Here is a 67924-nt window from a genome sequence, read left to right on the forward strand (position 1 = left end):
TCCAGGGACATAAGTTTAGTTCAGAATCAGGTTGGACACTGTCAATATTGGGGGGGACATGTCTACGCCTATGGAGCCAGGCATACAAAACTGCGGGGAACAATTTAACATTCTCTTAACATTGGAGGTGACGCTTCCTCCCTGTCCCACCCTAAGCCTATGGTTGCATCTCTCATGGGCTCAAGTCCTGTTGAACGGGATCAACAAATACAGGTCCCTTGGTTCCACAGTTGTGCCAACTATGTATGAATCTACACATCTTTCATAACCAGAGACATAAGAATAATGTTATTTACAATAATTAAGTAAATAATGGTACCAAATAAGTAGTAAAGAGCTCACACAAACATGGAAATCCTGCACTGTTTTTTTATTTGATTTGGAATTCACCAAAGTGCAATCCTGTCACCAAGTGCATTCGTATGTTTTTAATTGGGCAGTTAGGATTCACTCGTGGCCTAAGTCTACATGCTCAAATCTACCATTACAAAAAATTAACTTCAATAAATTACAGATAGTGCCCACAGAGACGTTTCTGCATTCTCTGTTTCCTCAGGAGGCTCCCGTGACCCTCGTTTAGGAATACAAACAGCTCTTGAGAAGATAGGAAGGTGAATTCCAGATTGTTTTAAGCTGCTTTTAAACTGCAAAGGTTATAGTCAAGTCCATTTTATCATTCTCATGCTAGATTTGTGCGAGTGTAAAGAACACCCCAGGACCCGCAGTATACATATGTATCCAGCTCCCCAGCCCACAACCCACAACCCCCACGACTTTCCTCCCTCCCCTGCTCATGAACACGCCAAGGTGTAATCACACCTACAATTGACAGCAACACGTAGCACGTAGGGAAATAATTAACTACATGACGTTTATGCTTTGCACACTCCAGCCCTAAGACAAAACAACTGAAAAAGCCCTTTATGATTTGCCAACCTCAAGAGAGAACTTCAGATGTAGATGCAGATGCAGATTAAACTTCAAAACAACCATACTTGTCCCCAGGTTAAGAGAACTCGCAAAGGTCTTTCATCTCTTCCATTGGCTATGTTTCAATAGATTGTGGTCAGATGCAGCAGCACAATTGTCTTCTTGCCTGTGGTTTTCTTGGCCTGTTTTTCTGTGTTGCTGTCTGTGGGCTGGAGCACAGTTTGTCACTTGAGACAGTGTGATCTTGCAGAGATGCTGATCTGTTCAAGGTGCTCTAGAACATTATACATTTTGATTCACGTACACCAACACATGCAGAGAAAGCAAGACCATTTAATTGTTTTTATAAGGTCTTCATAAAAATGTCCACTGTAATTATGGGAGGAATAAAACTGGAATGTATGGGAAAGACCTAGGAGTTTATGTGAACTCATCACTTTCCCCATAAAATGTGGGGAAGCAATAAAAAAGACAAACACAATGTTAGGGTATATTGTCAAAAGTGTAGAATTGAGAACAAGTGCAGTGATGTTCAGACTGTACAATGCACTAGTTAGAGCTCATCTGGATACTGTGGACAGTTCTGGGCTCCACACTTCAAGAAAGATATCGCTGCTCTAGTGGCAGTTCAGAAGAGAGCAACCAGACTTATTCCAGGTCTGAAGGGAAAGTCCTACTGAGAGACTGAGGACCTGAACCTTTTCACCCTGGAACAGAGGAGACTACGTGGGGACTTGATCCAAGTCTTCAAAATCATGAAAGGCATCGACCACATCAAACCAGAGGAGCTTTTCCAGATCAGCAGGGACACTTGGTGTGATGTGGTTGAAGCTGAAAATTTGGGAACATTTACAAATAGACTGGATAGGATCCTTGGATCACTTAGTTATTAATGAACATTAATTATTTCATCTGGTAACATTGCCAGTTCGTAGTTCAATCGTATTGGCTTTGCCAAGTATGGTTTGAGAATATATTCTCAATATTCTATGATTGGGGCACAGTAACGTTGTATGGATCTTTTAGAGGTCCATTTCTGGAACTGCATTTCAAGTGCCTTTGCAGTACTTTTCATGCATATTCACTTTATTGTGAAGTAACACAATGTTACTTTTTAAAGCTGGGATGTGAGATTTGTGTTGTATCAAACCACAATCTCTTGAGTCACACTTGCTCGACTCCCTTGAAGTCTCAATTACAATGAAGTTTCATTTCCTGTCTGAGGGTCCCTGCTTTCGCCCACCGTCTCTGTCGTCTGTTTCAATACTTTCAAAGTGCTAGTATAAGTGCAGGAGTTACAAGTTTATAGCTTTTAGGAGCATTAAATCTTCTCATCAGCGCTTGCTGCAGAAAACTGCAAACCCTGGAACAGAGGAGACTACGTGGGGACTTGATTCAAGTCTTCAAAATCATGAAAGGCTTCGACCACATCAAACCAGAGGAGCTTTTCCAGATCAGCAGGGACACACGCACCCGGGGACATAAATGGAAATTGGGCTTCAAGGCATTCAAGATGGAAAACAGGAGACACTTCTTCACACAGAGAGCCGTCACAATCTGAACAAACTCCCCAGTGATGTGGTAGAAGCTGAAAATTTGGGAACATTTAAAAATAGACTGGCAGGCTGCCATCTAGGAATGGCACAGTCCATGTGTTGAGTGCGCGACACGGAAACGAGGTACACAAGAACAAGCCGAGCTGGGCAGACCAGAGCCTCCTTCCCAGGGTGCCTCTGAATATATCCCACTGGCCCTTTGCCTAGTCTTTCAAACTCAGTTTTAGTTCTGTGGACTCCGAATACACCAGGCATAAGTCACACCAATGACCCCTCTAGAAATTGAGCCCATGATGATATACAATATCAATACAATCAATAAAAAGTTGATCAGCATTTAAAAATCACACATCAATATGATCAATAATGAAATCCAGTACCTGTAAAACACACAGGCCTGAGTACACTGAGGCTTTGGAGCCCCTACTGGTCTTCTCTTCTCAGTTACAACTGGAAAACCCCTCTCACTCCTGATCCAGAGCTGTTGGACCAAGACGCCATTAGTGTTAGCAGTGACGTTCGGGAATTGGGTGCATGTTCATCGCATTGGATTGCTTTGGTGATCTGTAAAATATAACCCAACAGCACAAAGCAGACAGTCACTGTTCATGTGCATTATCCAGTGAAATAAGGTTGTGTTGAAACTGAGGTGTGTGCTTGTGACAGCTTTGCAATGGGAAGCATCAGTGAGAATGTGTAAGAGCTTGGGCTGTGGTGGGTTTACAGAAAATGCATATGAATCAACCGAGGTGATCACACTTCTATCTTGGTGTTTATCGACGTATGGTAATATGGCTTTGGTATTCTAATATTAACACAGTAACCACAAGAACAGCTGTCAAGCTAAAACTTGCAGACATGTTTTGAGAAGAATAGGCAGCGATGGAGGGCCAGTCCACAATCTGTGAGAAAAAAAATATAATCGGTGGAATTAGCCCAGATACAAAAATAGTCTGTCAGTATTGTGTCAGTACTTGCTTGGGGGGAGAAGACTGATTCATCAAGAGATGAATGCTCTACAGAGAATCATAGTGAGGGAACTGCTTTAACTAACCAAAAGTGTACCCTTTTTCCATGACAAAGACTAAGCTGTGTAAATTGCATATAATAACATCGACCCAGCATAAAACAAGATGGCATCAGTCTATCTCCAGATTCATTAAATTATTGGATGCAAGGGGAAATTATTATTGCCTCACATCTACAGTGTAACACTCACAGTTTTGTGTTTTGTGACATTCAATAAAACTTCAGTTTTCATGCTGAGTTCTGTGCTAATGAAAAAAGCAACATAATAAGTCAAATAAGTCTTTCAAAAAGAGTCATACATTTTTGTAAAATGTTTGTTTTCATCTTTTAAAATCAGGGAATTTGAATCTAAAATGATATTACCATGTAGAAGTACAGAACCATCACCATAAAATGTCATTCATTCTGCCAGTGCACTGTCCAAAATGTCACATTATATACTAGTGAGGGATCAATTACAGCCCTGCTTTCTCCCCAGCAATTTGAAACAAGATGTAGTCTAAACATTAACCCCAACGTAAGATAATAATACATAAACTAATAGTTAAACCATGAAAAAACTTAAATTGTTAATTACAAATGATTAACATAGTATGATATAGGACAGGATATATTTATAGGTGTTGTGCAGCTGAAATTATTCACACCCTTCATTTCAAATGATACCTGGTAATCTACTCTTATTTATCAATGCTAATTTGCGCGTGGGGGAAACAATAATGCCCAAATAATTGGACTCAGGTAAGAGGCTTGTGACGTTCAGACTGATGATATTTTTTTCAAGAACCCCTATTTTTAATTATGAATGTTTAAATAACCGTACACAATAAAGTATGGACTGTGGAAAACCTTAACCAATTTACCCTGGCCCAGAGCTGTTGGGATACATTTTTACTGACCAGTCCCATCAATAATATTGCAGATACACGAACCTGTCCAGTAAAACAGTAGTCTGTGTGATATCAGAGGAGCCGATTGATTTTGAACATTTTAACATGATTTGTTTATTTCAATATTCTATGCCACGTTTGAGTTCTATTTAGGTGTGTGATAATCAAACTGATTTGGGAAGTGGGAACTTTTTTAACCATAATGGGAGAAGAATATCGTGGTCCTCTTTGAATCTGTTGTTTTTATGAAGGGGAAATCAGATGAATAAATACATGTATACCAAGAGTTGGGTTGTTAAAGACACCTTTATTATAGTTGAAGTGAGTGAGACAACTTGCATTATGTTTAAACATATTTGGTGGTGTTTCAGTGAGGGCAAAGACTGATGCTTCTATGACATGTCACATTTTACATACAGAAGTATAATAGTTTGCAACAGAACTGCATACGTAAACATAATCTGTCATTATTGTATCAAATGACATTCTTTGTTGGGGAGAAGGAGTTATTTAGGAGAAACACATGTAAATGCTTGCAAAAGAAAAAAAAAAACACTTTAGTTCTAGAATATAGCATTTTTTATTATTGTTCCTTTCTTTCTTTCTTTCAAATAGTATTACTTAAAACAGCTTTAAGGTTATAATACACTCATAACAGTTAAAAAAAAATGTTTAACAAGATTGGAGAGAATCTATCTGGGGAGAAGATTCAATTAGAGTAAATTGGACTCAACAAGATGCAGCAAACCCTTCATGGGATGCAGTCTCTGTAGAAAATCTGGAAATTTTTGTCAACGAAGGTTATGCTTTTTAGGATGTTTTCCAGTTTCTTGACCGTCAACTCGACCACGTGGTTGTTCACCCGGTCATTCAGGCCGTACGCGGCGAACGCGGGGAACTTGTACCTCTCGCTATAGGGGGCGTTTCTATCGTAGTTAGTGCAACAGTAGGCCGACCACATATACGTGGGGATGGCCACCCTGTCAAAATTATTCCTTCGGATCATGTTCCCCGAAGTCGTCACCCCCGTTACAACATAAGCCGTGCCTCGGCAGTAGTTATTGAGCCTCTGCCTAATAATGTCCTCGTGGCGAGACCAGGGGCCGATATTGAACTCCCTGACTTGGGGCACGACGTTGGTGAGAGTGTATGTGGCGGCTTTGTCGTCTGGGTCTGCTTGGTGAGGGTCCGGGTTCAGGTGGCCCCTTTCGAAGGAGACCGCGTTGCCGTAGTCCTCCAGGACCGCCTGCGTGTCCTCGAAGTTCTGGTGCACATTGCCACGGGGGAACGGCTGCATCTCGTCTTTCCCTGCAGCCGAGGCCAGCTGAACCAATGGCAAGGAAGAGGTTAAACACCCACACAGCTGAGACACTCTGCAGTCGAGAAACTGAAAGACCCTAATATGGACTCGGAGGGGTTGATGTTCATAGAGGGTTCAGTGGATATATAGAAATAATCATCATGATGAAAAAAAATGATACGTGACTCCTTCAGCTACCTGACATGGGGAAATACTGAAATAGCCCCCTATAATTTGTTAATAATAATAATCTCACTATGTACTCACAGCACTATTTGTGGATTGAATTGTAATGTGACTTGAATTCATAGACAAAATCATGAAACCTATCTAATTTCATCTAATGTATCTAAAAAGCACTGAAGCTACATACAATATTATAAAAATTGGGCAAGAAAGATATGTGTGATAGCATGAAAGAACTATTGATAACGATTTTAACCAGGAGAGAAGACTTAATACTACTACTACCATTACTACTACAACTACTACTACTACTACTACTACTACTACTAATAATAATAATAATAATAATAGTAATAATAATAATAATAATAATAATAATAATAATAATAATAATAATAATAATAATAATAATAATAACAACTAGGTACCTGAGGCTCGTACATCCACGGCACATCTACTCGCTTGACACCATCAGACCTCTTGAAGGTGTAGGCGGAATAGACGGGGATGTGGTCCACGGTGTCGTACAGCGTGGCAAAGCGGGGTTTGCTCTCGAAGCGCTGGCAGATCTTTTTCAAGGAATGGTCCTCCAGCCCCACAGGGGGGGTCCCCTTGTACAGAAACTTCTTGCACTCCTCGAAGCTCTCCCCCACGCTGGCTTTGACCACTACGAACAGATGGAGAGCCAGGAGCAGCGACACAAGGGTGCAGGAGCACTTCATGTCTGAGCACGTAGTCATCTCTCTCTCTCTTGAGAACTGATCGTCAAGGACAGACTACTTGAATTATAAATTTATGCTGTGGGTAGAGCTAGCCATTCCTAATCGCCTCCCGGGATGCAAATGAAGCCCCGGATGTAATCATTGGCTGGAAATGTAACTTCTTGCATTGGATTTTAAAAGGGCTGTAGAATCACAGAGGGCGGACGTCGTGCCAGATGTATTAGAGAGAAGCTCGTTTTACAAGGCAGCTGACTCATTTGTGGCGATTAATCAATGCAAGAGGGCCTCTCTGTAGATCAGTACAGTGCAGGCAGGAACAAAGGTGCAATATAAAGTAAACATCTTCTGTACTTTATGATCTTTTTCCCTACCAGGACCCAATGAAGTCTACACCAAATTTAAGGCTTATGGTTTTGTCGAATTGCTATTTATTTATTTATTTATTAGGGTTGGATTGGATTTGTGTGTGTCTCGGAAATCTGGTTTTAGACATCTGATGCAGTCAAGGCTCGACTAAAGTGCTTTTCTAAATTGCCAAATCTTGATTTTGAAATATAAATTAAATAAGACCCTTATTTTCACACACTCTGGTCCATGTCTGCACATGTGGGCCTGGAGAACAATAGTCTTAAGCCTATAGGTAGGTTTAAACAGTCAAAATGTCAATATATCAAATCTAAATAGGTAAATGCATTGTCCAACTTAGCTTCAGTTCAAGCCAGAAGAGGGTGCATTTTCAGTTCCAGGTGGGCAGGTTTGCTCGGTGGTCATATAAGAAATAGTTATCAGCTGTTCACACAGTCTGATGGTCGCTGGTCAATGAAACTGTTCAATGTACAATTTGCATTTCCATTACTTTCCATTTGAAGGAAACTGTAAGTTTGCATTTTATGAGTGCCAATCACAAACGAATTACACTCACAAACCTCACTACAGCCTATATTTCTAGAAAGACTTTTACAGCTGAGTTATGCATATTTACTAATCAGACTTTTGCATGTCTATTAATTCAGAGCCTTTTATGAGAGAGAAATTATATATGGGTCTATTTCAATAGAAAGTGAAAAATCGAGGGAGTCATGAGGGTTAGGCAGCTTGTATTATTATTATTATTATTATTATTATTATTATTATTATTATTATTATTATTATTATTATTATTATTATATAAGCAGACACCTTTGTCCTAGAGGATATTGTATGTTTGTTTGTTTTTCAGACTAACAACATATATTTTCAAGAGGTTAAAACATCTCTTCAAAAAACACATTAAGCCCCATATTACAGTGAATAAAACTAGGTTAGATCAGCCTTCTGTGACAGAAACCTATCTGTTGCAAGAATAAGGCAGTTAAGATACACATGCTGGGCCCGATCAGTACACTGGACTTGCAGAATGTGGGAAATGGATACAGGTGTTTTAGGTGAGACACTAGGAGACCGGGGGTCACATTAAAGAAAGAATGGATCTCTTAGATTCCCACAGGAGGAGCAATCTAGGGATCAGATAATCAGACATCAGACAACGGCTTTATAGAATCAGCATTGCAGGCAATACCACAGACTGGAGCGCATTAGTGCTAAACGTTCTCTCTGCTTGTTCTAACACCACAATCCAGTCAGTCACACAAATGCACAGGACCTGGACTTCAGCCATGAACTCAAACTTGAGACAAACTCAAACCTTCCCAAATGGCAGCTCTCAGGAAGCTCTATAAAAATGATAAATATGGTAGTTAGATCAACATTTAGTCCACATTCAAAGATTAATTTGAATAAATAATAAATCAAACATATTTGAACTATTTAAATATTTAAAACCAATTAGTAAAAACAAACAAACCAACCAAGTCTGGTCTGGGCACACCAAGGGTTGTGTACATTTATTAAATAATATTGAAGGAGCCAACCCAGTCAGCTGGGACTGATGCTGGTACCATGGTAGGTGTTGGCAGATAGTCTAACCTAAAAACTATAAAAGCTTGGAAGCCTGTGTACATGCTATTGTTTCATTAAAGGTTTTATTTCAGGGTTTTTGTTTTTTTATGTGTGCTCAAAAGTGTCTTTAAACCAATGCTCACACACACAAACTCTTTCTATACACCCCAGCTGTTTGGACAACCAGGATCCTTCTGTCATTAATAAAAGCAGAATTACAATTATAGTTAAATGACAGCTGGCTATGTTTTTAAGATGGACGGATCACACTTTAACCCTGCATCTTTCTTCTCTGCCACCGCTGAAAGCTTGCATAGGCAAATGTCCAGTGATAGCCATTTCATGGGAGGTTAGCCATGCAAATCTGGATGAATGCAGCTTGAGCTGTTGGGTTCAGAGTGAAAAGGCTTGTGTGGGCTTCATGTAGCTCACTGTGGCCTAGGCTGAACAAAAGCCTAATATGTATTTCTATCTGATTTTGCAGGTAGGCATTGGATACTGGAGCCCATGGGGAGTGTAAGCTCATTGGCACTACAACAATACCATCCTGTTTTTATTATTTGGTTCTTAATAAAGCTCCATTCTTGAAGCTGAGAGTGGATTAGTACATTAATGATGAACATAGCAGCATGTAATGTAATGTGAACAAAATGAACATGCCACCACACAAGCCTCTTATGATTATTAATTTAAATAATAATTAATCTTTGTAGGTTCTTCACTATTAAACAGAAGTACCTGTAATTTTGGATAAAGGTGTTTTACAAAAATTAAGTATGTATTATTATTATTTAATTTGTAGAATGTACATAGTGCATAGATAGTATAGTGTTAATGTTTGTTATCTTTATGGGTATAAGGAATTTAAAAGTAACCCTTAAATTGTACATTGGCCATTAACTACATTAATTGTAAGGCACTAAACTGTTCTTGGGGTGTTTGATTCCACAGAAATAAAGAAAAAAGTATAGAACATCAACAAAATCAATTGAGAAAACCATTGTCATATAATTTTATTAAGTTTTGAGAACATCTTTCTATTACACAGAGAACAACAGCAGTTTTCTGAATGTTTTTCCCCCTCTTCTGTTCGAACATTTAAACTTTGTGGGGAACAGCTGGTAAACCTAATGCACAATCTGATCATCTACAAGGCAGAGACCAATCCTACTCTTCATATGTCAGAGATGCAATCTCTGTAGAACAGCTGGAAGTTTTGATCCACGTCCATTTCCCTTTTCAGCAGATGCTCTAGCTTTCTGGGGGACACTTCAACCACATAATTATTGACCAGCTCATTCAAGCCGTAAGCGGCGAAAGTGGGGAACTTGTATCTGACCTCATACGGGGCGTTTGAGTCAAAGCTGGGGCAACAGTAAGCTGACCAGATATATTTGGGGATGCCCACCCTGTCCACGTTTTGTCTCCGGATCACGTTCCCTGATGTTGTTACCCCAGTAATGATGTATGCTTTGCCGTTACAGTAGTTGTTAAGCCTCTGTCTTATACTGTCCAGATAACTGTCCCAGTGTCCATTATAGAAGTCCTTAATTTGAGGGACTATGTTGGTGAGGGTGTAGGTGGCGGCTTTATCGGCGGGGTCAGCTTGGTGCTTGTCCGGATTCAGGGGACCCCTTTCGTAGAGGACAGCATCGGCATAGTCCTGTAAGACAGCCTGGTTCTCCTCGATGTGGGGGTCACTGTTCTCCTGTGGGAGAGGGATCATGTTGCTGGTCCCCGAGGAGCTCGACAGCTGGAAAGAAATAAGAAAGAGGAAAAAAAGGTGGTTTTAGTCCACCTCTGTCTGTGTTTTGATTGTGCTTTTGATGCTGTGGACAGAGCCCCAGCGATTATGTAATTGGAAAGAAATATAAGACATGAGATTAATAAGTTCAGTTGTCTAATTCCAACATACATTTGTATTTATCTCTATATCAATATTGCAGAATTGGAAACTGCAATAATTCATATATGTAGCCTACTCCAAAATTGTCACACAAAATAAATACATTAATAAACCACCCTACCTGAGGTTCGTACATCCAAGGGTAGTTGACCCGTTTCTCCCCATCTGACTTTTTGAAGGTGTAAGCCGAGTACACCGGGATGCGCATTTTGGGGTCATAGAGAGTCACAAAGCGCGGGCTGTTGTCGTAGCGTTGGCAGATGGCTTTCAGGGACTCGTCCTTCACGCCCTGCGGGGGGGTCCCCTTGTACAGAAACTCCTTGCAATCCCTAAAGCTGTGGCCCACGCTGGCCCAAGCCCCTGGGACAGAGGCGGCGCAGAAGGCAAGGAGCAGGGCAATGCTGGCCAGTGAGAGCTTCATGCTGCAGTTGATGTGGGCTCATATGAACAGAGAAGACAGACACACTGCCTACTTAAAGAGGGAAAGCGTTACAGCTGCTCCGTAATCACTACCGTGTATGCAAACTAGCCTCCTACTCGGCCGTGAATGCAGTGTATGGTGCAGTCACCAATAGTCACCAGCAGTAGTTGCCTGTAACTGTTTGTATCTATTTTTTTTAATTTACAACAAATACAAGAGGCCGGGTGTTCTTTTGTCTTTGGCACAGTGTGTTGCAGCTCCTAACCAAAGTAAATTTATATAAATATATATTCTGCACAACAATAGTTTAAGTTCATTGCACTTCGATAAATGATTTTAGCAGAACAGCCTTCTGTTCCTGATAATATATTATACAGGTGTGGTAGTTGCAGAAAGACTAATCTCAGTATTGCAGTGGGGAGATGGTTATTGTGGTCACTAATGGTTATTTTACAACTGAACATTACATAGGGATGTGTGTACAATTTTATAATGATAGTATTACAAGTAAACAACTTTATATAGCGCCTTTACAAGCACAATCGTCTCAAAGTGCTTTGCCAGTTAAAAAACACCATTAACAGTACATTCTAAATGAAGTGAAAACAACAAGGGACAAATTAAGAAAATGCCTTTTTTTATAGTAAGTCTTTAAACTAGATTTAAAGCACTCAAGGTAACCGAATCCCTGATTTCTATCAGCATTGTGTTCCAGAGTTTAGGGGCCCCATCACCCATAGAGAGCAGGTGAACAGCAGGGACACAGGGCAGTGTGGGATCAGTGGAGCTCAGGGTCTGGCTGGCTGTGTCGGAGGATAGAAGATCAGTTCAGTATGGAGTAAGACTGCAGATCCTTATATGGAAGTCTATGTGGAACCTGACAGGCCACTAATATAAGGCCCCCAATACCAGAGTGAAATGCGTGAGACCTCAACAGGACCCTTACAGCTTGTAGTTTGCAGAGTGTGCTACTAGAGACACCAGCAAGGAGGCCATTACATTGGTCAGGAGAAAAAGCATGGAGTCATTTCGCGGCAGTGGATGCAGAGCACATAGGTGGTGCTGGTGATGTGTCTAAGCTGAAAGAATTTAACCTGTGTGGTTTACCACAGTTTGGGCTACCACATTGCAGAAAGGCCTAGAGATGGTCCAAAGAAGAACAACCAAGAGGTCTGCAGTACACACAGAGCTGTTCAAAATAAATTCATTCATTGATGCTGGCATGGACGAGACCACAAGGGGACTGGATACACGCCGCTGGTACTTTATTTGGATGATGCCTTTGTTCCAGGTGACATACATGTATGTGCTGCTAAAGTTACATATGGTAACAAGGTAGAACAAAACCATAGAGAGTAAACTCAAAATGCAGTCTCTTCTACTAGGCATGTGTGTTCAGGGTTAGGGTGGGACTGGCCAGCACTCAACACATCTTGGAAAACCACCAGTATAAGGCTCTGTTAGGTAGTAATTATGCTTCTTCTGAAACACATAAGATATACATTACTTAGACAAGGCCCCAAAAATTTATTCTTACTGTTTTTGAACTTACTGAACTTCAACTTTGTTCTTTCTTTCTTCAGTTTTGCAGGTGATCAAATTAAGACAAAAACCATACATGAGTGAAAACGGGGGATATGTATACAAGCCTTCTAAGTCTATAAGGGCTTTCATAGTTCCAAACGAACAGATACATGGGACATACAGAGTGCGAGTGAGTGGTTAGTATTATATGCACAGTGTGCTCTGGTCTGATGTGTGGGAGCTACCTTGATAAGCTGCATGCAAAACATATCCTTAGCTAACCAGCAGGAACTGGTTGTGCTGGGATTAGGCAAGCTCTGTGGAAGTTGGTGGAGTGTTTGTGAAGGGTGAAAATAATTCAATAGCGAGTACAAGTTTGTTTTAATACTTGAAGGTTTCTGTGCATGGGCTTATGTATTATATATGGATATTACCATGTTTACGCAACATGTTCATTTTTCCATCATTATTTTCAATATATGAGAACGTAAGGTCAAGTAGACCGACATATTTAGAAAATATGGATAATAGTAATTAAACTGTTACTACTGGCAATCAAAAATACATTTCCGTACCAACTGTACAGAGCCCTGGTAATAACATAAATTTCACACTGATTGTACCTCGTGCTTGCCCTGGGTGTAACACGCGATTGTGCTTCGTGGGCGTACGGGGATAAGTGTAGTTAATGTTTAGTGGTTAATAAATTGATTCATGTTGTAGGATGCCAGTGGGAGACCTGCTAGGGGTATTGAGCTCACAGGAATATATCATTAACCAAAGCAGGCCTTTATATGACCCACTAAAGTGAACAAGTGACCCCATTGTATGTGGCTGTGATACATTTCTGCTTTCACTGGAAACTGCACTATAAATGAATCTTGCCCTATATTTTGCATTACGTTGAACTGACTTCATTTGGTATTTGAATATTGTATTTTTTCTCTCATTCTAATGTGTCTTGTGAAATCCGTATATAGTAAGTTGCCCTTGATAAGGTAGTAGTAGTAGTAGTAGTACACATTTTTTTATATATAATGGCATGAATTGGCATGCTAATTCTTTAAGCAACCTGTTCTTTGCTTTGATGGAACCACAAACCTTTTACATATTAATTATAATAATACCAAAAACAATCAAGAAAGCAGAACTTTATTCCCAGTGCTGTGAAGATAAGTCCAATACAAAATTAACCTTTTTGCTACATAATACAATAGAAGACCACCTAGAACAGGGGTGGGCAATTTTCAAAGCACGATATCTGTTCACTTAACTTCATCAGCAGTCCTTCCTGTATTTAAATGGAGCTTCAGTGCATAGTGGGAGTCACAAGATCGCTTATTCTTCAATTACATTCTATCACGGGTAATTTGTTTGTGGTTTGCTTTGCCTAGTTGAGCAATGTGGACATTTCTTAGAAATTATTTAATTTTAGATTCTCTGTGAACCACAACTAGGGTTGTTGCCTCAGTAAGAACTAATACACTTATTTTTATGACTTTAAGGCCCAACTGGAGTTCCTTTTTAGGGCCTATGAAATCAGCTTGTTTTAATTGATCATTTAATTTAGTGACCTATTCTCTGATTTCTTTATTAAGATATACATTTTTTTCGTGTAACTTGGCATTAACATATACAGTGAGGGAAAAAAGTATTTGATCCCCTGCTGATTTTGTACGTTTGCCCACTGACAAAGAAATGATCAGTCTATAATTTTAATGGTAGGTGTATTTTAACAGTGAGAGACAGAATAACAACAAAAAAATTGATTTGCATGTTAATGCGGGAAATAAGTATTTGACCCCTTCGACTTAGTACTTCGTGGCAAAACCCTTGTTGGCAATCACAGAGGTCAGACGTTTCTTGTAGTTGGCCACCAGGTTTGCACACATCTCAGGAGGGATTTTGTCCCACTCCTCTTTGCAGATCCTCTCCAAGTCATTAAGGTTTCGAGGCTGACGTTTGGCAACTCGAACCTTCAGCTCCCTCCACAGATTTTCTATGGGATTAAGGTCTGGAGACTGGCTAGGCCACTCCAGGACCTTAATGTGCTTCTTCTTGAGCCACTCCTTTGTTGCCTTGGCTGTGTGTTTTGGGTCATTGTCATGCTGGAATACCCATCCACGACCCATTTTCAAAGCCCTGGCTGAGGGAAGGAGGTTCTCACCCAAGATTTGATGGTACATGGCCCCGTGCATCGTCCCTTTGATGCGGTGCAGTTGTCCTGTCCCCTTAGCAGAAAAACACCCCCAAAGCATAATGTTTCCACCTCCATGTTTGACGGTGGGGATGGTGTTCTTGTGGTCATTCCTCCTCCTCCAAACACGGCGAGTTGAGTTGATGCCAAAGAGCTCGATTTTGGTCTCATCTGACCACAACACTTTCACCCAGTTCTCCTCTGAATCATTCAGATGTTCATTGGCAAACTTCAGACGGGCCTGTACATGTGCTTTCTTGAGCAGGGGGACCTGCAGGATTTCAGTCCTTCATGGTGTAGTGTGTTACCAATTGTTTTCTTGGTGACTATGGTCCCAGCTGCCTTGAGATCATTAACAAGATCCTCCCGTGTAGTTCTGGGCTGATTCCTCACCGTTCTCATGATCATTGAAACTCCACGAGGTGAGATCTTGCATGGAGCCCCAGACCGAGGGAGACTGACAGTTATTTTGTGTTTCTTCCATTTGCGAATAATCGCACCAACTGTTGTCACCTTCTCACCAAGCTGCTTGACGATGGTCTTGTAGCCCATTCCAGCCTTGTGTAGGTCTACAATCTTGTCCCTGACATCCTTGGACAGCTCTTTGGTCTTGGCCATAGTGGAGAGTTTGGAATTTGATTGATTGATTGCTTCTGTGGACAGGTGTCTTTTATACAGGTAACGAGCTGAGATTAGGAGCATTCCCTTAAAGAGAGTGCTCCTAATCTCAGCTCGTTACCTGTATAAAAGACACCTGGGAGCCAGAAATCTAGCTGATTGATAGGGGATCAAATACTTATTTCCCTCATTAACATGCAAATCAATTTATAACTTTTTTGAAATGCGTTTTTCTGGATTTTTTTGTTGTTATTCTGTCTCTTACTGTTAAAATACACCTACCATTAAAATTATAGACTGATCATTTCTTTGTCAGTGGGCAAACGTACAAAATCAGCAGGGGATCAAATACTTTTTTCCCCTCACTGTAGTAATTAAGCAGCTGAACAAACTAAAAACGTTCCAAAGTTTCATTTAAAACTCCAGTTCTGCATTTAGTGGTTAAAGATTGCGTTAATCCTCAGTATTTAAGCTATTAGTTGAATAACAAAAAACAATCTGGGCAAACTAGGCCAGCATCACGCAAAGTCAAAAATCATGAAAGTGATGAACCATGTATATGACACGGTATTCAACCTTGGCTTTGTTTTGTTAAAAGTTAATTCTGATCGTCAAGCGGAAATCGATTACAATCTCAGGATCATTTGTGTTTTAAAATGGAGTGCTCTTGCTCTGTCACAGTTACAGGAATATGTTTTTCACCAGCACATTTAAACTGCAGTGGTTCTCAGAGACTTCACAATGCATACACCGACAGATGCTTGCATGTTGTTTTTTTGCCCCATGAGAGTTACAGAACAGGACTGTCCTTTATTGTGACATTTGTTCACTGTTTATCATTTCACTGACCTTTATCACATAATCAGTCAAATACAGCTTGTGTGTATAGTTTAGTTTAGCCATGGGAGTACCTTCAAAACACTTCGCTATCTGAGCCGTACAGAAAGAGAGTGCAAGTCCTCTGTGTAACAATGGGTTTTGATCTGGTCTTGCCCATTGTTTGTATGTTTAGTTTTAAGGCTTGTTTTGAAGGCATGGCTTCAAGTTTTGAAAGGAATCAAACTCATTGTTACAAGTTCTTACACACAGAGGGAGTGTCAAAATGGATTTCTTGTTTCAGAGCAATTTTTCTCATTTTGTGAAAGTTATTGTTAAAGTTTAAATGCACCAATCCAACAACAGACAGTGAAGAGATTTGTTTTTCATGTCAACATTTTATTCCAGTCATAATTGCAGTTATTAAAAGTATGACAGATACGATATAAAGTATTGCAAGGTAAGAACATCTTGTGTTTACAATACACTATAGTAAGTGGTATGAAAATCGTTGTTACCCCATTTTATCCTAAATACAATTACATCCAATGCACCATACATTTTCATTCGTCTTCATTCTAGATTTAAATAGAATAAAACATTTAAAGTAATTTTAAATACACACCAATGAATTCACACTCTTCTAAAATTATCTATATTGGTGAATAAAATAGCAATAAAAATACAGGACTGAATTCTCAACCCTTTCAGAGAATACACTTTGGGATCAAATCCGCGTTTTAGGAAATGCAATCTTTGTAGAATATGCTGAAGTTTTGGTCAACATTTGTTTTATTCTTCAGGAAACTCTCAAGGGTTTTCAGAGGAACCTCGGTTATCTTGTTGTCTACTTGGTCATTGTGGCCAAACGCGGCGTAGGTGGGGAACATATACCTCACATCGTAGGGGGCGTTTCTGTCATATCTGGGGCAGCAGTAGGTGGACCAGAGGTATGTTGGTATAGCCAGCCGTTTGTCATGTCCTCGGTGTATCATGTTACCTGAGGTTGTTATTCCAGTGACGACATATGATTTTCCTCTACAGAAATTGTTTAGCCTTTTCCGAATGGAGTCCACATAGACAGTCCATGAATCTTCCAGGAAGGTAGTTACCTGGGGGACTATGTTAGTGAGGGTGTAGGTGGCCGCCTTATCGTCGTTGTCAGACTGATGCTCATCGGGGTTCAAAGGGCCTCTCTCGTACAAAATGGCGTCAGCGTAGTCTTGCAACACAGCTTGACTCTCTTCAATCAGCTCGTCGGGGCCGCCTTCAGGGAGGACCTGCATATTCCCGCTTTCGTCCGGTGATGCCAACTGAAATACATCCACAAGTACATACATATATTAATTAATTAATTATCAACCACAATTAATTACAGGAAATCACATTTTATTCAACTACAATCAATTTGCTACTCTTATGTGCCCAGTTGTATAAATGGGTAAAATGTGATATATTGTAACAATTGTAAGTCACCCTGGATAAGGGTGTCTGCTAAGAAATTGAGTAAAAATAAAATAATAATAACTCTTATAGTTTGGAGGATGTGCCAGTTGTATTACACAAGGAGATACCACCCTTCCACCACCATCTTCTTCACCCTTTAGTTAAAGTCCGAAAGAGAAAATATTGTGTAACTTTTCTTATGTTTCTTTGTCTTTGTGGTAAACTAAAGGCAAACTGCTCAATCCACACTAAAATAAGTACAGGACACATTAGCCAACAATTTGCAAAAATGTTTTAAAGCTACAGACAAATTGACTGCAACACCAACAGTAACAATAGGCCTAATAATAGGCCTAGCTCATTGTCCTGGGATGTATATTTATTACATTTTGTACTTAATGTAGTAGGCTACTGCACTTATGTAATGCTTTCTTATGTAAAATGTTTCTTGTGTAAACGGCAAGTCACACTACAATAGGACATCTGTAATTCAGTACATTATTAAAAATGCATGATAAATAAATATCTAAATACATACATAGCAGACCATGACATTAATTGATACTTGAACAAATGCATAGAATCTTCCACTGATTAGTAGTACTGAAGTACTGACACACTTATCAATAGGCTACATCAGCTCAGCAAAACTGTCGCAGCCTGGACTTCATTCCGTTAATAACAAGAATGATATCAAGTGTGAAATGTATTAGAAACAATACCTGAGGCTCATACATCCAGGGCACATCCACGCGTTTCTGCCCGTCGGATTTCTTGAAGGTGTAGGCGGAGAACACCGGGATGCGCTTGGCGGCGTCATAGAGGGTGGCGAAGCGCGGCTTGTTGGCGTACCTCTGGCAAATCTTCTTCAGGTTGTCGCCCTTGTACCCCACCGGCGAGGACCGCATGTACAGGAACTGCTTACAGTCTTTAAAATTGTCTCCCACGGATGCCCAAAAAAACGAAACGTGGTTGAGAAGCAGAAGTAAGACAGATGCGTGAAAGAGATTCATGTTAAGAGCCAGTTTGTCCCACTGGGAGAGGAGCCTGCGGGACACAGACAACTTCAGCTGGAAGTGATGGTGCGCTTCAGCACCTTTCTGTATGCAAACTAACCATGCTGACACACACAGGGCGGCTGTGTCCGACCAATAATCGGCCTGGGAACACAGATAAGGACTTTCAAAACCCTCAAGATTGAAACACTGGATATGTTTTCCTGTTGTAGCCTATGACAATGTAACATTGTAATATAGTGAACTTAGAACAATATGATGCTGTGGCAACACACATGTGCAGACATTGTCAAATTGCATGTATAAAACTACACCGCAGAGAAACAACGTGTGCATAACAACATACACAGAATGCAAAGGTTTCAGTTAAATGAAAAACAAAAAGAAAGGTTCAGTGTGTAAATGCTGCAAATATAACATAATTGCACAGGTTTGTTGTTGTAATTCCGGAGATCCTAAATGCACAAATAACGTTACTGTGCAACAATCACAGATCCCATAATGGCACTGTTGGGTCAGTGGTAATGTTTCTACAACTTTTCTCTCACATCTTATCTGGCAGTTCCAAAATACAACCCTTGGAGTGAAACCAGCTGGATCTAGCGGTGTTTGGGTTGTTGTTGTGTTTTCCAGCTTTTAATTAAGAATTCTGTTGGTGTACAACGTGACTATAATGATAGCCCTGGTGAACAAAAAACAGCTTAGACCAGCTAAGCCATTTGATGCCTCTTCCACTGTCTGCTCCTGTAGCCACCATTGGAAGCAGCCTTAAAGACTAGACAGCAAAGACACACAAATAAACCATTAGCTCGAGGGGTTTATGTTTGAGTGAGTGATGCCTAATGCTTGAATCCACAATGATTTAAATAGTGACAGTAAAACAGTAATAGGACGCCACACCACATACTTTTCACCACATATGCATAAAAGTGTTTTAAACACCTTTTTTAAACCATTGTGGGTCTGCTGCAATTGCTGCCATTTATAAATTAAATAAAAATATGACTTACCTGTACTACCTTTAAACTGCTTCTGAAAGATTTGAAATGCTTACCTAGAGGTGACGGTGATTGGTTCAAAGAAAGAATCCACACGCTGGGTTAATACCTCAGAGCAGTAAATAACCAACTTGACCCAACACACATAAAATTATACTTTTTAGAGTGTAGACTTGGGGTATAAAAGGCTGTTCTCCATTCATGCTGGGAGAGGCAGAGCAAGGAGTGCTGTTTTACTCTTCTGTGTTCAACTCTCCACAAAGGAACATTAAACAATGCTGGAGATGTATGGGAAATTGCATAACAAAAACACAAGAAAACATAAGATATATATTGTGTTTTGATAACGAACGAAGTGCATCTTGTAAGGGCAAGGGACCTTTGCATGTACACAGTGGATATGAATGAACTGCATGGGGTCTATCTAAAATTAAGCTCAACAGCTCCACCTTGCCACAATTCAGAAGCAGTTTTCTGTAAGTTTGTGTTAGCCTGTTTTCTGGACCTGGACTTTAATGGACAGTTTGCACAAAACAGTAGCAACTTAAGTAATATTCAAGGTCAATATAACATAAAAAAATGTGTAGCAGAAAAAATGCATTTAATTATCTATTTAATTAAACTCTTAAAATATATATATAATTGAAACGCAGCCAGGAGACGTATTAATAAAGCGACGAGAGCAAGGCGGGCGCTTTCTGTGTGCGTCACAGGAGTGACGTCAGTCAACAGCATAAAACGAGCGGGCTAGATCTTTTTCTGCAGATGAACTAGTTTTGTAGATAGTTATTTTACTTTTAATTGGGATGCATTTAACAAATTGATTTTATGTAAAGACAGTGTCGTTGTCTCATATTGCTATCGATAGTACACGGAATATAAAGTGTGGTATGCGTGGTGAAAACAACAGAATATAAAATAAACATTTTATTTTTGTTTAATCTGGTTTCATTGGGAACACGTTCATTATGCCGTTTTACAATTTAAAGTATAATGTGAACTGAAAGCAGCTTCTCGATGTACCGGAGTGTCTGACGGAAAACTTCTTGGAAACCCCAGAAGTGTGGAAAAGAAACCGGAGAACATGGACGTGAGCGAGTTTGCCCCCAGTGTGGAGCGGACAGTGAAGTCTGCCATCGGTGCCATCTTAAAGGAAATCGCTGTGGTGTTCAGTAGCAAACTGGCCGATTTCCAGACAGTGGTGTCGGAGCAGCAGAGGGACATCGACACGCTGAGGCTGAAGCTGCGGATGTCCGAGCAGGCAGTGGCGCGCATGCGCGACAGTGTCAGAGCCCCGCAGCAGCACCGGGGCTGCACCGCGGTGGGCGAGTCTGCTGTCGGGGAGGCACACAGACACGGTGTGGGCTTTGAACGTGTTGAACAAGTAGAAGAGTGTTGCCCAACTCTCCCCGACCCGACACATAACGTCCCAAGCAGCAATTCCGCCTTTTCTGACATCCAGAAAGAGAAACGGACAGATAATGCCAAAGAGTCAGACAGAGCTGATGATACAGAGCAAGTGATTCGCGGTGACGTCACCGACACGCCGCACACACAGAAACGGGCAAGGACTGAAGGTAAAGTTTACTACAGTAAACATCGTCTTTCCCAGAATAACACATTTAAAATATTATGTATTACATCGTATAGATAAGATAAAATACTTTTAATTAGTCACTGCATGCATATTTCGTTGTCTCAAGATTGTATTTCTATGCCCTGTATGTAACGGTGTTGTTGGTTGTTGTGTGTGTCGCTGAATGTTTTAACCCCTGACTCCATACTTAATTTTCCCTTTGGATATGATCAAGATTTGATTTGATTTGACTGCTAGTTACAGATTTACAGTTTGTAATAGTGTATCTATGTTTGTGTGTGTGTATGTCTTTAGATATTGAGAATGAGCAGCTCTGTGCTGAAAGCAAAGGAAGGGGTGAATGTGCCTCTGTTAAAGAAGAGACACCTGACTTGGAATGTGTTGGACCGACCGAGAAGATCTTCCAGCTGGAACAAAACGCAGAGAAGGTCAGTGAACCGCAGACTGCCCCTGACAACAAGGACACCGCTGACCTGGAGTCGGCGAGCACCAAAGAGATGATGCCGGAAATGGAATCCAGTCAGATGGAAGAGAAGTCTGCGCTACCAAAGCCTGCTGTGGACTACATCCTTCTTCTCGGACCCGTGGGCAGCATTCAGATCCCGTCCAGTGTCAGACCTCCCTTGAATCTTGGAGATGCCAAACCTGAGACACGTCCCACTGCTGAGAGGTTTCAGTGCGCCGAATGTGGCAAACAGCTGAGTAACCTGGAGACCCTGAAGAGACACCTGGCGACGCACCCCAATTTGCATTACTGCAACACTTGCGGGAAGAGCTTCAAGTGGCTGGGACACCTGCAAGAACACAAACACATTCACACTGGGGAGAAGCCCTACCGCTGCTCTGAGTGTGGGAAAAGGTTTAGACATCTGAGCAACCTCCGAAGGCACAGGATGACCCTCAGGGGTCACTCCACATCGGACAGACCAAAGTTTGCAGACTTGTCATTGCAGATCTTGAAAAAATAAATAATCCCCAAGAACCAGAATGTCAAGGTCCATGTTACATCTGTGGTCTTTCAAATGTCACCTGTGATCGCCAAATACGACTTGACCCTGATGTCAGTTGTATTTTGATATGAAACCTGGGTGTTTAGTAGTGAAGTTACATTGTCTGATTCTGACCTGAAAATGTAGCTCTTTTAAAATTTTCTACAGCTAATAAATGAAATTAAAAAATAGATGTATTTTTTCCTCACGCGATAAAGAAGATTTTTGATTACACGTCTAGCTGGTCTGTGTTGAATGAATTAATATGTTTGAATGGTGTTTCTGGGGTTCAGTATCTAAATGCTGCAAATATAATTGCACAGGATTGTTGTTGTAATTCCAGAGATCCTAAATGTACAAATAATGTTACTGTGCAACAATCACAGAACCCATAATGGCACTGTTGGGTCAGGGGTAATGTTTCTACAACTTTTCTGTCTTGTCTTATTTGGCAGTTCCAAAATACAACCCAACCACAGCCTTATCACTGCCAGAATGAAACCAGTTGGATCTAGCGGGGTTTGGGTTGTTGTTTTCTTTTGCAGCTTTTAATTAAGAATTCTGTTGGTGAACAATGTGAGTATAATCATAGTTGTTACTTCAAAATATGTGTTTGATAACAAGCAAGTGCATCTTGTAAGGGCAGGGGATCATTGCATGTACACAATGGTTATGAAAGAACAGCATGGGGTCTATCTAAAATTAAGCTCAACAGCGCCACCTTGTCGAAATTCAGAAGCAGTTTTCTGCAAGTTTGTGTTAGCCTGTTGAGCATTAGTGAACAGTTTGCAAAATACACTAGAAACATAAATACTATTAAAGGACAATACTACCAAAAATATATAATAATCGAGTAGCGGCGGAAAAATATTGAATTATTTTAAAACAATTACAAAATTGAAGGGCCGCCTGGAGACGTATTAATAAAGCGACGAGAGCCAGGCCGGCGCATTCTATGTGCGTCATTGGAGTGACGTCAGTCAACAGCAGGAACCGAGTGAGGTTGGTTTGTTTCTGCAGCAGAATAAGTTTTGTATATAATGTTATTTTGCATTTAATTTGGATATTTCAAACATAAGGTTTTTATGTGCAGACAGCGTCGTTGTCTACACTACAGGGAGTTTAAAAGGTATGCGTGGTGAAAACAACAGAAAAGAAACGTCTTTTTTCGGTTAGTTTGTTTTCATTGGGGAAATGTTGATTATGCATTTTAACACCAGCAACAGACAGGTTGTCATGTTCAAGTATAATGTGAACTGAAAGCAGATCCTCGATGTACCGGAGTGTCTGACGGAAAACTTCTTGGAAACCCCAGAAGTGTGGAAAAGAAACCGGAGAACATGGACGTGAGCGAGTTTGCCCCCAGTGTGGAGCGGACAGTGAAGTCTGCCATCGGTGCCATCTTAAAGGAAATCGCTGTGGTGTTCAGTAGCAAACTGGCCGATTTCCAGACAGTGGTGTCGGAGCAGCAGAGGGACATCGACACGCTGAGGCTGAAGCTGCGGATGTCCGAGCAGGCAGTGGCGCGCATGCGCGACAGTGTCAGAGCCCCGCAGCAGCACCGGGGCTGCACCGCGGTGGGCGAGTCTGCTGTCGGGGAGGCACACAGACACGGTGTGGGCTTTGAACGTGTTGAACAAGTAGAAGAGTGTTGCCCAACTCTCCCCGACCCGACACATAACGTCCCAAGCAGCAATTCCGCCTTTTCTGACATCCAGAAAGAGAAACGGACAGATAATGCCAAAGAGTCAGACAGAGCTGATGATACAGAGCAAGTGATTCGCGGTGACGTCACCGACACGCCGCACACACAGAAACGGGCAAGGACTGAAGGTAAAGTTTACTACAGTAAACATCGTCTTTCCCAGAATAACACATTTAAAATATTATGTATTACATCGTATAGATAAGATAAAATACTTTTAATTAGTCACTGCATGCATATTTCGTTGTCTCAAGATTGTATTTCTATGCCCTGTATGTAACGGTGTTGTTGGTTGTTGTGTGTGTCGCTGAATGTTTTAACCCCTGACTCCATACTTAATTTTCCCTTTGGATATGATCAAGATTTGATTTGATTTGACTGCTAGTTACAGATTTACAGTTTGTAATAGTGTATCTATGTTTGTGTGTGTGTATGTCTTTAGATATTGAGAATGAGCAGCTCTGTGCTGAAAGCAAAGGAAGGGGTGAATGTGCCTCTGTTAAAGAAGAGACACCTGACTTGGAATGTGTTGGACCGACCGAGAAGATCTTCCAGCTGGAACAAAACGCAGAGAAGGTCAGTGAACCGCAGACTGCCCCTGACAACAAGGACACCGCTGACCTGGAGTCGGCGAGCACCAAAGAGATGATGCCGGAAATGGAATCCAGTCAGATGGAAGAGAAGTCTGCGCTACCAAAGCCTGCTGTGGACTACATCCTTCTTCTCGGACCCGTGGGCAGCATTCAGATCCCGTCCAGTGTCAGACCTCCCTTGAATCTTGGAGATGCCAAACCTGAGACACGTCCCACTGCTGAGAGGTTTCAGTGCGCCGAATGTGGCAAACAGCTGAGTAACCTGGAGACCCTGAAGAGACACCTGGCGACGCACCCCAATTTGCATTACTGCAACACTTGCGGGAAGAGCTTCAAGTGGCTGGGACACCTGCAAGAACACAAACACATTCACACTGGGGAGAAGCCCTACCGCTGCTCTGAGTGTGGGAAAAGGTTTAGACATCTGAGCAACCTCCGAAGGCACAGGATGACCCTCAGGGGTCACTCCACATCGGACAGACCAAAGTTTGCAGACTTGTCATTGCAGATCTTGAAAAAATAAATAATCCCCAAGAACCAGAATGTCAAGGTCCATGTTACATCTGTGGTCTTTCAAATGTCACCTGTGATCGCCAAATACGACTTGACCCTGATGTCAGTTGTATTTTGATATGAAACCTGGGTGTTTAGTAGTGAAGTTACATTGTCTGATTCTGACCTGAAAATGTAGCTCTTTTAAAATTTTCTACAGCTAATAAATGAAATTAAAAAATAGATGTATTTTTTCCTCACGCGATAAAGAAGATTTTTGATTACACGTCTAGCTGGTCTGTGTTGAATGAATTAATATGTTTGAATGGTGTTTCTGGGGTTCAGTATCTAAATGCTGCAAATATAATTGCACAGGATTGTTGTTGTAATTCCAGAGATCCTAAATGTACAAATAATGTTACTGTGCAACAATCACAGAACCCATAATGGCACTGTTGGGTCAGGGGTAATGTTTCTACAACTTTTCTGTCTTGTCTTATTTGGCAGTTCCAAAATACAACCCAACCACAGCCTTATCACTGCCAGAATGAAACCAGTTGGATCTAGCGGGGTTTGGGTTGTTGTTTTCTTTTGCAGCTTTTAATTAAGAATTCTGTTGGTGAACAATGTGAGTATAATCATAGTTGTTACTTCAAAATATGTGTTTGATAACAAGCAAGTGCATCTTGTAAGGGCAGGGGATCATTGCATGTACACAATGGTTATGAAAGAACAGCATGGGGTCTATCTAAAATTAAGCTCAACAGCGCCACCTTGTCGAAATTCAGAAGCAGTTTTCTGCAAGTTTGTGTTAGCCTGTTGAGCATTAGTGAACAGTTTGCAAAATACACTAGAAACATAAATACTATTAAAGGACAATACTACCAAAAATATATAATAATCGAGTAGCGGCGGAAAAATATTGAATTATTTTAAAACAATTACAAAATTGAAGGGCCGCCTGGAGACGTATTAATAAAGCGACGAGAGCCAGGCCGGCGCATTCTATGTGCGTCATTGGAGTGACGTCAGTCAACAGCAGGAACCGAGTGAGGTTGGTTTGTTTCTGCAGCAGAATAAGTTTTGTATATAATGTTATTTTGCATTTAATTTGGATATTTCAAACATAAGGTTTTTATGTGCAGACAGCGTCGTTGTCTACACTACAGGGAGTTTAAAAGGTATGCGTGGTGAAAACAACAGAAAAGAAACGTCTTTTTTCGGTTAGTTTGTTTTCATTGGGGAAATGTTGATTATGCATTTTAACACCAGCAACAGACAGGTTGTCATGTTCAAGTATAATGTGAACTGAAAGCAGATCCTCGATGTACCGGAGTGTCTGACGGAAAACTTCTTGGAAACCCCAGAAGTGTGGAAAAGAAACCGGAGAACATGGACGTGAGCGAGTTTGCCCCCAGTGTGGAGCGGACAGTGAAGTCTGCCATCGGTGCCATCTTAAAGGAAATCGCTGTGGTGTTCAGTAGCAAACTGGCCGATTTCCAGACAGTGGTGTCGGAGCAGCAGAGGGACATCGACACGCTGAGGCTGAAGCTGCGGATGTCCGAGCAGGCAGTGGCGCGCATGCGCGACAGTGTCAGAGCCCCGCAGCAGCACCGGGGCTGCACCGCGGTGGGCGATTCTGCTGTCGGGGAGGCACACAGACACGGTGTGGGCTTTGAACGTGTTGAACAAGTAGAAGAGTGTTGCCCAACTCTCCCCGACCCGACACATAACGTCCCAAGCAGCAATTCCGCCTTTTCTGACATCCAGAAAGAGAAACGGACAGATAATGCCAAAGAGTCAGACAGAGCTGATGATACAGAGCAAGTGATTCGCGGTGACGTCACCGACACGCCGCACACACAGAAACGGGCAAGGACTGAAGGTAAAGTTTACTACAGTAAACATCGTCTTTCCCAGAATAACACATTTAAAATATTATGTATTACATCGTATAGATAAGATAAAATACTTTTAATTAGTCACTGCATGCATATTTCGTTGTCTCAAGATTGTATTTCTATGCCCTGTATGTAACGGTGTTGTTGGTTGTTGTGTGTGTCGCTGAATGTTTTAACCCCTGACTCCATACTTAATTTTCCCTTTGGATATGATCAAGATTTGATTTGATTTGACTGCTAGTTACAGATTTACAGTTTGTAATAGTGTATCTATGTTTGTGTGTGTGTATGTCTTTAGATATTGAGAATGAGCAGCTCTGTGCTGAAAGCAAAGGAAGGGGTGAATGTGCCTCTGTTAAAGAAGAGACACCTGACTTGGAATGTGTTGGACCGACCGAGAAGATCTTCCAGCTGGAACAAAACGCAGAGAAGGTCAGTGAACCGCAGACTGCCCCTGACAACAAGGACACCGCTGACCTGGAGTCGGCGAGCACCAAAGAGATGATGCCGGAAATGGAATCCAGTCAGATGGAAGAGAAGTCTGCGCTACCAAAGCCTGCTGTGGACTACATCCTTCTTCTCGGACCCGTGGGCAGCATTCAGATCCCGTCCAGTGTCAGACCTCCCTTGAGTCATGGAGATGCCAAACCTGAAACTGTCGAGAGGTTTCGGTGCACTGAATGTGGTAAAGAGCTGAGTAACCTGGAAAACCTGAAGAGACATCTAGCGGTGCACCCAGCGATGCACCCCAAACCGCATGTCTGCAACACTTGCGGGAAGGGCTTCCAGTGGCTGAGTTACCTGCAAAGACATGAGCGCACTCACACTGAGGAGAAGTCCTACTGCTACCACTGCTCTGAGTGTGGGAAGAGTTTTAGACATCTGAGCACCCTCAAAAGGCACAGGATGACCCTCAGGGGTCACTTGACATCGGATGGACCAAAGCTTGCCAACTTGTCATTGCAGATCTTGAAAAAATAAATAATCCCCAAGAGCCAGAATGTCAAGACATCAGTTGTATTTTGATATGAAACCTCAATGCTTAATGAAGTTCCTGCATTGCCTGATTCTGACCTGAAAATGTAGCTCCATTTATTTTTTGTATAGCTAATTAAAAATGTATAATTTATTTTTCCTCCCTTGATAAAGGAGATCTTTGGTTACATGCCTATCTGGTCTGTGTGGAAAGAATGTTTTAATGGGGTTCCTGAAAACCAAAATAGGTACAAGGCAAATTCTTTGTTCTGTTTATTAAAAAGAAAGTCAGTTCACATATGATTTATAGACACCTCATGCATCCCAGTCCAAATTAAAACAAATGTATAATTTTATTCACTCGATCTGTGAGAGAAATAGGTCTCCTGTTTAACTCATTTCTCGTGGTGCAGTATTTTGTTCTGGAGTGATACATGATGGTCCTCGAGTTGTATTCCTGAAACATTCTTGAGAAAAATAAAATGCACGGTTTGTGTGGCATCAGGGGTAAAGCACACAAGATAGCCAGCTAATTAACCCCTTGAATTCCGATGTGGATGTGTGTTAGATACATCTACACCAAATAGTGTGTAGAAACCCGTACTGATGACTTATTATAAGGTACCCAAGGTCACTAAATAACACTTTATACATCTCTCTCCTTGAAACATGCAAATCAAAAGAAGAATTAAAAACAATGTTTGAAAATGTCTTATTTATTGTTAACTTTAACTTGGAAAAACCAGTACAGGTACATTTTTTGTTTGTTTTAAATTTTACATAATATTCTGTACAGTGTCCTAGACATAAGAAACAAATAAACGCTACATGAAATATTTCGAATTTGTTTAAGATAGAAAGGTGAAGCCAGCTAAAAAGGTGCAAAAAAAAAAAAAATCACCCAATGAAATTAAGTATTTTAAACTTCAGAAAACAAAAATGAAGTTTAAAAAAAAAAAAGCCAAACAATATTTTAATGTAAAATTTCCCCAGATTTAAATTTCTTGTAAAGTACAGTAAAAGTTTCCCCAGGGTGTTCAGTGATTTATGATTGTGTTTATAAATGAGAGCAAGAGCACACAGAGCCACCGGTTCAGAACTAGAGACCTGCGGGGAAACAAACGCACACCGACTCTTATAACACACTGACTCGCACACTGGAATTGACACCAGATACAGAGACGCACACTGTCCACGGCTGGCTGGCTTGGCTGTCTTCAGATCTTCTGCCGGTTCCTCATCATTTGTACTTTTTGAAAGCTGTAATTCAGAGAGCAAACATCAGACGGGCAGATGAGGTTTAGGTCAGTTCACTTTGTAGCACATAAACATCCAATTCAAATGGGAGTCCATGACATTACTCAGAGGGTGTAGTTACAGCCAGTCAATACTTCCCTTCTGTCTGCCTTGAAGCTCCCAGACTACAGCACACATCTCATACTTTACTACTTAATGTAGAGTAGATAAATTCATGGATTGACTAAATTAAATATACACTTAACAATCCTTGCCCATCTGAAAATGGACCCAGAGAGATGAGAGAGAATTTATTTCATTACCTCTCTTTTTGCTCTTTTTCTTAATTGTTTTCTTCTTCTTGGGACGAGGATTTCCAGATTCCTGCAGATGGGGAGAGAAGATGGGAATAAGACCAACAGACAGGGAGAGAGTGACAGGCCGGGCAGTGTTAGTATGTGGGCGGGAGTCTGAGTCTGTGCGTGTGTGTTCGTGCGTGTCACTGCCTGCTGTGGATGGCGCCGAGAGGCTATGTCACCTGTCCCGTCAGAGCACTGATGTTCCCGAAGTGAGTGATGGAGTTCAGCTGAGACGACATTCCCTGCAAGCCCCTCTTCTTGGCGATGCGCTCCTTCCTGGTCACGTTCAGACGCACCATCATAGACTCCTCATACTCCCTCCTGAGATGGGACAGGGGTAGAGAAGGGGTCAGTACAGACAGTGTGCGTCCGACCGCGTGTTCACCACGTCTCTCCATCTCCCTGCACGTCAGACCCACTTGTGCAGCTCCTCTCGGCTCTCTTTGTCCGTCTGGAAGTCTCTCCGGTCCCGCACCTCCTCTGGCGTGCTGCTGTACTGCTCCCTGAGCTCCTGGATCACCGAGCTGCGCAGGGCGGCCCGCCGGACCCGCTCCGCACTGCGCCGCTCACGCTCCTGCTCAGGCACATCCCCGTCTGCACACAGAGAGAGAGCAATACTGATACATAGACAGTCTTGGTATCGTAAAATCTACATTCAGATTCAAAACGGGCTTTATTTGGAAGGGACAAAAAGCACATTGTTTTCGAAAAACATTACTTGACACCATTTGTCAGTCCATTCTCCAGACATTACCATAATGCATTGGAGCAATCTTCGGGGGGATGTACTTCCTGCCGGAAGCACCCTCTCGTTTCCCACCATCCTCTTCCTCATTTTTCTTGCCCACTGCCTCTTCCTCAGAGTCATCAGATTCACTCAGCTGAGAGAGAGATGCACACAGATGCTAAAACTGGCTCACTGTCTCGACACTACAGCACATCAACACTGCACAACAGACACAGACTTTCTGAAGTTACACTAATATAGAGAGAGAATTACCTTGCTAATGAGGTTCTCTGGGCGGGGCCGTAATTGCAGTGGGTCGTTTGCTCCTGAGTGTGATGAGAGAGAGAGAGAGGGTAAGAGACAGACAGAGAGAAGGAGGGGGAGGGAAAGCAGGATGGAGAAGAAGCATCAGTCTCACCCAGGCTGCCAGTCACTGCTGTGCGAACCAGCTTGTCAATCTGGTACCTCAGCTTCTGATCGACTGGACGCATCTTCTCTAACACCTGAGAGAGAGAGGGGAGGGGAAGTGAGTCAGTCAGTAAGGCAAGGAGAGAGAGAAAGGGAGTAAGTCCAGAAAGAAGAGAGAAAGAGGGGGGTACCGTTCTGAGTGTGATCAGCCTGTGGAGGGCGCTGTTCTCTCTCAGGCTCTTTCCCTCCATCTTTTGGCTGATCAGGTGAGTGACATCCTGCAGGTAGAACAGCAGCAACTGGAACCGCAGCTCCAGGAAACTTAGGCCCTAAGAGAGTGTGTGCGCGTCGGGGGGAGTTAATGAAGATACAGGGACATGATCTCGACTTTTATTTCTTCAATAATCTACAAACACACCCAACCCACTTACCTTACTAGTCTGGTACACCCCATCGCGAACCCTCTTTATCAAACCCTGGATATGGCTGGTAACAGCGGCAACCTGACACACAGAGAGGGAACAGCCCATCACACACAGGAGGAAGGGGTTCTGCCTTACAGAAATGAATCGGATACGAAACACCAACATACAGCTACAGATATGTTTCTAGCAAGCAAACAAACCGTTCCTAAAATACTACTTTCCTCCGGACTGAAAAACACATCTGCAATTTCCTCTAACAGTGTAAAAAGATTTCTAGAGCATGCTAAGTGCCGCTTGGCTTCGCTTCCTCGCTGTATAAACTCCTCCAGGTCTCCATAGGTCATTCCTCTGCACACAGTGTGAGATGCTCCACTCCACTTCACAGAATAACTCCCCATCCCAACCGCCCCAACCCCAGGACCCACCTGTTCAGTCAGGCTGTTCATCAGAGTCACTGCACTGGGCAAGTCAGCATCCACCAGCTCCTGGGGAAGAGAGAAGGGGGTTAGCGCTCTGTTACTGACACCATAGCGGCACTGCTGGGCGAGTTCACACACTGCAGGCATGACAGTACCCGGCAATTCATTACCAGCAACGATTATCACCGACAATCACTCACTGACAATCACCGCAAAGACCATTAATCACAGACAATTAAATCAACAACAATTCATTACCAGTGACAAAAATCACCAGCAATTAATCACAAGCGACAATAATCACAGACAATTCATCATGGACAACAAGTCAAAGACCACAAATTGTGATCAACAAGTTTTCTGATATAAAACAATCATTACTTATAGTCACCACAATATATTATTATTATTATTTCTTGGCAGACGCCCTTATCCAGGGTGACTTACAACATAAGTGCAAAAATAGAGAAGTACAAGGCATCAATCATTACAAGTTCAACTTAGCTAAAACATAGCAATTCAAAATACATATTAAAGCCACAATATATCATAAGCTGTGCTAAAACCAAATAGCGCTATAATAAACAGATACAGTACACATTACTTTGAAAAATAAATAAAACACCATACAACACATAATCAATTAAATAGCTGCATAAATAAAACTTCTTAATGTTCTACAACGAATCCAAAAAGTCCTACAGTTACCCACAGAGTGGTGCATTCTGGGTATGGTAGTTTTCTGTAGGCATGTAGCCGTGTGAGGTGATGAGATTAAAGAACTGGAAAGACTACAACTGCTGTGGGTGACTGTAGGATTTAATAAAACTGTATTGACTGTTGTGCCATGGGCAAATGTCTCCCATGAGAGACTGTGGGCCGCCCTTTAACAACCAGAGCACAGAGACACTTACAAACACACACTGTACTGAATAAACAGCATCACTGATCTAGGATTAGCGTTAGTCAGACGCTATTATCAGATCTACTAGTTCCCTTTGTGATGCATTCATATTAAATAAGTTAAAACAAATGCGTGTGTGTGCATACTAACGCAAAATGTGTTGTTTAAGGTCACTCGTACTGTACTAGTAGAGCTTCCCATACTTTCTCGCTGTTCATAAACGCAGTCGAGATCTGCTTTATGTGCCACAATAGTTTCCATTATGAGAACAAAAGTTACCGACGCAAATACTCACGCTCTCAGCACTGGGCGCAGCCATCTTTCTCTGGAACTGCAAACGGAGGGACGGTATGGTGGTCGGCGAGGGACAAACGCGTGAGGAAGAACGCTAGAGGCGTGCGGGGAAATCTCGGTACACACGTGAGAGAAGAATCGCGTTTCAGAAAGCTGAGTTTATTCTCAAAGCCCTTTAGAGTAATGAGCCGCTACCACCGTACAAGAGGAACAGTTTCAGAAAGATGATGTAAACTGACATCATTGAATACAAACAACGAATGCATATCAGTACAATTTAAAAAAAGTGCCTACATTCAAAATTAAGTTAATGAGAGCTGTGAAGTGTGAATAAACTGATAAAACAGTGGACTGGACTGGCTTTTCAAATTTCCAACTCAAACCTGGATGGAACATACCGAAGCGCAGATTATCTGAAAACGTGCCTGCAAGACGGACCAATCACTGCGCAGGAGAGAATGCATCGACCTATCACGACTCAGCTCAAACCCGTCCTGCAGCTGATTGACGCCCCAGCCGACGAATAGAAAGCCGGCATCGCAAATAGAACGATGAGGCGGCGAAATGACTCCGAAACCACCCAATCGCCAGCCAGACAGTGGGCGAGACCCGAGTGAGCGACGGGGCCCGTTCCCCAATCAGAACACACCAAACCCGAGCGAGCGCCCCAAATAACCCGACCGCCAGCCAATGGGCGGCCGGCGAGGGCGGGAGGAGCCGGTGTGGAATGTGCCCGCCGGCTAATGGGAGGCCGAGTTGGCGACCGCAGTGAGGTGAAGCCCCGCCCCCACGGTTCCATTTCGGTTTGAGGAGACGCGGCGCTGGCTCGGAGGGTCGAGATTATAAATGTAAATAAAAGCCGGACGCGGGCGAGTCAGAACCGGCACACGGCAGCGGGTCACCCAGCGAGTCGCGCCACAGACCCGAAACGCGGCCCTCAGAAACCGCGCAGTGTGGAACCGGGCGCTTTTTCTCTCCTCTTTTGCGCTTTTTCCTCCCCCCCCCCCCCCTATTTTTTTTTTCTTTTTCTTCCCCCTTTTTCCACCGCCGGGGCCCGACCACGAGGCGCAGCGAGCGACGGGGAGCTCTTGAGGAAGCGGGGGGCCACGGCGAGCGAGAGATGGCGGAGTACGGAAACGGCCTGACGGAGGAGTCGCTGCTGGACTCGGACCCCGGCCACCCGGAGTTGGAGGACTCGGCTGTGGGCGACGAGGAGCCGGGGCTGGAGGAAGGGGAGGCCGCCATTGAAGACCCGGTGAGAAATGATCTTTGGGTGCGGGGTTTCCAACTCGGGAGAGCCCGGGTTGGCGGGCATTAGGTTCGCCGAGCGCTTCCAGTCGGGCTGGGTCTGGTACGGGCGGTTATATTTAGCCGCTGGAAGCGTGGCGCTGTGCTGTGAAACTGGGCTCGTCTCGTCCGCCATTTTGGCTCTGGCGTGGGCATTCCCGTGCGTGGCGTTGGTGTCCATCTTGGAGCTGCAGTGGCGCCAGTTTCCTTGCGCTATAGCGAAGCTCCGTCGCAAGCGGCGAGGCTGTGGAGTTGCTGAGGGAGGACAGGCCGCCATTAGCCGCAGCCGCCGCAGTGTCTCGCTGCAGAGGGGCGCGCACGGCCATCTCTCCTGCTGCTGCTGCTGCCACCGCATCGCCTCCCCGGGCGGCAGACACACCGCTGCGCTGCGACACAGTAAGGCTGGGCGAGGGCGTTGAGAGACGGAGGCTGCGTTTTTAAGCGAGGGTTTGGGCGAGGTGCGGCGGTGCAGGCTGAGCGGAGAGGCGGCATGGAGGCTCGGGCGCCCTCCGCCAGCACCGGGGCTCCCCGTCCTCCATTGGCTCCGTGCTGCTGCAGTGTGGGGGTGGACGTTGGGGCTTATTTCTGGGGGCAACAGTGTCATTTGCCGATGCATTTGATTAATTTTATTAGTGTTTAATGCAAATAATTATATAAGACGCGGTGTGTGATCGATAGCTGCAGTTTTTATTCGTGTGTTTCAATGGAATCGCACAGCCAGCGTGCCGGAGTGGGGAGACCGCAGAGAAACCTGCTCGGTCTGCGGGAGGTGATGGCAGCCTCGGGAATCGCCGGGTGTTTGATGCCGTGTTTGGCAGCCGGCGGTTTCAGGGGGGTGGAGATGCGGGACCCGGCGTGGGGAGCTGCTGCGAGGCGATGCGGCTCGGAGCGGAGGGGGAGCCCTGCGGTGTCTGGACGTGTCGGGAACAGAGGGCTCTGTCACGGAGGCCCAGCTGCCTCTGGCGGCTCTGCGGTGCTGGCAGCCAGCTTCCACTGCCAGCGCCCAGCATCTGTGCAGCACTACGCCCAGCGGCGGGGACAGAGCCCAAGGTGAACCAGGCCGGAGGAGTTGTGGGCGGCCCCTCCGTGTGGCCAGGGCCTGGTCCAGATGACCCCACCCCGGAATACAGCCGGAGTGTACAGCGGGCTCGACTCACCTGGTTCAAATCGGTTATCTGGAAAGACTTGGTCGAATTCAAGTGTTTTTTTAACGACTTGGTATTTGCATATCTTTATTTATTCTTTGAACACACCCTTATCCAGGGCGACTTCGTTTACTCATGCATTTGCATTTTAAATCATGGAAACGCTTCAAAAGCATTTAAATGTATTCTGAATACTGCATTCACCTGGGTGTAAGTGTTATTCGTCAAGATGAGCCCTGCAGATTGCTCTCACACTGGCTCCTCTCCTCCGCCTGGGAGGTGACTGGTACCCGTGTGGCCCATGAACTTGCTGTTATTGTATGAATTGTGCTACAGATCCAGGCCTCTGCAAATAACATGCCAGTTGCACAGATGTTTGTGTGAATCAATCAGTCAATTCACATTTTCTGTGGAAGAGAGTGCATCTGATATAAACCAATTCAGTCTGGGTAGACGCTGTTTACTTGAAATGCGTGTGATCCTGTGACTGGATATTAAACTGCTTCTGCTGAATAAGTAGCACAGACTCTGTGGCTCCACTGCAGTGTCATTCCCAACATGCACCAGTTTAAAATCGGCCATTTGGACTTGTGCATGCAGTGGCATTATCGCTCCTGTCTCGCTGTCGCAGTGGCAGGTGTTGTCCTCTGAGGAGCTGTCATTCTGTGGGAGTGTGCATCCTGTTCCTGTACCAGGGCCTGCTGGAGATGTTCATTTAGCCCAGTTAAGCTGGGTGAGCAGCTCAGGGTCAAATGAAGACCCAAATAGGAGGCGGCCCAAGATGCGTACCGCATTTCCACAAGTCCTCAAATCTGCTTTCAAGCCCACTGTGTTAATGTGGATGGTGGTTTTCTCCACAGTTTAAAATGGGGTTTCAAATTGTAGGGTTGGGTTCTTATGGGATTCAGGTGTGGGTTCTTTTTTTCATGGTCCAGAAGCAACCTCTTGAGTCCATGTTCAGGGGTATGACCAACATGTCTCGGTGTTGCAGGAACTGGAGGCGATCAAAGCGCGGGTCCGAGAGATGGAGGAGGAAGCCGAGAAACTGAAGGAACTACAGAACGAGGTGGAGAAACAGATGAACCTCAGTCCCCCTCCAGGTCAGATGCACAGTGGGAGAGGGGTGTGTGAGAGAGGAGTGTGTAAGAGTATATGAGAGAGGATGGTGTGTGGGGGAGATGGGTGTACTGTAGTCTGGTGGTGTTAATCGTTAGCCCTGCCATAGCTATAGACAGAAACTGGGGGGCAGTTTGAGCATGTCCAGAGGCTCTGCAATAACTCTCCTCTGTCCTTGCAGCGGGTCCCGTCATCATGTCAATAGAGGAGAAGATGGAAGCAGATGGACGCTCGATTTATGTTGGAAATGTGAGTCTTTCCCTGAATTTCTGCATCTGTCTTCAATACCACCCATCGGTAGTGCTGTGCTTGGTGCCTCCTGCCTCACTGACATGTGACTGAGTCAGAGCTCCCTGGCATCACCATAAGATCCCAATGTAGTGTTAACCCCCTTCTATCTTTTTTTTGGTATTGGAGTTAGTCCCAATTTGTCAGGTGTAATGATAGGATTAGCAACAGTGTGCAGTGAAGCCTGAGTTACAGATTCCTCTCCCCAGGTGTGTAGGAGGCAATCGCAGTGTTGACTGCACTTTAATTTTCATGCTTGATTCCAGAACACAGAGCTCTAACTAGCATGCTTTGCAAAAGTGTCCCTTTGTAATGGCTGCTTTTGTGACAGGTGGATTACGGTGCTACTGCTGAGGAACTAGAGGCCCATTTCCATGGCTGTGGCTCGGTCAACAGAGTCACCATCCTGTGCGACAAGTTCACCGGACATCCCAAAGGGTAAGTCCAGCCCAGCCTCCTCAGCACAGTGTGAGCCCCCGTGTCCTCGTCCTGGTTCGGAACGATTGGTCATTGCTGACGTCCCTTTTCTGTGCAGGTTTGCCTACATCGAGTTTGCAGACAAGGAGTCTGTGCGAACAGCCATGGCCCTGGATGAGTCCCTGTTCAGAGGGAGACAGATCAAGGTGAGGGGGGATGGAGAAGCAACACGAAAGGGGTCGTGCAGTCTGCGTAGTGCGAGTTTCTGGTTTTCATGCGACTCTGCAGAGTCTGGGGTATCGCTGTAGTGTGTGTGACTGAGCCTGCACAGATGATCAGTGCGAGTGTACAGGTTGTCAGTGAGTGTGTGTGGTTAGTGTAAACCGGCAAACTTCTTGTTAATGTGGAAGTTGAGATTTTAAGATGGCAAAATAAAGAGAACTATAAATTGTGCCCTGAATTTAAATATTATAAATCAGATGTAATGAATCATAGTATTTGCACGCTTTTGTGACTTTGATGTAGGAAAGAAAAGCAGACTTAGAACGCTCAAGTTCTTCGAGAAGAAGAAGAAGAAGAAGGAAAAAAAATAAAAATAGTGGGCAGACACTGAGGAAAGGCAGTGTCTGGAAATACTCACACTTCTCATCCTCGTTTCCAACTGATTATGACTATTATTGTCATCACTACATCAGTGGATGATAAGGTCCTGTTTTTATTTCCACACTGTTTTAACCATCACAGTTTTAAGGGACAGTGCTCAGTCCCTCGCATGAATGAGTTGAACTGCTGTGTATACCGTATCTTTTAATCGCTGTCCGTGCCATGACGGGTGTTCACTGTGTGAACGTGCTGTACCTTGACAGTGAATGAAGTTAGGAAAATAAATGTTAACCAGCATTAATTCCTCTACTGGTAAAGAATTCATTATTTTATTTGAATGTGAATTTATGACTTATAAATCTGTTCATTATACATTGCAGAGGTGTCTATTAGAAATTCATGTAGGCAGCTATGTTAATGCATGTTCATGACCATCAGTTTTAAGTGACGCAACTGGTGTGAATTCTTCCATAGGAATTTATATTCTAAAGAAAATTATTTGTTGGATTAACATGACACATCCAGTGTGAAAAGAACACTAACGCTAATGTGTGTTAGTGTGCGTGAGCACAAGTGTGTGTGTGGGTGTTCAGTGTGTGACTGTGAACTCTGGTTGTCCAGGTGGGAGCAAAGCGGACAAACCGGCCGGGCATCAGCACCACGGACCGTGGATTCCCACGAGCCCGCTTCCGCTCGCGAGGGAACTTCTCCACGTCGCGCTCCCGCTACTACAGCGGATACACCCCCCCCAGAGGCAGAGGACGAGCATTCAGGTATGGCAATGGGACGCTGAGGGAGAGACGGAGACTGACCGACTGACTGACAGAGACTGTGATGTAGGCATGCTGTTAGATGCAGTGAGAGTGGAACGGTTATAACGGCTGTCTTTCACACAGCGAGAGAGAGAGAGAGAGATGGGGGGTGGGTGGTAGTGTAGGACACGCACAGGTTTTCTGGGAGTGACTGTCAGAGAGCTGAATGGCAAGGCTACTGCTGCTTCCTCACGTCATACAGTGGCAGACTAGACCACAACCTCGCACGCATCACACTCATACACTGACTCTCACGATCACTTGCACAAGCATTCAGTTGTCTCCTAGTCACATAGTCTTAACAGTATTGAAGAGAGACTGCATTGTGCTGAACTTCTGCACCCAGTCTGGCCCACGGTCTTGTACTGCACGCATCATGCCAGCTGCCTCTGATCCTGCCACCAAACTGTTCACCCCTGTGTGTGTGTGTGTGTGTGTGTGTGTGTGTGTGTGTGTGTGGGGGGGGGGGGGGCTCTCTGAATCGGGAGGGATGTTGACTGGCAGCTCCTGGTGTTTCACAGGTTGGTTGGGGTGCCAGTTGGGGGGGGTTGTGTCGATCTCTCCCCACAGCAGCCCATGGAGCAGCGCTCAGAGAGAGAGAGAGAGAGAGAGAAAGAGAGGGAGAGTCCCTGCACTCACACCTCACTGCAATATTCTCATCACACCGTATGCCTCACTGCAGCTCAGACCACAGTCCTGTAGTGCCGGCCTTTCGGGGGTCCAACGTTACCGCACTCTCACACTGAGCCCCATTCCCCCAGTCCAGCACTGCTGCTGCTTTCACTAGGAAGAGTGAGTTTAGGTTGTAACATTAAAACAACCACACAGCTGTACAGGCACCGGATGATTTGGAGACGAAAGCTCATGCTTTTCGATTGACTCCACACATTTAGGAGTATAACGCAGAGTACACTTCAAATAGACTTGTTTCAGAGACTCAAAACGAAGGGTGAGCTCACACTCCATACTTTTTTCCAATTTGTCTGACGCACTCTAGTCTCTTCTGTGAATTTGACCCCCCCCCCCCCCCTCCTAAATTCATGTCAGTGTTACAGCCGAAACTCACCCTCTGTTTCTCTCTCTCTTTTCTAGGGGCCGAGGGAGAACGACATCCTGGTATTCCCCTTACTAATTACCCCAACCCCCCCCCAACTAGACACCCCCACCCCTCAATTAAAGAGAGAAAGAAAAAAAAAATACAAAATACAAAAACATGGAGGAAGAAAAACAGAAGAAAAAAAAAAAAAAGACAAAGGAGAGGAGAGGAAAAAAAAAAAAAATCCTACGTACCTCCTGGACAGACAGACAGAGGCCCCGGGCGCCGTGTGCGTGTGGCGCGGTGTTAGCGGGCGGGTGTGTGCGTGAGTGTGCGCAGGTGCGGGCGGCGCTGGTAAGGTATTGCAGGGGGAGGTGGTGTGAGATGACTGGAAGCCTGGCCTCGCTCTCTGGCTGTGACTCGAGCACAGCAACCATTGCTCCCCAGAAAAGAAAGGGGGGAGGGGAAAAAAAATCTTTCTTTTAAATGTTGTGGAACTTTACGGCTGAAGCCTGAAGCTGTTAATGATTTTTTTTTTTTTTTTTTTTTTTTCCTTTATTTTTCTTTTGTTGTATGGGAGTCTTTTATATTACTTTCTCTCTCTTTTCTCTCTCTTGTGTGTGAACAACCGGTTATCCCCCTCTCTCTCATGGCATTCATCCCTCTTCTTTGCTGCTGCACATTCCTCATCCTTCCCAGCGCTCCTCCACACTTCCTGTGAGAAACCCGAGCTGGTCAGAGTTGTAGTTCACTGAGCTCCGTGGTTTGATGGAGCCGGGAGTTGCTGTTCAGTTCCGTAGACCAATGAGAAAGTGGGCCGAGTTTGTGGCTCCCCTCCTGGTCCATCCCTCTCCCCCCCTCACCCTCTTTCTCCTTCTGTCGGCCTCTTGCCGCTCTCCTCCTCGCTCTAGCATCCGTTCATTTTTTTTTTGTTTGTTTTTCAGGTCCTCCCCAGACAACCCCCTCCCTCCTCTCTCTTCCCTTCTCTGCGCTCGCGTCTCTCCTCCTCCTCCTCCTCCCTCTCTCCCTTCCTTGTATATTAGACCACTTCTTGTCGTTTCAGGTTTCAGGACCAGTGGAGGCTGACAACCCCTCCGCCTCCTGTGGCTGCGGCGCCTCCCACAGTGTCGGCAGCGTCTCTCTCTCTCTCTGCTCCCGCTATCCACACTCACCCCATCCTCTCTGTTTGGGGAGGTGGGGGAGGGGGTCAGGGTGACCACCGGGCCGCCCCAGGGGGCCTGTACTATAACAACAAGCGCTGAGCTCCACTTCAAACACGCACACACGCACCCAGACACGCACGCACGCACACACACATATATTTATATATATATAGAGAGCAAGCCAGATAGCAGCTGCTGTTTTAATACGAGAGAGAGACAGGCAGAGAGAGGGGTCAGGGCAGAGCCACGGCCTTGCGCTCAGCTCACACTGGAAACAGTGGGCTCTGAGGGGCGAGCGGGCTGGCTGAGAGCAGTATTTAAATGGGTGTGGGGGGGGGGGGGAGATTTTATCGCAGGGCAGGGTGGGTGGGGTGGGGATTGTGGAGAGGATTTTGGGATTTGAACATAAAAAGAGGGGAAAAAAAAAAAAAAAAAAAGACCGGTTTTGCTTTTTTTATTTTATTTTATTATTTGGTTTTTTGTTTTGATTTTTAACCCAAAAAAAAAAAACTGTAATTAGAAAAAAAAATAAAAAAAAGACTTGTTTAAAAATCAGCCTGTGTGTGGTGTTGTAATGGAGTGATGGGGGGGGTTACAGTGCTGGCAGATGTGTTTTAGCACTATGACCCAGATCATTAGCTGTGGTTTTAGGTAGTCCTAGTGCTAATGAAGATCTGTGAAAGCAGCCACAACTGTAGTTCAGTTCACTTCATTTGTTTTCCATGTTCCAGTAGTTTACACTGGTTGTTTAATATGTTATGTTATACTTGCTGTGGGCCTGGATGATTCAAAATGCAAATTAGTAACAGCCTGCCTGAGCCTCACCAGCAGATGGCAGCAAAGGAGAGGCTGGTGTCCTGAGCAGCAGCAGCTTCCCTCACTGAGGGGACTCACACTGGGAAGACACATTTGGTCTCCCTCCCCTCAGACAACGGTCAGCCCACCGCTGCCCTTCAGCTGCTACAGTAACCTCCTTGGTCCGGACTCTGCCTCTCATAATAAAGGGAGCCACTCCCAAATGTGACGCTGGCAGTATTTGATTCTTCTGTGGGGAAAGGGATGGGTGCAGCCTGACGCGCGTCCGATGCTCTGAAATCGCATTGGATAAACGGATTCATTTTGCATTGGCTGTTCTTTGTGAAACTACTTTTTCCACACGTTCAAGTGTGATGAATGGGTAGAGTGGTTTTAATCCCATGCTTCTTTATTTGAAATTATTATATTTCCTTGTTAGTTTTTTGACTGAATTAATATGAGCATAAGTAATAAAGAGTATTAAAGTAACAAGTGACATATGAAGCATCATTTCACACAAGCTTCGAGATTAACATTCTTGGAAACTCGATCATTTCCCGCACAAATCTGTTCTGGGTCAGCCAATTAGAATACAGAGCTGGAGCGTACAAAGCCGGCCAGCCACTTCTGGGTGTTTTCAGACCACAGTACGGCAGTTTATGTGAGGTGATAATTATGAAATTAATACATTAAAAATAACTTGACAGTGGGAAATGAGCTCGTTGGGAATCTGGTGCAATATTTTGGAAATGGTATTTACAAAAAACAAATAAACGGTGCAGTACAAAAATACAATCTAGGACTTCACACGCTCGACATCAACTGCAGCTGAGGCCGATACAGAAGACACAACACTGAAGCTGGAGTCAGAGTCCACGGCCAAACAGCTGGAGTCCACAGAGTTTTGGGAAGAAAATAAAAAACATTGTATATTATGGTTCAGCATTTTAACATTTTGCAAACGATTCATTGAACCAAACAAAAAAATTCCTTCACGGCTCAGAAGGTGACACAGTTTAGCTGCAGTCTGTCCTGCTTTTCATCAGACAATACCTGTCAGCACAGCTCGGGTCAGTGAAACTTATATGCACAGGAGCTGTGCGCAACACTGCCAAATAATGCTTAAGAGGGTGTAGTAACACAGTATCTGAATTATTTGTCAGTTATTGGTAAGCTAAACTTTTGTTTTAAACCTCTGGCAGTTTACTGCTTACCTTTGTACCATTTCAGGTTATTCACTGGACTTGAACTGTTACATTTCAATAAAAACTGGATAAATGGGGGTGTTCTAAAACTTTTGACTGGTAGTGTAGATCTATGTATTCTGTCTTATAAAATGTAGAAGACAATAGATCATCAACACTTTCAAAAGGGGAAGGTGGTCAAAAAAGAGTACTCTGTGTACGCTGTGGAAAATGTTATTTTGACCAAGTGCTATTTTCTACCAAGTGCAGGTGTTTTCTTTGCAAATGCGTTGTTTTGTTCACACCATTGTTCAAAATGTCCTCAGTTCATATAAGGTATAAGGTACCCTATTGATTTTAATGTTACGAAAATTGTACATAGTGTAAATATAGCTAATTACAAACACATTTTGAAATTAACAATCATTAAAACCCCAGAATACAAATGCTTTGTTCCAGCATCAATATCATCCGTCTCATTAATTCGAGGCAGTGGTAGAGATGGATTAAGAATAGGTTTATGCATAGATAGATTCTTGTATTACAAATGTACATAGCCAAATAAAAGTGTATGAAGTGAAATGCAAAGAAATATGTCAGTGCATACATCAGTTATGCATTAGCATTTTCAAAAGTATAAATGTGAACATATGAGAACGTTTGCATTGTACTTCATTCTTTGAGCTTGTACAGCTGTACTTGTGTAATCATATTCCGTAGTGTATGTTGACAATGGTGTCCTCCTGTAAACCTTGTAGGTCCTTGAATTAATGCAAAAAATATCCCATACTCCACTGGGAGCAGGCAATAAATGCACAGCCCTAAAAAGCCCACTACCCCTGTGGGTCACTGTGCCCTGACACACTGGCAGTCAGACCCACAGGCCCGGTTTCAAAACCACGACCCTCACGAACGTATGGAACCCTGTGCAGTTCGACTCTCAGGAAGCAGGCCTGCTGTCCCAGGGTTTATTCCAGTTTTACTGCAAACAGGTGATGCAGACTGTTTGTGCTAAACTCGTACAGAGTCAGATGCACAGATACCGATGGAGTCAGACACCATGTTTATGTGGTGATCCTATGGGCACATTCCCAGCCAGGCACTTCACACACACACACAAATGTGCACGCACTCACGCACACACACTACCTCCTCATTCAGCCAGGTGAGATCAGTGTACAATAAGGAGATGAGGTTGGTTACATACATTAACCTGGGTTTGTTTTAACTTCATCACCTTACACATTGAAACACTGAAATGCACTGTTAGTGCGTCCATTCTGGTACCCAGACTAATCTTTTACATCGAGTAAGCATTGAATAGTGCTCTCCACTGTTTACCAAGGCAGGTAATGAATGACCTGGCACTGCAATCTATGCCTGCACACAATCTAATTTTTCCTGTGCCCTGTAGGTACCTGACTGCTGGGGCTCGCTCGCTCTGCCCTGTTGTCCCACAGTAGTGAGATTTGTTGATTTTTAAAGCAGTGACCTTATTATATATATGCAAAACATTGTGTGAAAGTTAAACCATAAAGTCTCTTTGGAAACAGTTACACAAAATAAATGTATAAATATGTGTTGAGAGCATCAGGTGTCTGTACACCAGGTCGACCCCAACAGCCTGTCACAAAAACCTCAATCTAGTTCAAAGCAGGACGCACAGCACAGGAGCGTTCATTTTCAAATTCATTTTATTCTACAGCATTACAGGAAAGGCAGAGAGAAAGCAGAGGGGAGACTGAAGCACAGCAGACAAGAGGTTTCCAGAAAGGTCCATCAGAGAGCTTCACTCCTCATCCAGGCCTTTCTGTGAGGGAGAGAGCAAGAGAAGGAGAGACAGATGGGGGGGAAAGAGAGACAAACAAAGAGAAAGGCAGATCTGGTGAGTGTGATTGCATTAATGCATGTTTCTTATACCAGAAGAAGCAGAGTTAATGAGCTCCACAATGTGTTAGAGCTGCGTCTGGGCTCAGTTAGTGTTTGAGGTGGCGGAACACAGCCTGCAGGTGAAGGCGCTTCATTAACTAAGACTACAATAATAGTGACCATCAGAGAGCTGTGTGTCCCAGAGTAGGGAACTGAGGGTGTGGACTGCTGTACTTAAAGGGGAACTGCATCACTACCCTAGCCAATAAACCAAGCGTGCTATGATTACAATTACATACTACTAGGCATCTGAGCCAGGATATCTTCCATTTTAAACAAATTCACAATTGTGTACATGTTTCGGCTCACTTTTTCTCCATATGCACTGCGCCATGTTGACATGAGACGTTTGTTTACATGAGGTTATTTAAACAAACGTGACGTAGTGGCGGCCCTAGACTCTGGAGTGCAAAGCACTTTTGTTGCCACACCATGCTTACAAAGCACTACAATTTGAATAAGAAAGTGCTTATGTTATTGTTGATCGAAGCAACTAGAAAATGGATCCCAAAGGATATCAGTTCGAGCCAGAGTCAATGGAATTGAAAAAAGATCAAGGGATGGAAACAGGGCAACAGATAATGAAAAAAATCCGATCGGCTCGCTTTCTGGGGAGGAAAATGAAAATCCACTGCAGTTGACAGATCTAAATATATAGTACGACTGCCGATGCTGTCAACTCGTGCCAAAAGCCACAGAATGTCAGTGTTGAATGTGTCTTGAATTGCGTGGAACACACCAATATTTAGTTGGAGAGCCAGGATACACATGTACCATGCTTCATCGACATTTCCTGGGCGTCTGTCTCAGTAGAAGTCTGATCGTGAATCATGGCCTGTCAGCTGTATGAGCTGAGGGGGCATGCTAATTTGGAATGGACATCAAGGTATGCCTTTTACATCACAACAACATTAATATGCAATGTTCTATAGAATCACTGGATAGAAATTTGTTGAATAGTCCGATCTAGCAACAATCACTTTTCGTCTGCCACGATCTTGTGTGTCAAATTCAAATTCAAGTAAAATGTATAAGCCTATTTATTGTTACGAGGATTAATTTATTCATGATTAACTTCATAGACCATACCGAAATGTAAATTATTATGTTAATGTACTAGAAAATTAAGAAATGGTAATCAATTCACGTGAATATAGATTAATTGTATTGCTTTCCCCCTTATTTGTGTCATGTAGCCAATTGCATTACAAAAATAAACACTTTGCATTCTTCAATATACCAATATATGCATGATTGTCCAACTTCGATTGTTTTATTTTGACTCTACACCTTGATTGCCTAAAGGTCTTACACAAATTAGTACAGCTGTCAAGTGTCAGACAAACATCCAGCCTCACCACAAGCTTCTCGACAGTGCCAAACATACACTGATCGTGCCACGAGATTGTTACTGAGCGGTCAGACTATTTGCGACCCTACCATATTTAAAACAATATATACAGCTAACAAAATTAAGATAAAGAAATGCAGTTCCTCTTTAAGGCACGCTGCAGTCTATCGGACTGAGATGTGTCAGGATTCACAGCCCTGCAGAAGACATTCAAGAGCAGTCACTCACCTTTGCGCCTACATCCCGGCTCTTGGCACGCAGCTTGTTGACCTGTGACTCGGCGATGTCGGCCCTCTCCTCGGCCTCGTCCAGCTCGTGCTGCAGCTTGCGGAACTTGCCCAGGTTAGTGTTGGCCTGCTCCTCCTGCCACACACAGACAGCACAGAGTCACAGCCTGGCACAGAGCACTGCAGCGACTGACAGTCACTGGAAAACACTGGAGCTTGTGCAGCAGGGCCAGCATTGAGTCCAGATACTTACAGCCTCCTCAGCAGACCTCTTGTAGGCCTTCACCTTCAGCTGCAGCTTGTCCACCAGATCCTGCAGGCGGGTCATATTCTTACGGTCCTCCTCCGTCTGCACAAACACAGGACACACACAGTCAGACACAGCTCAGCCTCACACACAGGGCAGCGACACTGGGAGCCTCACAGGCAGGCCGCCACTCAAGAGGAGGTCAGGGGTACCTGGTAGGTGAGCTCCTTGACGCGTCTCTCGTATTTGCGGACTCCCTTCACAGACTCCGTGCTCTTCCTCTGTTCTGCCTCCAGCTCGTTCTCCAGCTCCCTCACCTGCACAGGTATTGAAGGAAAGACAGACTGAGCTCACACTGCTCTCACCTCAATGCTGCTCTTCCCACTGTCACACACACACACACACACACACACACACACACACACACACACACACACTCACGCGGATTTCCAGCTTCTGTATCTGCTTCTTGCCACCCTTCATGGCGATCTGCTCGGCCTCGTCCAGGCGGTGCTGCAGGTCCTTGATGGTCTGCTCCATGTTCTTCTTCATGCGCTCCAGGTGAGCGCTGGTGTCCTGCTCCTTCTTCAGCTCCTCCGCCATCATGGCGGCATCAGTGATGGCCTTCTTGGCTTTCTCCTCAGCATTCCTGCACTCCTGCACAGCCTCCTCCACCTCCGTCTGCAGCTGGGCCGTGTCGCTCTCCAGCTTCTTCTTCTGGTTGATCAGGCTGGTGTTCTGCACACGGGGACACAGAAAGAGGCAATGGACAGGGTTCTCCACATGAAAGTCACACTGTATGTAAGAGGCTCCAGTCTGACCGTGGGCCTTCCTGCCGTACCTGCGAGTGGAGCAGCTGCACCCTCTCACTGACATCCAGCAGCTCCTGCTCAGCCAGCTTGCGGGCTCTTTCCGTCTGCTCCACCACGGATCGCAGCTCCTCCAGCTCCGCCTGCAGCAGGTTGTTGCGTCTTTCCAAAATGGCGATGTTCTCCTTCAGGTCATCATTGGCACGCAGGGAGTCATCCAGCTGAATCTGAGCATCCTGGAGCAGAAAGGGGAGAGTCAGTCACTTTCACACTATCTTCTAAATGACCTAGTAAACATATAAAAAAAGGCTAGGTTTCCAAACAGGAGTGCATTAGTGTTCTTACTTTCAGATGGGAATGGATGCTCTTTAGCTGCTTTTGGGCTTCTGCTGCCTGCCTGTTGGCCTGGCTGAGCTGGATCTCCATCTCATTCAGGTCCCCCTCCATCTTCTTCTTCAGCCTGAGGGCCTCATTCCTGCTGCGGGTCTCTGACTCCAGAGAGGTCTGCAGGGAGTCCACCACTCTCTGGTAGTTCCTCTTGGCCTGCTCCATCTCCTCATCCTTCTCAGCCAGCTTGCGTTCTATGTCAGCCTTCACTTGGTTGAACTCCAACTGGGCTCTCAGGATCTTGCCTTCCTCGTGCTCCAGAGAGGCCTGTTGGGAGTAACAGCATCCATCACTCATTCACTGTGATGCTCTAGTCATCTGCTCTTCAGTAAGTAAGACTATAAAAAATATAGTAAGAATATTGACAGCCTCTCACCTCTGCCTCCTCCAGAGCAGACTGGATCTCACTCTTCTCCTGTTCCAGCTGCTTCCTGGCTTTCTCCAGCTCATGGATGGTCTTCCCTCCTTCACCGAGTTGCTCAGACAGGTCAGAGATTTCCTCTGGGTGACAAGAAGGCCAGAGCAGTGTGAATATCACTGCCAGCTCTAACTCACAGAGACACACATGAATGGAGCCATAAGGTGTCTCTGCTGACCTTGCAGGTTCTTGTTCTCCCTCTTCAGGGTCTCCAGGTGGTCCAGAGACTCCTCATAAGCGTTCTTCAGCTTGAAGAGCTCAGTGCTCAGGGACCTGGCCTCCTTCTGGGAGCTCTCCAGCTCACACTGCGACTCCTCAAACTTCTGCTTCCACTCGCTCAGGACCTGGTGGGATCAGAGCAGGACATTGGAAACTCATGGCACAGCAGGACTTCAAAGAGCACAGGGCCTCCCTCAACAGAAGCAGCTCTGAGCCCCTGTGTCCAACATTACCTTGTCAAAATTCCTCTGCTTCTTGTCCAGAGCGGCAGCGGCTGCGTTGGACCTCTCCAGGTCAATCATGAGATCTTCAATCTCGGTCTGCAGCCTGTGTTTGGTCTTCTCCAGGGAGGAGCATTTAGAATTAACAGCCTCCACAGCCTCCTCTGCATCCTGCAGCCTCTGAGCCAGCTTCTTCCTGGGAGGAAGAGGGGGAGAGACAGGCTTCAGCACTGCTGGTGGGCAGGGTGCTACTGCAGGAGCAGCCTAATACCACAAACACGTCTCAACTTACCAGGCTCAGAGCCGCACAGTCTGCAAACAGACAAACTTTTTGTTCGTCTTATATTTAGATTCAAACATAACGCAAACAAAAAGCTTATCTGTCAGAAGAAGAAAAGCCCTATAAAGCAGAGATACACCGTGCTCACAGTTCCTGCCATTGCCCATCACACCACCCAACAGAAAGGAGCAGTGAGGCTCACAGGAAGAACAACACACAGGCTGGCAGTCCTTACTTTGCCTCCTCCAGCTCCTCTGTCCTCTGGATGGCGTCGGTCTCATATTTGGTTCTCCACTGAGCCACCTCAGAGTTGGCCTTGGAGAGGCTGCGCTGCAGCTCAGCCTTGGCCTCCTGCTCCTCCTCATACTGCTCCCTCAGCAGGTCGGCGTCGTGGCGAGCTGACTGCACTGCGTGGGCCAGCGCGTTCTTCGCCTGGGAGACACAGGGAGCACAGCGGAGCTCAGAGTCTGGACACACAGGGCTGTGCAGCGGAAACTAATTTTTTAACCTCTCTTCATCAGTTAGTTATGGTTTTCATAGATAAGGTCCGTATGAGCTATTCTTACTGAAACATGTGGCTCTCTTTGTGTATGTGAAGAACTTATTAATAGAGGAGGTTCTGCATCTCAAATGATCGTATGGTCTCATTCCTGGATTATTCGCTGATGTACATGGCAGATTACCTAGGGTACACCCTATACAGTTTCTAGGCATCTAATAATTTACCTTTCCATACTTCAACAACTGTCCAACCATCATGGCACAGACATTTCCACTCTACTGTAATCACAGTCCATCCCAGACTCAAGTGATGAACATGGCTGAAGGGAAAAGTGTAACTCCATTTTCCTTACAGCTGCAGCAACAACCTGCGCACACAGCTCTCAAAACATTACCTTCACTTCCTCCTCCAGTTGCCTTTTGAGGTCCTCCACCTGCTGAGTGTAGGACAGCTTGCCTCTGGTCAGCTGGGAGATAAGAGACTCCTTCTCCTCCAGCTGCCTGGAAAGCTCACCTGAAAGATCACAGTGTGGTGGGTTAGTGATCTGAGGCTCTAGTTGACAGTCAGTAATGACTGGCATGGTGCCACAGAGGAACTCAGCTCAATAATTTTCACAATAGTGTTGGAAAGCCTACCATTCTCAGTCTGCAGTTTAGCTTTATGCATTGTAAAGTCATTGATGCTGTGCTGGCCTTCCTCAAACTTGGTCCTGTATTCATTCATCTGATCCTCCAGAGTCCTGCACATCTTTTCGAGGTTGATCTTTAACAGTGATGTAAATGACAAAATAAGCTGTCATATCATGTAAAGCCCATCAAATTAATACTTTGTAAAAGCACACAGCTCTGGACTACGAACATGGTATACAATCTGCATCTGTTCCCTACCTTGGCCTTGACGACCTGCTCCATGTTGGAGACCACATCGTCCAGCTCCAGCTTGAACTCACTCTTCTCCTTCTCCAGCTTCTGCTTCACCCTCTGCAGATTGTCGATCTGCTCCCCCAGTTCAGCTACGCTGTCAGCCTGTTTCTTCCTGAGAGTGGAGGCTGTGGCCTCATGGTGCAGTGTGGCCTCCTCCAGGTCTCTGCGCAGCTTCTGCAACTCCGCCTCCCTCTTCTTGTTCATCTCGATCTGGGCAGAGGTGGCCCCACCTGCCTCCTCCAGCCTCTCGCTGATCTCCTCCAGCTCCCGGGCCAAGTCTGCCCGCTGCTTCTCCACCTTGGCACGGGCAGCTCTCTCAGCCTCCAGCTCCTCCTCCAGCTCCTCAATGCGAGCCTATCAAAGAGAAACACTTCAGCACATTGACACAAAAACAGCCATGGCTTTACACTATGTACTGGACTTCCAACTGAGAGAAAATGGCACCTGAAGTTCCTTCAGCTTCTTCTGGAGCTGTGCAGAAAGAGCCTGTTCATCCTCTATCTTACTGTTCAGGTGGCTCATCTCAAAGTCCTTCCTGTGGAAGAAAAGCAGCTTGATTCAGATCCCATCAACCCTGTGCAACACTGTCCTGTTTCGCAGAAGCTGTCTATCTTCACTCACTTCTTCAGCCTCTCCTCCAGTTGCTGCTTGTCGTTCTCCAGGTCCATTAGGCTCTCCTGGGTCAACTTCAAGTCTCCCTCCAGCTTCCTCTTGGCTCTCTCAAGATCCATCCGCACCTTCTTCTCCTGTTCCAGGGATCCTTCAAGCTGCACAAAGACATAACAACAAAGTTTTCAGTTTCCCAGTTTACCCTTAGAAGCAGCCCTGCTCCACTGGGTTCTGCCCTGCTGGAGTTACTCCAGTGAACCTGGGAGGGACTCACATCATCAACCTGCTGCTCCAGTTTGGCCTTGGCCTTGGTCAGCGTGTTCACTTTGTCCTCCTCACTCTGCAGGTCATCCAGGGTTTGCTGGTGCGCCTCCTGCAGAGCCTTCTTCTCCTTGGTCAGCTTGGCAATTATCTCGTCCAGAGCTGCCATTTCCTCAGTGAGGTTCTTCACCTGTTAACACAAAGCAGAGACTCAGTCGCCTGGGAGGCAGAAGCTTGGCATGCAGGCAGGCATGCAGACAGGAGGACACTGACCTTGTTCTCAGTGGCATGCTTTTCCTTCTCCACTTTGGCCAGGGTGAGCTCCAGATCATCAATGTCCTTCTTCAGCTCGGAGCACTCGTCCTCCAGCTTCCTCTTCTTGGCAGTCAGCTCTGCGTTCATCTCCTCCTCGTCGTCCAGCCTCTCTGTCAGCTCTTTGGCTTTGGCCTCCATCTGGATCTTGTTCTTGATCAGCTGGTCACAACGTTCCTCAGCATCACTGAGGTTATCTTGCTCCTGTCAAGCATATTTCAAATGCACATGAGTATGACGACTCCAGCAATGAAACATTATAGACAGAATTATAAGGTTCTGATGCTAAAATGAAACAGATCTGTACTGAGAGCTTACAGATTGCACGTGCAGCTGCAGGTCGTTCTTCTCTTGGAGAAGAGAGACCATCTTCTCTTCCAGCTCCTTCCTGCGGGCCTCAGATTTGGCATATGCCTCCTTGAGCTTCAGGAACTCCTCCTTCATGTTGGCCATTTCCTTTTCAGTCTCTGCTGACTTCAGCAAGGGCTTGATCTTGAAGTACAGCTTCATCCAGGGCCAGTTCTTCACACTCATGAAGGCACGCACATTCCACTGGATCACAAGCAGTGCGTCTCTGTGGGCAAGATTATCAAAATGTTCAGTTTTTCTGCTTTTTCGCTTGAAATTAGTTGTTTCAACTAAAGTCATCCTAACCTGCGCTCAACAATCTTCTGGTACTCAATTCTGGAGAGAAGACCGCGAGACCTGGCCTGGATTCCAGTGATGATGAGGGACAAGCGATCATCCCTCATCTCTTCCAGGGTCCCCAGGAGACCAGCCTTGAAGAACACCTGTGGGATGAGAGAGCGCAGCGAGCGTTCCTGATGGTTTCTCATTCACTGTCAGTCATTTGATATTGATCTTCATCAGGTATCAGACATTACCTTAGTGTGTCCAAACTTGCACTGCTCATGGTCAATGTCCAGGGACCCCAGCAGCTTCTCTGCTCCCTTCTTGCTGTCTATGAACTGTCCCTCTGGGATGGCAGCTGGGTTCAGGATGCGGTATCTGTGAAAGGACACAGTGTCATATGGGGTCTCTGGGGATAATCTGACAAGAAGATATCGGAGACACTATGAGCTGTACCTCTGTTTGAAGTCTCCGTACAGGATCCTGTTGGGGAAGCCCTTTCTGCAGATCCTGATACCCTCCAGCACACCGTTACAGCGCAGCTGGTGCATCACCAGTGGATTCTCCATGGCTCCTGGGGTCTTGGTCTCATTCGGGATGAGACAACGCACAAAGTGAGGGTGGGTCGACCTCAGGTTGGTCATCAGTTTGTTCAGGTTCTCCTGCAGAGGGAAAATGTTTTTGAAAAACACAAATTTAACATTTTCCACATGATAGTTATAAATCCAGATATGCTTTTTAGGGTAACTTAAAGTACCTTTTTTGATAATGAGTTTCATAATTGTGTACTGTGGACACTTACCCTGTGTAGGGCAGACACTGTCTGGAAGGAAGAGCCCTTCTTCTTACTTCCTCCTTTGCCTTTGCCTTCTTGAGCTGCAATAAGAGACAGGGATACTGACATGGTTACAGGCTACTCGACCGACAGGTCTGCATGCAGGACTACAGACAGAGCTTCCCTCCTCAGACCCCTCACACACTGTAAAGTGTTCATGGCTTTAGGCAGCAAGGGAGGGGCTTACCTGAGTCAGCTCCAGCATAGTTTGAGAACAGCAAGCTGAGCAGCTTGAGAGAAGACTTCTGGTATAGCCCCACCACCGTCTCATTCAGGGGATCCTTGTTCTTCACCAGCCACCCATTGATGTTGTAGTCCACAGTGCCAGCGTAGTGCATCAGGGCAAAATGGGCCTCTGGCTTCCCCTTCACAATCCTGGGCTTCTGGAAGTTTCCAGATTTACCCAGATGGTTGTCGTACAGCTTGGCTTTGAAGGTGGCATCACTGGCCTTGGGGAACATGCACTCCTCTTCAAGAATGGACATGATGCCCATGGGCTGCACGGGAAGGAAACACAGGTGAAGTACTGAACATTTTTGAAACTAATATTGGGCAATTAATCTGTGATTATTCTCAGACAATTCTGCCTGATTTTGTCAGACCTCCTCTCCCATTCCATTTTCAGAAGTTTGTCTCATGATAATCTTTCCTCTACATCTCTCACCCACCTTCTCAATGAGGTCAATGCAGGCCTGCAGGTCCATGCCGAAGTCAATGAACTCCCAATCAATGCCCTCCTTCTTGTACTCCTCCTGCTCCAGCACGAACATGTGGTGGTTGAAGAACTGCTGCAGCTTCTCATTGGTGAAGTTGATGCACATCTGCTCGAAGGTGTTGAACTGCAATTGAATGAGGAGTTTATCTGAAACAGCCTGATTTGGTGTAATTTTTGTGTTCATTAAACATAGTTTTGGCAGAAACCGTATATTCTCTCTGTTCCTTTAAAGAAAATTGTGTAGACAAATAATAACCTACATAACCTCAACACTCATCAAGACATGTCTGGGCTTTCTCTAGACTGAAGAGAATGGCAGTTCTTCAGCTATCAGAGACTCACATCAAAGATCTCAAAGCCAGCAATGTCCAGCACACCGATGAAGTACTGGCGAGGCTGCTTGGTGTCCAGAGACTGGTTGATTCTCACCACCATCCAGAGAAACATCTTCTCGTACACTGACTTGGACAGAGCACCGATAGAGTAGTTCACCTGTGGACATGGAAGGGAAAGATTTCAACTGAGACTAACATCTAACGCATCAGTTAACAGGAGCTGCTTCACATGACACAAGAAACATTCCAGGATATTATTAGAAAAAATATCCATGGGCTAGTGTTACACAGCAGAGAAAGAAAGAGATTAACTTCAATCAACACAGTCACTACAGGCTAACCAGGCGTTCACCCTGAGTCTCACCTGCTGGACATTCTGCCCCTTGGTGACGTACTCATTTCCCACTTTGACCCTGGGGTGACACAGGGCCTTAATGAGGTCAGCTGCGTTCAGGCCCATCAGGTAGGCAGACTTGTCAGCATCTGGGGTAGATTTATATCAGGAGACTGGTTTGAGCACTTTAAAAATTTGATGTATATATTTAGCACAGGCTATATGCATTTCAAGAAACAAGGTAGTACAGGTGCAGGGAAGTCATTATTCAGTGAGCCCTCCCTGGTTTTAAAAGAGCACAGTAAGTCCATTCTGTTTCCACCTTAAAGACAACACTCACCCTCAGTGCCGTCAGCCTCCGCCTGCTCCTCTCGCTGCTTCTGCTTGAACTTCATGTTGCCATAGTGCATGATGGCACCGGTCAGCTTGTAAATGCCGTTCTTCTCCTCCTGAGTGAAGCCCAGCACATCAAAAGCGCTCTGTGGGGATGGGGGGGAAGAGAGAGAGAGATAGAGAGAGGCAGGAGGTATAAAACAGTGATGCTTTCTAGTCTTGTAAGAGCTGTTCAGCACACTTATCAAAGGGGGCGAGAGAGTTGTAGCTCCTCTGCTGTTTCTAAGGCTAGAGGAGCTAAGATGCAGAAAGTCTTTCCACTCACATCTGTGGCCATCAGCTCATCAGCATCATCGATAGAAGCTACAGTGGTCTCTCCTTGGGAGATGAAGGCGTAGTCATACGGGTTGTTGGTGATGAGCAGCATGTCTGAAGAAGAGCAAACAGAGAGCTGTCACACTGGGAGCCTCATTCTCTTCCTGCTGCCATGACTCTGCAGCTCAAGCTGCACTGAACGCACTGCAGTACTGACCCAGCAGCTCTGGCTTCTTGTTGGACAGGATCTGGTAGAAGATGTGATAGTCTCTCTCAGCCTTCAGCTGGAAGGTCACACGGGACTTCTCCAGAAGGTCTGAGACACAGCAGAGCACAGCAGACAGTGTCAGATAAACAGTCACACAAACACAATACAGAATTTGGCAAAGACAACAGCTTATTTACGGACTATTCCTTACAGGTCTCAATGTCAGCAGAAGCCAGCTTTCCACTGGCCGCAAAGTGAATTCGGATGAACTTGCCCTGAAGAGAGAAAGAAGTAAAATCATCATCAGCAGCAGCAGCAGTGGCAGACTGCACTGCCAGCCAGACACTGCTTCCACAATCTAAGGTGCAGGTGCAGTAGGATGACACTATAGTCTGAATCCAACACCTAATTCTCATGACAAGACAAGAACACATGGTGTGCACTGAGCCAGTGGAGGGCACTCACGAATCGCGAGGAGTTGTCATTCCTCACAGTCTTGGCGTTACCAAAGGCCTCCAGGGCCGGGTTGGCCTGGATGATTTGATCCTCCAGGGTGCCCTGGGAATGAACATAGATACAGCTTCAGTGTCAGATCTCAGTGTCCCTGAGTGCTGGGCTGAACAGAGGCTGCTGTGCCCCCAGTGCCTGCGTCAATCCAGTTGTGCTTTTCCACTCTGAGCCCCACGCTCCCTCACCTTGTTGGAGGCAGCTTGGTCCTTCTTGCCCCCTGAGGCTGCGATACTGGCAAAGTACTGGATGACTCTCTTGGTGTTCACAGTCTTTCCAGCACCAGATTCTCCACTGGGGACAGAGACGCAACATGTGAACAGAACCATTTCCTGATAAATCTTCTACATTCTAACTGGCATTTAAGCTATACAGAGTTAGATTTTGATATAAGGGTGATATTATTATTGGGAGAGGAAGGAATGTGCAGAGTCACAGTTCTTCCACACTCTCTCACACACAGACAGACACATACACACACACTGCTGAGTGTCTTGGACTCAGCATTGGGGTGAGAATTTACAGTATCTATTGACAGTATCAAGAGGAACAGAAAAAGAGACTAACGTGATCAGGACTGACTGGTTTTCCCGGTCTGAAAAAGAGAGAATTAATTGTTACAACTTTAAAATGTAAAAAATAAATTACAGAGTGACCAAGAGAGTTTGAATAAGAAAATGAACTAAATCAATATTGAAAATTATGTATTTATTACATTTCTATATGCTAAACAAATATCATATCTGTATCTACATTAACTCAAAGCAGATGGGTCCCGACCTGTCAGCATGTACTGATAGGCGTTGTCAGAGATGGAGAAGATGTGAGGGGGGGCCTCATTTCTCTTCTTGCCCCTGTAGGCATTGACCACCTCTGAGTTGTACACTGGCAGCCACTTGTAGGGGTTGACAGTGACGCAGAACAGCCCTGAGTAGGTCTGGAACAGAGAGACAGGGGTCAGGACCTCTCCTCACACCGGCCCCAGTCTGCAGGAGTGTGTGAGGGTGTATCAGACTCACGTAGATCATCCAGGCTGCGTAACGCTCTTTGAGGTTGTATAGCACAGCGGGCTCGTGCAGGAAGGTGAACATGACCATGTCCTCTATTTTATCGAACTTGGGTGGGTTCTGAGGGTGGACATCACAATCCTTCACAGTGACGGTCTGGAATACAGCACACACAGGATATATAGTATCATACAGAGAGGAGGATGAGGAGGTAGAGAGATGAGGAGGAGGAAGAGGAGGGGGCTGGCTGACAGAGAGGAGAAATGGGGAAGACAGAGAGGAGGAGGAGGTAGAAGAGAAGGAGGCAGAGAGGGAGTAGAAAGCTGTGGTTTAGACTGAGACAAGAGCAGTTGTTTCTGCAACTGTTACCTTTCCACCCTCTGTCTGGACGGTGACTTTGTCCCCGTCACGGCTGGTGATGGAGGCCTTGACAAACTCCTCCACAGGGTCGGGCACGAAGCACTCCTTCTTCATGTCGAAGGGGCGCGTCTGAGCCTCCAGGCGCTCCTTGTCGGACTTGCGCAGGAAGGAAGCCGCAGTCCCGAACTCCGACATATCAGACATGGTTTAAACCTGCAGAGCAGATCACAGTTCACCAACAGGGTGTTCGCGGGTTCAAATCAAAGCAGAGGTGCCTGCTATCTGCTCTGAGGGCAAGACCTAGTTAGAGAGCACAGCAATCACCCATAACAAAGAAGCTAAAAAGAACACACAGGACCAGGAAGGACTGATTTCTAAAGCAGAAATGAAAGACCCATTGTTATTATGATGAAGTTATATACCAGAAGAAGGAGCTCCTATGAGATTCACCCCAATCACCATGCGTTACCAGGAAGGGTAAAGGGGAATAATACAGTTAATAGGGGAAAAACAGCTGTCCTGTAATTGGTAGTTAAGATATCATGGAAAAAGGATCCTTACCTTGTGTTGTGTAGTCCTATAGAGAAATCAGCACAGACTGTCTTGGCCCTGTAGAGACAGACAGACCAATAGAAGGTGAGTCTCAGAGCTCCTTGCCTTCTCCCTATTTCTGGCTCAGTGACTCTGTCCTTCTGGAGCCTCATCAGCAGATGGCAGCACAGGAGGGACTGACCCCCTGAGCAGCAGCTCCCCTCACTGATGGCTGGCTATCACAGCACAGAGAGAGACAGACTGGGAGCTCAGTGGCCAGGAGCTCCAGCTCTGCTCTCTGACACAACCGACTCATTTCACAGCTGCAGCCGATGTCCAACGACACTAAGTCATTATTTTTAAGTTCATCCTCTTGACTAGTCTGACTGCCACAGCAGTGAGAGTCACTGTCTAATGGTGGGGCTGTGTCTTCCCAGTGTGAGTCCCACTGAGTCTCCCTCCCTCCCCTCAGACATCGGACAGCCCAGCACTTACCTTCAGATGCTACAGTAACCTCCCTTGGTCCGGACTATGCCTCTCTTTATAAAGGGAGCCACTCTCCCAAATTTGGCGGTGGCATTTCGGGAGGCAGGAATGTCATTGTGTGTGTATGTGTGTTTAAGAGGGAGGAGGGAGTAAGAGCTATGACTGTAACTGTGTGTTTATGTGTGTGGGTGACAGGAAAACAGACGTTAGGGAGGAAATGCACGTGTCAGCGACAGTGGCGATTTTTAAGACCTTAATAGGTATTCAGTGCAGGGAGATCATTGCACAGAGGGACAAACAAAGGACACAGGGTCCAGTCCATCCCACATGCAGCCCCCAGTCTAGAGAAACTAGGAGACAGAAGATCAAACAAGTAGGTTCTAATAATAAAGAGCAAACCTTACACAGCCAACAGCTCTGAGGTTCGAGGTGTTCAGAGGCTGGACAGGGAGAGGGACGGGTTTCTTGGGGAACTGTGTGTCCAAGTCTGGCTGGGGGGCTCAGCCAAGGCCAACACAGACCCCTGGAGCCTGAACTGAGGACCAGGGATGATGAGCTGACTGAAGACCCCTCAAAACAATTACAATTTATGAAATACAAGGCAGAGACCATTATCCTGTGTGTACGTTTAAACACACTTTCCATCTTAACTGTCCATTTCAGCTACTGAAAACACAGAGTTTAAACTGATCTCTTCACTGGGCTCTATGTGTTTCACTAGCAAAAACATCACCCAAAGATTGCCAATCAGTTTAAATATCAGCACAGATTTTTTTTTTCATGGGAGGAGAATCAGCTGATGGGATGTGAGAGGAAGGCTAGTCTGCCTCCCCAGGTCCCGAGGAAACAGTTTTAAAGAGGGGCAGGGAACAGAAAACAATCTTCCCTTGGAAAAGGACTGATGGAACAGGACTGATGTCTCCAGCACTGCACAGATCTTAGGGGTTCACTGGCGGTCTGTCCTTCTTAGGTTTCTCCCTAAATAACAATAGGCTTCATGACTGACTGTTTGAAATTAAGGATTAATTCCTTAAAATATGAGGAGTAAGATGACAATTTCCAAACCACACAGCCTGAGGACTGTCACAGACCTTAGACCCACTGCAAGACAGAGCCCTGATGCAACAGAAGGCTGCAGCTGTCTCTCACTGTGGACCAAGGCGAGGCCAAGGTCAATGCCGGCCTGCTCTCTATTATCAGCTAGTGAAAGCATTACCCCCCAGTCCCTCTCATTGACATGGCATTGTTTTCTTCCCTTTATCCTTGAGGACAAAGATAACCCTGTGAAATTCCTCTCACTGATTGAGGAGGACAGCTTGTGAGGCACACTGAGGTCTAGACTTCAGTCACAGTGTTTGTGTAGGATCAGCAGGAACAGGTGACCCTAAAATAAAAGGTCTTGTTATACTTAGATGAGAAGTGTGAGGCAGACTGAGCAGCAGGCGTGCCTTACTTAGAAAGAGAAACTCAATGCTGTCCATATCTCAGGTACAGAAATAAAATCTGATCATAAGAGCCCTTGATTCTTCCTCTCAGAGCTGGGTCTGGTTGTATGAAAGCTCCACTCATGTGAACAGTCTGCAGCACCATCTTTAGGAGCTGTCATATCAGGACTCCTGTGCAGGTCAGCTGATATAAGTCAAAGTGTCAAAGGTGTAGCTGCTTGTGATTCCCCGAGGGGTGTCTGATGCCCTGCAGGGCACAGCAGTGTCAACAGGGGTCATAGTCAGCCTGGGTCCCCATCCTGTCGTGCAGCCGCCTCCTGTCTGGTGGTGTTTGGAATGTCATGTGTCTGCTGGAGTGGCGAGGCAGAGCAGGAGCTGCTTGCCCAGGAGTTCACACCTTGCCAGTGTTTGGCCCAGTGCTGGTGTGGAGTTCCCAGTTTTAGTCACAGAAGGAATGAAAGTGTTGCTACTATTTCTAGCAACATAAGTGTAAAACATAATTTTTTGCCATGACAGCTAAGAAGACTAAGTTTAGGTCAAGACGGGGAGTGAAGAACAATTTACAAGTGTGCTTGGCCTCCATCATACCATAGATCCATGGACTCTGCAATATCAAGCAGGCACACCCATCTCATTGCAGACCTGCCAACGTGTTCTTTCGGTCCTCATCGCTGTGGCCCTCAGTGCCTGCACCTCTCTTCACCAGCAGCCCTCCTGTGGTCCTCATCCCTTGTGGCCCTCTTGTGGCCCATTGTCCCTACCGACCAGTTCTGCTTCCCTTGCAGGACCTCCAGCAGTGCATTTCCTGCAGACCGGTCTGACCCTTTCCTCCTTAAGGTGTCCCACTGCTATACTCCGTTGCTCCAAACTCCACGGTGTGCCTAGTGTCTCTGTAACGCACCTTACTTCTTCACTGAATCCCCAGGTGGCTGCTAACCAGCCTCCCATGCTCTCCTCGGCCACCCAGTTGCCGCTTCACCCCCTCCCCACTTCTGCTTCGACCGGGCTGCCCCATTGATCCGTCTCACTGCCGTTTCATTCAACACTTCTTTTTCTTTTTTTTGCATTTTTGGATACAGTCTCTCTCGTACCATCCTACCCTCTGTCACACCCTCCTTGCCCCACCCAGCCTCCTGTCCCACCTAGCCTGCTGCTGGTGCTGGCTGTGTCCTCCCTCGCCGCCCTGACCCAGGTTCCCCCGAGCCGCTTCCTCTGCCCTTCTCTCCCTGGCTCTCCGTGCTGCCCACTGCCGCCCCTCATGCTCTCCGCCATTCATCTCACACCAATGCATCATGAGGACTTCTCAGAGCATCTAATTTTTGGGGTTCTTGCAAACTAACCAGCACAATCGGCCGGTACAATAAACTATTGCTCCGGTCACCTCAATCTTCCAAAAACAGACACTTTTAACCTGTCTGCTACTTTGTCTGCAATTAAGATTCATTACCAATCCACTCCACAACAATTATTCTGCTTTACTCCATCATTAAATATCATTCGGTTCCTTCCAGCCTCTCCGTTCCCGAGACTCTACCCATTCAGCACATCGATAGCATTTCAACCTCTTTTTCCACTGCAACGTACCAGGCTTCCTTCCTCATCCCACAGATTAATAATTTTCCTTTAAACAAATAAAATGGACCCAGCAGGAAATAATTAAAACCAAACGTGGACACTAGTTTCAATGATAAAATGGATGCATAATAATAACTCAACACTAGTCATCATCTTCATCAAATATCCATCTTCTTCCACGGCACACAAAGGAATACCAGATCACCTGATTAATTCTCGGAAATTGGTCATCCAAAGCTTATGAAAAATGTACATCCGATCCAACATAAGAAACATGAGAAAGTTTACAAACGAGAGGAGGCCATTCGACCCATTGTGCTCATTTGGTGTCCATTAATAACTAAGTGATCCAAGGATCCTATCCAGTCTGTTTTTAAATGTTCCCAAATGTACAGCTTCCAGATTGTGACAACTCTCTGTTCATTTGGGACATTCAACTAGCTCAACCTAGATTTTGCTGCATAATCTGCGTACGCATCACAGGGAGCTGTTTTTGGGGGTTTGGGGGGTCATTCCCATAGCCAAGAGAATAAGCCAAATCAAATCAAATCACATTCCCCTGCCCTAATGCAAATTGGTATTGTTAAACTACTGAAGTGGAATTTATAAATCAATTTCGGGAGTAAACAACTCCAGTGTCATCACACTAGCTTCCAGTCAAAGAGTATAAATACCCCATCATCAACACACACACCCAGCATTTCATTCTCTTGCATCCCACCACCTCCCCTGTCACCGCCTCAGCAGCAGCTCCTCGTCTCAGTCCCTGTAAGGGGGGGTTTGACGGTCTGGACCCGGCTTCAGACCATCATTCCCGTAGTCAAGAGAATAAGCCAAAATCAAATCACATTCCCCCGCCCTAATGCAAATCGGTGTTGTGAAACTACTGAATCTGAAAAGTAACGACATGAACGATGAAGATGAAAACACTCCTCCCAAGAAATGGTGTTAGTGTCCCACACCAAAGAATATACTAAGCTTTTCCGTGGCATGATAATGAAGTCTACAACATGTGAACAGTATGCACATTGCACGGTATGTGCTGTTCATATTTTCATAGCTCATGGTGGCCAGAATGACATACATAAACACATATGCACCAAGAAGCATGAGAACAAGGCTGCTTCCATGTCTACCTGCTCGAAACTTGAACATTTCTTCAGTGGTGGTGACAATCGTGGAGCTTTCAGGTCTGAAGTATTGTTCACAAACTTTTTGAACGAGCACAATATACCTCTGTCAGCCACTGATCATGCAGGTATGCCTTTTTAAGTTAATATTTCCAAGTTAATGAACACTGAACTGGAGAAGAGCCATTCCATGGAAAAATTGTGTGTAATTTTGCTGTGACAATGCCAGTGTTATGATGGGTGTTCATTGTGGAGTTGTCACTGTGATAAAGAAGAACTCTCAACAGGAGATGATTGTCATTGGGTGTCCGTGCCATCTTATCAATCTTGCCACAGAAAAGCTGTCCAGTTGTCTACAGACACGTATTGATGAAATACTGGTTTACATTTACTACTATTTGAACAAAAGTGCAAAACGGAAGCAGGAACTAAAATCTTTCCAGAGTCTGTGCAACACCGAAGTAAGGACAATCCTTAAGCATGTTAGTACAAGGTGGCTTTGACTGGGGATATGTGTCAAACGCTTACTTCAAGAGTGGGAACCTCTCAAACAGTACTTAATCAGTGAATACAACATTCTACCAACAAACAGACAACTAAGAAAACAACAGTTCCCCAATTAAATGACCTCAACAATGTTTGGTGACTTCAAAATTTCAAAGAAGGTGACTTCAGAAGCAGGACAAGGAGGAGTTACAAACAATGTAGCAATGTCTGGGTAGAGTACTTCAAAACCTGTTCAGGAAACTAGTTCCAAAACCAGCAGCTCCAGCAAACAGCCTTTGACCAAACCAAAGGGAAAAAAGTAATGAATGCCCTCATATCTGATGTTACAAAAGCTTATCCATTGTTCCTGTCAAATGTTACTCCAACATGTGACCCCTGCAATCAGAAACTCAAGTGTGACATGCCTATGATCCACAAACATAAGCAAATCTAGTTGTAACTTTACAAATATATTTTATGTGTACATTTGTGAAGGTGGAGATCATTTTGAACAATCCCAATCTTCTAGAAGTGAAATATGCTGATCGTGATAATCAGAAGGACAGCTTGGAACCTCTCATTGGCAGTTAAACACAATATGTGGTTAAAGGACTTCATAGAAAGGAAAGAGAAAGATTCTTCAAAGAGGTGAGATATTGTTATGTTCTAACATTCGTTTTTCACTACTAATCTTGCTAATTGCAATTAGTTCAAAAAGTTTTGTGTGTTTTTTAGGTCAGATTACTTCATGAAGGCTTGTTACTACATGAAGGAGAAATTCTCATTGAAATATAATGCTCTATAGCATGGTGAAATTGCAGACATCACCAAAAAGTACATCTTCAGATTCCAGTCAGTGAGATACTTCACTGATAACTTTCCTGTTCTGCTGAAATGCTTCACATTGGACACTCTGTACAATCAATTTGCCCTCTACCAGGTAACACAACTGGAAAGAGTTGATGAACACTGGGTTGCCATTGGTCAAATGAAGGATGAATGTGGTGACTTCATGTTTGACAATCTGGCAAGTGTGTTTTTAGGATTGTTAGTGTTGACTCATAGCAATGCTGACTGTGAAAATATATTCTCTCTTGAAAAACAAGACAGATGGAAGATTGTCCATGTCAGTGAAGACTTTGGAAAGTATAGTAATTCAGAAAGAGGAAGGACTTCAAGGTGCTTCCTATGAACAGAAACCCAGTGATGAATTTCACGGGAAAGCTAAGGCAACAGTGAACAGCTTTAACAACTAATGTGACTGTCTATGCAGACTGAATGTTCATCCTGTATATACATGTAAGTCTAGAGATGATTTGGCTTACTTGACCCTCAGTGTTACTTGTATTTGGAATTTCGTCTTACTCATATAGTTACATTTAATAGTTTTTAAATTATTTTTATTTGATAGATTTTTATGTTATTATTGAAAAAATAGTCATTACCAGTAATCAAATCATTATCTTACTGAATGTCCTACAGACGGGTGACAAATTAAAGGAAAAACCTGAATAAATGAGTGGAGGAACATAACGAATGCAGATGCCTCCAAACAGGTGTACTGCATGATACAATTAAGCAATTAACATCCTATCATGCTCTGTAGCATGTATACAAATGCTGAGCAGGCCCAGTTGACCTTGATTTTGGATCAAGATGACAAGAGGAAAGGATCTAAGTGACTTTGAAAGAGGTGACATTATTGGGGCACGAATGGCAGGAGCTTCAGTCACAAAGACCCTGAACTGGCTAGTGTGCATATTTCAAAGTTGGCAGGTCTGTCATTGATATATGTCTGTGCTGTTTATACTGTCTGAAAGCATAACTAACAGTATGTGTGTATATGAAGGACATCTTGTAAATCATACTCCTTGTCAGTCCCAGCTGGGAGACTGTGAATAGCAAGCTCTGATTGTGATCAGGCAGCATATATAGAGTTGTGGTATACATTCTACATAGTCAGAATTGCTTCCCTAGAATGGGCTCTTCCACTTTGGCACTCAGAGCCTCTCTTCATCAATTCGCATAAATTCATTCCTGCATGTGAAGCCTGAGGGCCTTAGCCTCGCCCACCCACTCCCAGCTGTCCCGGCTCCTCCTGCAGTCAGCACCTCCCCAGACACTGTGTCTGCGTGACAGCGCCTCGCAGGGTACCTGACAGGAAGGGCTTGTTCAACTGTCGTAAACCGTAACGCGACCCTCTTCTGTCTTTTAACACTAGCCTATTATTAGAGTGCGTTTGCGTCTTTCTTGAGTGAAAGGACACATGGGAGATACCTCGCCTCACCTTGCCTCCTTACTCCATCTCTGATGTGGACGCTGTTCACTCATCCACCCAGCTCTGCTCTGACTGTAGTGGCTCGGTCCCACACCAAGGGCAGCTCTGCTCAGAGACAGGGGAGAAGGAGCCTTGTGTGACTATGGGGGACAGGAACACACACAGTATAAGCACTCGCTGTATGAAGAATGAAAAGACAGTCGAATTTTCCCCTGGAGTTTCTCTCAACTCGGTGAGGAACAATTCACCATAGTGGGGAGTTGTCCCTCTGTTCCCAGAGTATCTGTATAAAACTGTGTGCTCCTGCATCAGGGGGATCTGCTATTGTAAATTTCCTTCACTAGTACTGTCCTGCCAGTGTGACCGTGTGTTTTCATTATCTCTGTTAATCTGTAATCAGCTCCTGTCTATATTGACACAGGAAACACAGCTAAGCCTATCTGGTAGGGGAGGAAGCACTCGGGCAGTACTGGCTGCCCCGTGGGAATAGACACCTGTGATGGGTGGCAGCCTGACACTCGAGAGACCAGCTCTCTACTGGGGTGTATATGTGCTCTGTGCACAAAGGTGCCCCTTGCACCTCGTAGTGTCCCCATTAACCCCTGTACCGCACTACAGTGTTAAAAATGACAGTGACTATAAATACAGAGGTGCTAAAGGGTAGAGTCAGCCATGTCTGCTCTGATAGGCTGAGAGGGGCACCAAGGTCTGGCTCAGGGCTCACAGCCTGTGGTGTCTCTGTCACTTCTTGCAGGAGCTCTCAGTGCTGGAGAGGTAAGGGGCGTCATTCACTCACCGCTTAACACACTCACTCAGACAGTCCTGTTTAGCATTATCGAAGCAGGGACTGGCACGATGCATGATGCAGGACTCGAATGCTGCTCGGCTCTCACAGCAGCTGAACTGAATGACGAATGACAGATCACAACTTAGTCGGGGAGACTGTTCTCCATTCATAATCCGCACCAGTCTCACTGCTTCCAAAATTCACTCTGAAAAAACAGAAACTATGAATATGATGATAATGACAATGAATAATAATAATAATTATAAAGAACGTATTGTGTGTGTATGTGTATAGATATACATTTTTGGACTTGTGACAAAGATTATTTAGTATTGATGCATGATTCACTTGCTGTATCTGTTTTTTTTAACATTGTTTTCAAATTGTAGTTAATTTGCCATTTCTTTAGCGGAGGACCACTGATTCAAACAGGGTTGTAAATGACAGAAATGTGTTATGCAAGTGAAATGGTCTCTGCTCAGCAGCATCCTGCAATTGTTGCACTAAGTGCTGCTGATCTTGTTATAAGCAAATAAGTACAGTTGAGCTGGTTGTCTCCTGTCCGTCTGTACAGAGAAAGATGACACTCGGGGAGGCTTTCCTGGATTGCAATGATAGTCGGGCATTAAGAAGAGCCAGCCTGGGGTGACACTGTTTTAATTAAACTGGACAGTTGTGACCTTTAAGACAATGATTGTACTTTACGGTGTGTGTCTGTGGAGCCCGGCTGTTCCCTGCTCTGAACTGTGGGCAGGTGCTCTGTGTCGATGCTGTGAGACTGAATGAGTGAGTGAGAGACAGACAGACAGAGACGGTATAAAGCATGCTTTCTTCTGGGGAAATAATGTGTGCATGACACACAGTGCATGTTGGATTTGGTTGGAGAGCGGAAAGGTAAAGTGAAGGAACTAGGATTCCTCTTGTTCAAAAGGCTAAAGATATCAGTGGTATTTAATTTGGAATGGAAACAGTATAAACCATTTCATGTTTTGGTCGGAAGCTTTCTAAACACATGACGTATGTGAGAGAGAGACAGAGAGAGATAGAGAGAGTCGCAGGCCCACAGGGGTGGTGTCTTTGTCCTGCAGGGGTACTACAAACCCCTGATGTCCATTTGTGAGGCGCCCCTCAGTGGACAGAGCAGGTAAGCACTGCCTTGGTGGGAGCTGCACAGTTGCTCTCCCTGCTCCCACCTTTCATCATTAGATTTTCTCACCTTCTAACACTCTTCACTGTACTTACAAATCATCCTGCTTGCCCATTTCTAACCTTTTACATTTTCTTCACAAACTCTGTATGAAATCAAAACAGAATACCTCAACTGAACATGCCAATGAACAAAATATCTGCATGCAATGTTTTTCTTTTTCATATCTCATATAATAACATATCATTACATAGTTAGGGAAGATCATTTGTACTGAGGCTCCCTGAGTCATTCAGACTGTACTTGTAATTTAGTAAGATTGCACTTACACAATGTTTTGTCATACTCTTGCCTTTGCTTTACTAGCACTTGTATTGTTTATTTTGATTTCCCCTTTGCTCCCTTTCCCTTAGCTCTTAACTTTGATTTAACATCTTGTCTGCACTGATCAGCTTTTTCATTCTAGGATGTAAGACCTTATATATGGCTTACTGTATCTCGTATACACTTGTGTAAATTGGAATTTGTAAATTGCATTATGCCTTGAATGATATGCCTTGAAATATGCCTGTATTGTTGCACTTTGTATTGCCGTTATATTTTTTCTGCTAATAAATACATAATAATAATAATAATAATAATAATAATAATAATAATAATAATAATAATACAGCTACAGTCTCAACCAAATGCCCAGCTGCTGTGTTATTTGGCGTAAAGGGCATAACGTTTTATATGCAACTTTATAATTAATCTTTCACAGAACTTGAAAGATAATTCAAGATAATTCTGCACTGGGTGGCAGATGCACAGCACAACGGAACAGCCCTTCAGATGTGAATGAGAACCAACCGGACGAGCAGTACCCACCCAGACACACTGAGGCCCTGTGGCCAGTTGCATAAAGTATTTCTCTTCAGTGAAGGAAACTTTTCCCTTACCTAAGGGGATCAATTAAGAGTGTTGCATAAAGCACCTTAAGTATTCTACTTAGGTGAGGAAAATCCCTTATGTGTCATGCTCCTCGACCTTTTCTATAACCAATAGACTGTAATCTTACTGAGTGCTGCGGACCAGTTACCATTGAAACAGCATGGATCCCTCAGATAATTGGTTTAGATTCACTCAAGAAAATGGCAAAGAGATGAAACCTCAACCATTCTGAAGAAGAAAAGTTAGTTTTACTTGACAAGACAGTAAGTACAGGGGCTGGTTGTACTAACAGGATTGGATTTGGATGATGAAAAGGTGTTGTACGAAGCAGATCAAAATCAGGCTCCACTGATCTGATTGTTTGGTCCAATTATTAAGCAGCGCACGGGGTGACTAAGGAGGTAACTAGGGAGTGTCCTATATACATAAACCGGCTCATCCCTGGTGCGGCTATCCGAACATGAGTGCCTCTCCAATGACACCTGGGAA

At 44.7% G+C, this 67924-nt stretch overlaps 9 protein-coding genes across 12 annotated transcripts; 4 read left to right on the plus strand and 5 right to left on the minus strand.

Moving 5' to 3' along the window:
• Positions 1-4705: 4705 nt before the first annotated feature.
• Positions 4706-6635, minus strand: LOC136768547 (endonuclease domain-containing 1 protein). Its single transcript, XM_066722805.1, has 2 exons — positions 6320-6635; positions 4706-5729 (listed from the first exon to the last, which is right to left on the minus strand). The coding sequence occupies exons 1-2, from the start codon at positions 6629-6631 to the stop codon at positions 5157-5159; spliced, it is 885 nt and encodes a 294-aa protein (XP_066578902.1). The 5' UTR covers positions 6632-6635; the 3' UTR covers positions 4706-5156.
• A 2933-nt stretch (positions 6636-9568) lies between these two features.
• On the minus strand, positions 9569-10883 carry LOC136768548 (endonuclease domain-containing 1 protein). The gene is made up of 2 exons (XM_066722806.1): positions 10579-10883; positions 9569-10304 (listed from the first exon to the last, which is right to left on the minus strand). Exons 1-2 carry the CDS (start codon positions 10876-10878, stop codon positions 9726-9728), a joined length of 879 nt encoding a protein of 292 aa, XP_066578903.1. The 5' UTR covers positions 10879-10883; the 3' UTR covers positions 9569-9725.
• Positions 10884-16422: 5539 nt separating this feature from the next.
• On the minus strand, positions 16423-20213 carry LOC136768552 (endonuclease domain-containing 1 protein). 2 transcript variants are annotated; one of them, XM_066722811.1, is made up of 3 exons: positions 19550-20213; positions 18202-18639; positions 16423-17346 (listed from the first exon to the last, which is right to left on the minus strand). In XM_066722811.1, the coding sequence occupies exons 2-3, from the start codon at positions 18490-18492 to the stop codon at positions 16774-16776; spliced, it is 864 nt and encodes a 287-aa protein (XP_066578908.1). In that variant the 5' UTR covers positions 18493-18639; positions 19550-20213; the 3' UTR covers positions 16423-16773. The 2 variants fall into 2 exon arrangements, with proteins under 2 accessions (XP_066578908.1, XP_066578906.1); XM_066722809.1 differs by having other exon boundaries at positions 18202-20213.
• Positions 20214-20242: 29 nt separating this feature from the next.
• Positions 20243-22270, plus strand: LOC136768537 (uncharacterized). The gene is made up of 2 exons (XM_066722787.1): positions 20243-21070; positions 21385-22270. The coding sequence occupies exons 1-2, from the start codon at positions 20578-20580 to the stop codon at positions 22056-22058; spliced, it is 1167 nt and encodes a 388-aa protein (XP_066578884.1). The 5' UTR covers positions 20243-20577; the 3' UTR covers positions 22059-22270.
• A 779-nt stretch (positions 22271-23049) lies between these two features.
• On the plus strand, positions 23050-25155 carry LOC136768535 (uncharacterized). The gene is made up of 2 exons (XM_066722786.1): positions 23050-23912; positions 24227-25155. The coding sequence occupies exons 1-2, from the start codon at positions 23420-23422 to the stop codon at positions 24898-24900; spliced, it is 1167 nt and encodes a 388-aa protein (XP_066578883.1). The 5' UTR covers positions 23050-23419; the 3' UTR covers positions 24901-25155.
• A 732-nt stretch (positions 25156-25887) lies between these two features.
• LOC136768534 (uncharacterized) lies at positions 25888-27933 on the plus strand. The gene is made up of 2 exons (XM_066722785.1): positions 25888-26754; positions 27069-27933. The coding sequence occupies exons 1-2, from the start codon at positions 26262-26264 to the stop codon at positions 27749-27751; spliced, it is 1176 nt and encodes a 391-aa protein (XP_066578882.1). The 5' UTR covers positions 25888-26261; the 3' UTR covers positions 27752-27933.
• A 72-nt stretch (positions 27934-28005) lies between these two features.
• Positions 28006-32922, minus strand: ngdn (neuroguidin, EIF4E binding protein). Its single transcript, XM_066722796.1, has 11 exons — positions 32519-32922; positions 31326-31385; positions 30907-30978; positions 30667-30804; positions 30486-30570; positions 30341-30393; positions 30095-30221; positions 29760-29934; positions 29520-29661; positions 29305-29365; positions 28006-29005 (listed from the first exon to the last, which is right to left on the minus strand). The coding sequence occupies exons 1-11, from the start codon at positions 32540-32542 to the stop codon at positions 28986-28988; spliced, it is 957 nt and encodes a 318-aa protein (XP_066578893.1). The 5' UTR covers positions 32543-32922; the 3' UTR covers positions 28006-28985.
• Positions 32923-33295: 373 nt separating this feature from the next.
• On the plus strand, positions 33296-40939 carry pabpn1 (poly(A) binding protein, nuclear 1). 3 transcript variants are annotated; one of them, XM_066722813.1, is made up of 7 exons: positions 33296-33772; positions 35941-36049; positions 36247-36314; positions 36685-36791; positions 36889-36976; positions 37995-38146; positions 40285-40939. In XM_066722813.1, the coding sequence occupies exons 1-7, from the start codon at positions 33638-33640 to the stop codon at positions 40481-40483; spliced, it is 858 nt and encodes a 285-aa protein (XP_066578910.1). In that variant the 5' UTR covers positions 33296-33637; the 3' UTR covers positions 40484-40939. The 3 variants fall into 3 exon arrangements, with proteins under 3 accessions (XP_066578910.1, XP_066578911.1, XP_066578912.1); XM_066722814.1 differs by having other exon boundaries at positions 33297-33772; positions 39278-40519; XM_066722815.1 differs by lacking the exon at positions 33296-33772 and adding an exon at positions 34061-34200.
• Positions 40940-44039: 3100 nt separating this feature from the next.
• Positions 44040-57246, minus strand: LOC136768570 (myosin-7). The gene is made up of 38 exons (XM_066722835.1): positions 57199-57246; positions 56647-56850; positions 56290-56433; positions 56051-56207; positions 55838-55865; positions 55459-55564; positions 55229-55321; positions 54975-55038; positions 54773-54871; positions 54566-54669; positions 54248-54386; positions 53938-54056; positions 53581-53730; positions 53192-53362; positions 52711-53020; positions 52491-52564; positions 52145-52350; positions 51943-52066; positions 51713-51849; positions 51377-51632; positions 51020-51262; positions 50760-50936; positions 50498-50643; positions 50321-50411; positions 49841-50230; positions 49589-49715; positions 49348-49466; positions 48687-48883; positions 48184-48367; positions 47910-48075; positions 47690-47814; positions 47272-47580; positions 46959-47162; positions 46559-46855; positions 46330-46434; positions 46124-46219; positions 45872-46006; positions 44040-44173 (listed from the first exon to the last, which is right to left on the minus strand). Exons 2-38 carry the CDS (start codon positions 56839-56841, stop codon positions 44153-44155), a joined length of 5808 nt encoding a protein of 1935 aa, XP_066578932.1. The 5' UTR covers positions 56842-56850; positions 57199-57246; the 3' UTR covers positions 44040-44152.
• Between the last annotated feature and the right edge of the window lie 10678 nt (positions 57247-67924).

This window comes from Amia ocellicauda, chromosome 14 (assembly GCF_036373705.1).
Source record: "Amia ocellicauda isolate fAmiCal2 chromosome 14, fAmiCal2.hap1, whole genome shotgun sequence".
NCBI lineage: Eukaryota > Metazoa > Chordata > Actinopteri > Amiiformes > Amiidae > Amia > Amia ocellicauda.

Coding starts and splice junctions, on each gene's coding strand:
- LOC136768548 (XM_066722806.1), bottom strand. CDS start 10,878: ATGAAGCTCTCACTGGCCAGCATTGCCCTGCTCCTTGCCTTCTGCGCC. Junction 10,305..10,578: donor CTTGGATGTACGAACCTCAG/GTAGGGTGGTTT, acceptor ATTTCTTTCCAG/CTGTCGAGCTCCTCGGGGAC.
- pabpn1 (XM_066722813.1), top strand. CDS start 33,638: ATGGCGGAGTACGGAAACGGCCTGACGGAGGAGTCGCTGCTGGACTCG. Junction 36,977..37,994: donor TCAGAGGGAGACAGATCAAG/GTGAGGGGGGAT, acceptor CTGGTTGTCCAG/GTGGGAGCAAAGCGGACAAA. Junction 38,147..40,284: donor GGCAGAGGACGAGCATTCAG/GTATGGCAATGG, acceptor TTGTCGTTTCAG/GTTTCAGGACCAGTGGAGGC.
- LOC136768537 (XM_066722787.1), top strand. CDS start 20,578: ATGGACGTGAGCGAGTTTGCCCCCAGTGTGGAGCGGACAGTGAAGTCT. Junction 21,071..21,384: donor GAAACGGGCAAGGACTGAAG/GTAAAGTTTACT, acceptor GTATGTCTTTAG/ATATTGAGAATGAGCAGCTC.
- LOC136768570 (XM_066722835.1), bottom strand. CDS start 56,841: ATGTCTGATATGTCGGAGTTCGGGACTGCGGCTTCCTTCCTGCGCAAG. Junction 47,581..47,689: donor CTGCTCTGGAGGAGGCAGAG/GTGAGAGGCTGT, acceptor TACTCCCAACAG/GCCTCTCTGGAGCACGAGGA. Junction 46,856..46,958: donor TGCAGCTGCTCCACTCGCAG/GTACGGCAGGAA, acceptor CCCCGTGTGCAG/AACACCAGCCTGATCAACCA.
- ngdn (XM_066722796.1), bottom strand. CDS start 32,542: ATGGCTGCGCCCAGTGCTGAGAGC. Junction 29,366..29,519: donor TCAGTGCTCTGACGGGACAG/GTGACATAGCCT, acceptor CCCCATCTGCAG/GAATCTGGAAATCCTCGTCC. Junction 29,006..29,304: donor GAAAAAGAGCAAAAAGAGAG/GTAATGAAATAA, acceptor TCTGAATTACAG/CTTTCAAAAAGTACAAATGA.
- LOC136768534 (XM_066722785.1), top strand. CDS start 26,262: ATGGACGTGAGCGAGTTTGCCCCCAGTGTGGAGCGGACAGTGAAGTCT. Junction 26,755..27,068: donor GAAACGGGCAAGGACTGAAG/GTAAAGTTTACT, acceptor GTATGTCTTTAG/ATATTGAGAATGAGCAGCTC.
- LOC136768552 (XM_066722811.1), bottom strand. CDS start 18,492: ATGAATCTCTTTCACGCATCTGTCTTACTTCTGCTTCTCAACCACGTT. Junction 17,347..18,201: donor CCTGGATGTATGAGCCTCAG/GTATTGTTTCTA, acceptor GATGTATTTCAG/TTGGCATCACCGGACGAAAG.
- LOC136768535 (XM_066722786.1), top strand. CDS start 23,420: ATGGACGTGAGCGAGTTTGCCCCCAGTGTGGAGCGGACAGTGAAGTCT. Junction 23,913..24,226: donor GAAACGGGCAAGGACTGAAG/GTAAAGTTTACT, acceptor GTATGTCTTTAG/ATATTGAGAATGAGCAGCTC.
- LOC136768547 (XM_066722805.1), bottom strand. CDS start 6,631: ATGACTACGTGCTCAGACATGAAGTGCTCCTGCACCCTTGTGTCGCTG. Junction 5,730..6,319: donor CGTGGATGTACGAGCCTCAG/GTACCTAGTTGT, acceptor CCATTGGTTCAG/CTGGCCTCGGCTGCAGGGAA.